Source organism: Lactuca virosa, chromosome 3 (genome assembly GCF_052849685.1).
Source record: "Lactuca virosa cultivar CGN04683 chromosome 3, Lactuca_virosa_CGN04683_v6, whole genome shotgun sequence".
Lineage (NCBI taxonomy): Eukaryota > Viridiplantae > Streptophyta > Magnoliopsida > Asterales > Asteraceae > Lactuca > Lactuca virosa.
In genome coordinates this window covers 115,729,814-115,801,902 of record NC_136428.1, presented here as the reverse complement: position 1 = coordinate 115,801,902, position 72,089 = coordinate 115,729,814, and the positions used below count along the sequence as shown (strand labels likewise).

General features: G+C 37.0%; 3 protein-coding genes across 3 annotated transcripts; 1 reads left to right on the top strand and 2 right to left on the bottom strand.

Annotated features, from left to right (window-relative positions):
• The first annotated feature begins 24,606 nt into the window (after positions 1-24,606).
• LOC145166431 (kirola-like) lies at positions 24,607-25,423 on the top strand. Its single transcript, XM_079085408.1, has 2 exons — positions 24,607-24,834; positions 24,990-25,423. The coding sequence occupies exons 1-2, from the start codon at positions 24,651-24,653 to the stop codon at positions 25,256-25,258; spliced, it is 453 nt and encodes a 150-aa protein (XP_078941534.1). The 5' UTR covers positions 24,607-24,650; the 3' UTR covers positions 25,259-25,423.
• Positions 25,424-29,621: 4,198 nt separating this feature from the next.
• On the bottom strand, positions 29,622-30,491 carry LOC145163951 (uncharacterized). Its single transcript, XM_079082685.1, has one exon. It carries the CDS (start codon positions 30,489-30,491, stop codon positions 29,622-29,624), a length of 870 nt encoding a protein of 289 aa, XP_078938811.1.
• Positions 30,492-40,938: 10,447 nt separating this feature from the next.
• On the bottom strand, positions 40,939-41,738 carry LOC145162558 (kirola-like). Its single transcript, XM_079081671.1, has 2 exons — positions 41,509-41,738; positions 40,939-41,351 (listed from the first exon to the last, which is right to left on the bottom strand). The coding sequence occupies exons 1-2, from the start codon at positions 41,693-41,695 to the stop codon at positions 41,080-41,082; spliced, it is 459 nt and encodes a 152-aa protein (XP_078937797.1). The 5' UTR covers positions 41,696-41,738; the 3' UTR covers positions 40,939-41,079.
• Positions 41,739-72,089: the final 30,351 nt, after the last annotated feature.

Sequence of the window (72,089 nt, the reverse complement as noted above, 5' to 3'; positions counted from 1 at the left end):
GTGATTTGCCCCTCCATTTAAGGTAAAGACCCAGCCCGACTGAGAGCGGAAGTTATCCCTATCAGTCTGAAAGCTAGCATCAATATACCCTACTACTCTCAAGTCATCACTCCTACCAAGGTTAAGGATCCAATCCTTAGTCCTCCGCAGGTACTTGAGAATATTCTTTACCGCAATCCAATGAGCCCTGCCAGGGTTCCCCTGATATCTGCTGACCATGCTCAAAGCGAAGGCCACATCAGGACGGGTACAAGTCATAGCATACATGATCGAACCAACAACGGAAGCATAAGGTAATCGACTCATCTCAGCTATCTCATCTTCTGTACTCGGGCTCTGAGCCTTGCTCAGTTTGGCATTGCTTTGGATCGGTAATTCTCCTTTCTTGGAATTCTGCATGTTGAACATTTTCAACACCTTATCCAAGTAGATACTCTGACTAAGTCCAATTAGTCTTTTACTCCTTTCTCTTAATATCCTTATCCCTAGGATATAGGTAGCTTCTCCAAGGTCCTTCATAGCAAAGCACTTCCCAAGCCAGGACTTAACCTCCTGCAAGGTTGGGATGTCATTTCCTATGAGTAGTATGTCATCCACATACAGTACCAAAAAACTAACTATACTCCCACTAGCTCTGACATACACGCAGGACTCATCTTCACTTCTTGAGAAACCAAACTCTTTGACCTTCTCATCGAAACAAAGATTCCAACTTCGAGATGCTTGTTTCAATCCATAAATGGATTTCTCAAGCTTGCACACTCTATTGGGGTACTCTGCACTGACAAAACCTTCTGGCTGATTCATGTAAACATCCTCAGCCAACTTTCCGTTAAGGAAAGCGGTTTTGACATCCATTTGCCATATTTCATAATCATGAAATGCAGCAATGGCTAGCATAACCCTAATAGGCTTAATCTTTGCTACTGGTGAAAACGTTTCATCATAATCAATACCCTGAGTCTGAGTAAACCCCTTCGCAACCAGTCGAGCCTTATAAGTGTGCACCTTCCCATCCATGTCGGTCTTCTTCTTGAAGATCCATTTGCACCCGACTGTCTTACGGCCTGGTACATTGTCAACTAAGTTCCAAACTTGATTGTCATACATGGACTGTATCTCGCTGTCCATAGCCTCCTTCCATTTAGCAGACTCTGGGCCTGCCATGGCTTCCTTAACACTGTTAGGTTCATCCAGATTTACCAGTGTACTGTCACTGATAAATGTATCACCTTCCGTAGTAATATGAATCCATAATAAAACTCAGGTGTGTTCCTAACCCTTGTGGAACGCCTCGGAAGTACAGACTCGTCAGCTGGATCAACAGGAATTTCCTCCTCAAGTTGATTGCTAGTGTTTGAGGTTCCTTCACCAATTGAGTCTTGAATTTCTTCAAGGTCAATTTGCCTCCCACTGTCTCCTTGGCTTATAAATTCTCTCTCTCGAAAGACCCCTCTCCTAGCCACAAAGACCACATTCTCACTGGGTCTGTAGAAGAGGTAACCAAAGGATTTTTGTGGGTAGCCAATGAAAATACACCTTTCACTTCGAGGTTCGAGCTTGTCATGAGTTTCGCGCCTCACGAAAGCCTCGCAACCCCAAATCTTGATATGGTCTAGATTGGGAACTTTCCCAGTCCACATTTCATGAGGCGTTTTGGCAACCTTCTTTGTAGGGACTAGATTAAGGATGTGGGCGGCAGTCTCTAAGGCATACCCCCAAAAAGAGATTGGTAGCGAAGCTCGACTCATCATAGAGCGAACCATGTCCAACAAAGTTCGATTGCGCCTCTCAGCTACACCATTCAGCTGTGGTGTCCTGGGAGGTGTCAATTGTGAGACAATCCCACACTCCTTAAGATAGTCGAGGAACTCAGTACTAAGATACTCACCACCTCGATCGGATCGAAGCATCTTAATGTTCTTGCCCAATTGATTTTCTACTTCCTGTAAACTCTTTAAACCTTTCAAAAGTTTTTGACTTATGTTTGATTAAGTAGACATAACCATATCTACTAAAATCATCAATAAAAGTCACATAATAGCGATTAGCGTCCCTTGTGGCGGTTTTGAATGGTCCACATACATCAGTATGTATAAGGTCCAACAAACCCTCACCCCTTGCACAAGTACCAGTGAAGGGTGATTTTGTCATTTTTCCAAGTAGAAAAGACTCACAACTATCATCCGACTTGAGGTCGAACGACTCCAAGACTCCATCCTTTTGGAGCTGGCCTATGCGTTTCTTGCTTACATGCCCAAGACGACAATGCCACAAAGATGCTTTATCCAAGCTAGTAGAAGAATCAATACACAATACATTATTCCCTAAATTATCTACAACCGATACAGCTTCATACACACCATTACAAGGTAATGCTTTAAAATAAAGAATATTATTAAAGAAAGCATTAATACTACCAACTTCATTATCAAAAGAAAAGGTAAAACCTTGTTTGTACAAAGCATGAAAGGAAATAATATTCCTCGCCATTTCAGACGAGTACACACATTTATTCAAATCTAAATTTAACCCACTATCTAGCAACAAAGTATAAACTCCAATCTTGGTAACAGGTGCAATCTTCTTGTTCCCCATGATTAAGTTTATCTTTCCGTGCTTCACATCCTCACTTCTTCTTAGGCCCTGCAAGTCACAACAGATGTGAATACCACAACCTGTATCAAGAACCCAAGAATTAGAATATGGTGAGTTATTAGACAATATAGTGTAAATACCTGCATGGGATGGTTTCACTTTCCCATCCTTGACATCTTGCAAGTACTTTGGGCAGTTTCGCTTCCAGTGCCCCTTATTTTGACAGTAGAAGCATTCAGCATCCTTAGGGACGGCAGAAGGAGTGATAGAACCACCTTTGGTTCCAGATGAGGAGCCTTCAAGGGACTTTCCCTTGGTACCCTTCCAAGGGTGCTTCCTCTTTTTCCCTTTGCCTTGCCCGATAGCCAAAACAGGGGTAGTAGTAGGAGTAGGAGTAGCAACCAACTTACTCTTAAGACCACTTTCGGCAGTCTTCAGAAGTCCTTGAAGCTTACTGAGTGTGACTTCCTCCTTGTTCATGTGGTATGTCATACGAAATTGATCATAACACGATGGCAAGGAGTGCAAAATGATATCAATTGCCAACTCCTCAGGGAAGTTCACATTTAGTTTCATTAGACGGTCCACATACCTTTGCATTTTCTGCATGTGGTTCGTGATTGGTTCGCTATCCTTCATACGGGTAGTGATCATGGAGGAGATTATTTCATACCGCTCTTGACGAGCACTCTGATGGTACCTTTCCATCAGATCCTGATGCATCTCAAAAGGGTAATAGTCCTCATAGGACTTTTGGAGTTCAGCTGTCATGGTGGCCATCATGATGCATGCCACCTTGGTGGCATCTCTTTCATGTGCCTGATACTCAGCGACCTCCTCAGGAGTAGCAGTGGACTCATCAAGCTCCTTTAGCTCCTTATCGAGGACATATTCCTTGTCCTCGTAACGAGTAACCATCCTGATGTTCCGGATCCAATCCATAAAGTTGGAACCATCAAAGATGACCCTCCCACAAAGGTTCATGAGGGAAAAAGAGCCAGTAGGGTTAGAGCCCGAAGCTTTGTTGTCGGAAGACATCTGAAAAGAAGAAAACAAGTTTAGATTAGATATATCGAATCCTTAATAATACACCCAAATGTAATATTAAGGCTAGGATCCAACACAATATATTATAACTTAGAAGAGGGATGCCGTAATCTAAGCTATAATATATTTGAAGGTAGGTGAATGACGATTCACCAATTTCCACCATGAAAACGAAATGAATTATTAGGTTTAATTGGTTTTGAAATTCCTAGATTCCTTTGAGATTCATTGAACTTTTCAATGGCATGTTTCAATCTCGATTGTGCCCTTCAAGTTTTGTGACTGGGATGCCGAGGATCACAAAACAAGGTGTGAATAACCATGCAAATTCACTTGGTACCCTTAATATTATCACCTAATCAATGTGCCGGTTAACCACACACGCTCCACCGATCTATGATAAACATTAAGTCACCCTTCGTGATCCTTACTAGTCCAAGTTAGTGTGCCGGTTAACCACACACGCTCCACCAACGACTTGGTAAGGTACAAAGTGTGAATTTCATGGGTTAGCACCATATTCACATTTTCCTAAAGTAACTAAGATTGGGAATTTATATAAGGTTTAGTTACTTTATAATATTCATCATACTTTTAATGAGAATTTATAAGTCCTTGTCCTACCCGTTCGGCTAACGACCCTCCACCAGTCAAGCAAGCGGTGGGTGAGAGTGGACACCCATTAAGTTGCCATTTTATAGGCAACAACCTTATACGCACCTTATAGACTGGCTTCGTGAATGAGGCGTACTAGCGGTAAGACGACTTTGATCTTATACATATATATAATAATTAACCATTAATGTTATAAATAGTATAAGGGTTGAATTTTAACTTTTAAAACTCTAAGGGTTTGGAATTAAAGTATATTAAAGTGTGTGTAACTTTACAAATTCCAAAACTTGAGGACAAGTTTTGAAACTATTCAAAACTTTTCATTTCATAACTTATGAGTTAAAGGTTCATAAAAATGAAGACTCTTCATTTCGATGTAACTTATGTGTTTTAAGTGTGTGTTTAAAAGAAGTGACCTTTGGATATCCATAACTTGAGGACAAATTATGGACTCCATTAAAACACATAAATGATCAAGAATTAATCCTAAACAATTCAGCAAATAATTCCTATCATCTTCTAAATTCATAAGAACATGAACATGATCATCAAAGTTTCAAGAATTATATGAACACATACAAAACATGAAATTTTGATATAAGCTATTGTAAATGGATTAGAACAACCATTACACCAACTAAAACAAGTTTTAAAACACCAAAACAGTTTAGGGTAATGTTTCTAGTCCATTTCCAGCAGCAAAAGTCGAAAATCTGCATTCTGAGGCTCCTACTCGCCGAGTGCACGAACCTACTCGCCGAGTAGGATGAGTTTACACATGAACTCGGCGAGTCCCCCCATGGACTCGGCGAGTTCATCAGGCAGACAGCAAAAATTCAACTTTTTTCACTATTTTGCATCAAGTATCAAACAAACAAGCCTAGGCTCTGATACCACTGTTGGGATTTGAGCATTCTAACACTTCCTAAGTGTACATGCAACCCTATTAAACCTTGGATCTATGTTTGTCTAAGATACATGCAAAATATTATTTTCCAAGGTTTATAACCTATCTAGCATGGCATGGGGTACTTTTAACCATAAAGGAACTAGATGAATTACATACCTTTTGTTGATTGTTGATTCCTTGGAGTTTGAGAGCCAAGCACCAATAATGTGAATGCCTCAAATGGAAATCACAAATCACCCAAACTTGGAAAATATATGAGAGAGTATTCTAACTCTTGGCTTTGGCCACCACACTTACACACACACTTAGTGTCTTTTTCATGCAACATAAGCTTGTTTATATAGTGTACATGGTTAGGGTGAAACCCTAATAACCCATGTCTTTTCCTCTTCCAAGGATCCATGGGTAAAAGCTCCATGGATCATCCATGGACTTCCATATAAGCTTAGCCCATTCCAAATGAGTGTTAGCCCACACCATATAAATATAATAGCCCATGATTTAATTAGTCTTCCTTTTAATCACTAAATTAATTCATAATTAATTCAAGATTAAAACTAATTAAGTAACATGACTTTATATTAATATATTATAACTTATAATATATTAATAAATCATAAGTATACAACTCTCATAAAATTATCCATAAAAAGTTCGGGTGAAGTGCAACCCAAATGGACCATGCCGGGTCGGGTCAAGTATATACCAAATAAGTTATGGACTTAGACACCTTATCCAACACAGCGTACGTGCTAACCCTCCGCGATCATCCATCCTTAGTACGCTATGCGTACTCCTCGAGTATGCCCGTCGTACCGAGGGACCATTATACACTAGCTTATATTTCAAGGGTATAAAGGGTCATTACCTGATTTGGAGTGTTACACCATAAGAAGCACACGATCTTCAATTGCTATGCCATGTCATGACACTCCATGCGCCACATCGTGGTATATGTTTTTTTCCTCAAAACCACACCTTCGACTCTGTTGTATCATCAATTGATCCATTATGGAAAATATGTCTTACAAATATTTGCTTACAAATTAAATAAAAATTAGAAAATGGGAAGGAGAGTTGCAGGCTCTAAGAACATATTTTTTTCTTCTTCCTTCTTTCCACCACGAATAAATTTCTTATGAGTTAGATCATTTTCGTCGTCCTTCATCCCAATAAGAACAAACCATTTTCTTCTTCCTTCCTCATAGATCTATGTTTTGATGGTGGAGAAGAGGAATCTTATGATGGAGGGTGTGGGAGACAACGTCCACGGTGGTGGTGTCATGATGTATAATCTATCGACTGGAGATGGAGGGCATGAGCAACATTGTGGTATAGAAGTGGTAATCGGGTCAACCTGATCGGGTTTGGGGTTAATCGGGTTGGGTTAGAGGGGTTTTTCAAAAATAAAATTTGACCCTAGACCCTATCAAGGTTCGGGTTAATCGAGTTTTGGGTTAATAGGACCGGGTTGTCGGGTCAAGTGGGTTTCAGTGTTGTGTAAGGACTTAAAATGTAAGATAGTTTAAGTTATGTCATTTTAGTCAATTATATACTTGTGTAGGTCTATAGAGATTGAAACTTGAAAATGTATTATAGAACGAAAAATTTGTTTCACCTTGTAATGTATGATGCCACGCAGAAGTTAAATTAATTTCATAAAAAATTTATTTCACAAATATATGATCTTGTATTTACGTAATTATCGTATGCTTTATAAATGAATTATATAAGCAATTCAAATTAATTTCATGAAAAATTTGTTTCACAAATATCACTACAAGAGATATTGGCATTACCGGCGACGCCTTTAGCGGCGACATGGGGCAATAGCCGCGACATGTAATTGACGTGTTACATGTCGCCGCTATTGCCCCATGTCGCCGCTAAAGGCGTCGCCGGTAATGCTCGCAAACGTCGATCCGCGTCAAATTACCCCCATCCGTCCGATTTGGTTTCAATCCAACAGTTGTAGAAAAGGCGCTGACTTTTCCCTCCAAGGAGTCGCCGCTATTACTCTTTTGTCGCCGCTAATACAAATGCGTCGCCGCTAATACTCGTGCAGATAACCCCCTTCCCAGTTTCCTTTTTTGCCACTTTTTCTCCTGCTGTTTCTTTCCTTCTCTCGCTCGTTTCTTGGTTGCAGCTCTTTCCTTCATTAGTTCACAAGTCGATTGAGTGGAGGACAAAGATTTAAGCCGGTGCTAGCCCCTCCTGCTGCCACAATACCGCCACACCTTCCCCAAAACCGGCGGCCCTCAGCTCAATTCGGAAATTCCTCACATTCAAGGTAAAATTGCTCCTATTTCTTATTTGTTTTTCTGTTTTGGATGATAAATTGGTGCTATATGTCGGAAATTGCCTCTTGCATTGTTCTTATATGACCGATAAACACAAGGCCATTCCTATTTTTTTTCTTACTTCTTATCTGCGCATTACCGGCATAAATTGATGCTATATATATATGTTGGAAATTGCTTCTTGAATTGTTATTAGATCACCGATAGACAAGACCATTCGAATTTTTTTTTCTTGCTTCTCTGCAAGAACGATCGCTCGATGAAGGAGGAATCAGGAGGTATCAAACCTCCTGATTTAACCAAACTCCATTACAAAATATATATTTTCAGCCCCTCAACTTCTGATTTGTACGGTTTTGGTCCCTTGCTCTAAAAAATAATTAAAAATCTAGTCTTAAACAAAGAAACTTCAATTAAAATCTTCAAAGTTTACCCTATTATGGAAAAATCCTTTTAATTGAATCCAAAGTTTTAATGTAAAATTTCATAAATTTATTTATATTTTTTTATAATATTGATTTATTTTAGATTAAGTAAGCCTTAGATTAATTAATTTTTTAGAAAATTAAACTAGATTAATAGCAACATACTTTCTCTTTAAGATAAAAAGTGTTTGTGCATTTTGTTGGATTGTATGCATTTTGTTGGAATATTGTATCCTTTTTCAGATTTGTGGGAAGTTTTTATGCATTTTGAGTATGTTTTTGAAATTTTTGTTTATACCACATTGGCTTAAAAATGAAATTTGACATGAAATTGAAATTGGATATTGAAATTGGATGTATATATACATTTGTTTGATTTTGTTTAATTAGAAAATAAAATTAATTTACTTTTAGAATCAAATTAAGTTACATTTATAAAATCAAATTAAATCAATTATAAAACCAACTTAATAGTAACATACTTTTAGTGACTTAATGTTGGTCATTACAACTTTAGCTTAATTAGGTTATTAATAGCAACATACTTCTAGTAATTTTAATTTAATTATAGAATAAAATTAAATTAATTTAAAATAATAATAATAATAATAATAAATTAATTGTAAAATCAAATTAAAGTAGTTTTAAAATCAAGTGTTCCCATGTTGGGATACTTTTTGAATCATCAACTTTATGAATACTCTACTTGATTTTTGTTTCCCGTAGAGTAAACCTTAACCACTAAATTATGTTTCAGTTGCATCATGTCTATTGATAAAAGCTGGACTACTAATCCACATCGTCAATCTCCCGAGTTCCAGCTAGGACTCGACTCTTTTGTCGAGAGATCCATGTTACACCTAGATTGTAAAGGTGAAACCAGATGTCCGTGTGAGAAATGTGATAATCGTTATTTTGATGGATCCGAAAGCAATGAGACGTCATGTTCGTATATATGGTTTCAGTCAAGCATACAACACGTGGATATATCACGGTGAACCTTTAATCCCTCCGGTTGTAGATGTCGTATCACCAAGCAACGAGATGGCTGATGTTATTGACGATGTTATGTGGGAGTCGAGAGAAAATGATACAAACCTCGATGAAGGAACCTCGAATATAGGGGGTAGCGGTGTCGATGATGATTTTGAAGAGTTGTTAAAGGCAGTCGAAACCAAGTTATATCCTGGTTGTACGTTTTCTTTCCTTGATTTTTTATCAAAGCTGATGCATATGAAGGTCAACAACAAATGGACTGATAGTTCATTTGATCAACTCCTTGAGTTGTTGCATTCGGCATTTCCACCAGGAAACAAGGTTCCTCGTTCATATTATTTAGCAAAAAAGAAACTGAAGAAGTTAGGTTTGGGGTACGAGTCAATACATGTGTGCAAAAACGATTGTTTTCTCTTCTGGAAGGAACACAAGTCATTGCAAGTTTGTCCCGTTTGTAAAGAGAGTCAGTGGATTGATAAAAACACCAAGGGTAAGAAAGTGGCTCATAAGGTGTTGCGATACTTTCCAGTGACCCCTAGATTACGCCGTATGTATTGTTCACGGTACACTTCTAAAAATATGATATGACATAGTACTGGGAGATCAGAAGATGGTGTGATGCGTCATCCTGTTGATGGAGAGTCGTGGAAAAAATTTGATTTAGATTACCCTGACTTCTCGAGTGAACCTCGCAACGTACGTCTAGGGCTGGAAGCTGATGGCTTTAATCCATTTGGTAACATGTGTAATCCGCATAGTACGTGGCCGGTTGTACTCACCACAATGACTAATCAACCAAATTGAATGAGAGGCTATGATGTTCAGATAGTGTAATAGAAAATAGTAAAAGAGAGTAACACAATGATTTACAAGGAAAGCCCTTGACCCTTGCTAGGATCTCCGACAAAAAACCTTGGGAGGTGATAATGATCACCTGCCTTGATGATTTTATTAATATAAAATGATGATTACAGTGAGTTCTTAGTAAGAATGAGTAAAGAATTTTGTAGAGTAAACTTAGACTTCAAGAACAGTGTGTGGTGTGCAGATTACAAGTGTCAATTTGTAGTCTAAACTAGCCAACAAGATGTCCGATATTTCTGGGATCCTCTATGACCAGCTTCATGAACGTTATTTCACCAAGTATTCCACGTCTTTAGCATAGTTGAGATGATTCTTCGTTGAGAATTGGTATTCCCTTGACTACTTTTGCACACGTGTTAGTTATATACAAAATATGACCGTTATAAATATTAATAAAAATAATAACAGTAATTAGCCGGGATCCTAAGGTAGATGAGGATCCTGAATATTGTAAGGATCTTAAATACCCTGACCGAAGATCAATCTTGGAAAACCAAGATGCACCCTGAAGCTGATCGAACAAATCATCAATCCTCGGAAGCGGATAACGGTTCTTCACCGTCATCTTGTTCAGCTCCCGATAATCAATACACATCCTGTGTGACCCATACTTCTTTTTCACGAACAGGATTGGTGCTCCGCATGGGGAACTGCTCGGACGAATAAATCCTCAGTCTAGCAGCTCCTGAAGCTGCGTAGACAACTCCTGCATCTCAGGCGGAGCTAGACGGTACGGTGTCTTGGCTATCGGAGCCGCACCAAGCACTAATTCAATACGAAACTCCACTTGCCTCTCCGGGCACCCCTGGAAACTCCTCAGGGAACACGTCAGGAAAATCTCGCACAATCGGAACACTGCTCATCTCGGGCGTGGCCTTAACCCTCGCATCTGAAACAGAAGCCAAGAACCCCGAACAACCCTGCAGAAGAAGTGTCCTAGCCCTCGCGGCCGAACAGAGTGTTGGCCCACGTGAAGCTCTCTCTCCATGAATAACCAGTTCTCCCCCACTTGGTGTTCGAACTCTCACCAGCTGATGTTCATGGTTTGTCATGGCCCCATTGGGCCCCAACCAATCCATCCCGATGATCACCTTCAATCCCCGCAAGGAAATCGAAACCAGATCGATATGAAACCTCTCCCCGAACACATTCAGGATACTCCTCCGATATATCCTAGCAGCACTCACGGTGCAGTCATCTGTAATCTCCACCTCAAATGTGGAATCCAAAGTCCCAGGAGCGTCTCAAAACTTCTTGCAGAGCGCAAGAGATACAAATGATCGGGTAGCCCCCGAATCAAAAAAAACATGAGCCTATAAACCATTGACCAAGAAGGTCCCTATACAAGATCATAATAGCATAAGCATAACAATAAAATAAATAAGACAAGAAATAGATCACATACCAGTTACGACGTCTGGAGCTGCTCTGGCCTCCTCCGTGGTCAGCTGAAATGCATGGCTCTTCACCGCAGGGGTCTCCGCCTTAACCGGGCGGCCATCAGTGATCCTCATGGTGGCGGGCGCAGGCGCCTCCACTGCTCCACATCCTCCTGGAAACCTCATACAATCAGCCTTTTTATGACCGATCTGGGTGCAATGGAAACAAATGAAGCCCTTCTAGGGGCAATCCATGTTCACGTGGCCCGACTGGCCACATGTATAGCATACTGAACCTATTACCCGACAAGCTCCACTGTGCGACCTCCCACACTTGGCACATTGGCCAAGGCCCGGATGGCCTCTGCTGGAAGAATCGGAGGTCGTAGGCTTCTTATCCTGACCTAAAGTTGTTTGCACCTGCTCCGGCTTCTACTTCGTGCAGAGCTCTAACTCAATTTCCCATTCCCGGGCCTTCTCTACCATCGCATTCAGGGTTTTGCACCCCGAAAAGCTCACAAACTCCCGGATATTATCCTTTAGCATGGAATGATACCTCGTCTTCTTCATCTCCTCATCCGTAGCGTACTGCGTAACCCACAATGCTCGCTCCCGAAACTTGGCGGTGATCTCCGCCACAGTCTTGGTGGTTTGCTGCAAATCCTGAAATTCTCTCACCAATCGATGCACCTCGATAGACGGTGCAAACTCCTGATCAAATATCCTCACAAACTCCGGCTAAGTCATCTCAGCCATACCCGCTGACCCCACATCGTGGGTAACCTCCTCCCACCAGTCTCTAGCTCGATCCCTCAACATACACGATGCGAACCCCACCTTTGCCGCCTCGGGGAAACAACTTGTGCGCTGGGCATTCTCCATGTCTGCCACCCAGTGTCGACTCGTGATGGGGTCCCTAACCCCAAAAAACTCAGGCGCACCACATGCCTTAAACTCCCGGAACGAGGGATCTCAGGCTCCAATCTGGCATGCAGCAATCTCGGCTCGAAAAGACCTGAGCCGCTCCTCCATGATCTCCATAATACCCTCCTTCACGGTCCTGAAAATCACCGGGGTAGCGTCAAGAATGCCATGCGTCACCTCGTCTGCGATAAGATCGCACAACCTCTCATCAATGGGCTCTGCACCGGAGCCTGACCCAGATCCCGATCCTGATCCTGAACCTCGAGTGATCATCACCATCCTCAACTGAATATACCACAAAACAGAATGATAAAGATCTTCAAAAAGGGATTCCCTCGTCCTCACCGATCTCCTTAGAGCTTCCAGGTCTAACATTGGTTCGGGTATAGGTCCTGTGGTCTCAGTAGTACTGGCCCAATACTACCTTCCACACCTACCTGTACCTTCCCCAAGGCTCTACCTAAAGACTCTAATTCGCCCAAAACAATAACATGACTCACAGGATACTGCATAACTCAAATCCTAGGCTATCCTAAGATCTTCTCAATTCCCATCAAACCAATACTCAAATCAATCATAACAGGTTGCCCTATGCATGCATGTTATATACAAATAGAATCACATAGACTTTCAAATAAGCTTCTACCCTAGACCAGAATCCAGACAAGGAACAATAATAAGGCAAAATTCATCATTCTAGGGCTATGCAATCCTAAACATATACAACTTTGAAAGCATACACATAACAATATTATACATCTAATATCAATTTCCAATTCTAGATATAGCATGGCTAATATGTTAGGGTAACACTTACTTGAGCTCGGCCGATTACGCGCATTGCACTCTCCCTTTTTCTTACAAAGAAATCGGTTTCAAGAAGTTTTTTTTTTAACTTTTGATTTTAAAAAAACAACTTTACCATATCCTCATTTTGAGTTCTGACACACCTGAGAGTGTGCCCGAATCCCTCAAACCAAGGCTCTGATACCAATTTGTAACGACCCAATTTTTCAAGTAAAATTTTTCTCATTTAAATAACAGTATTCATGTTCATTAATTATAAATTTCAAACACAATTGTTTCTCAAAATCCCAAACAACATGTAATTATTCCAAAATCAGAGTGCCCATAAAAAGTATTGGAGAGTGCGTGATGCGCTACCATGTCGGGCCCTAGCCCTTAGATCCCGAAGTACGTGAAACAACCATCAAACTATAAGCTAATGCATAGTGAGATCCATATAGCATACTATATATATACAATCATATAATTTCACATACTTCATGCATACAACAAACATATAAGGAAGCCATGGAAACCCTCATTGGTCTTACTCCAGATGCCGTGGGAACCCCTACATGGTCTTAATCAGCTACAATGGGAACCCCCACATGGTCTTAACAACTGCCATGGGAACCCCCACATGGTCTTTACATGAGTACATAACATATTAATAGCACTTCCACAAATGATCATTATAGCTAAGTAACATAGGCCGACATTGGTGCCTTCGACCCATTAGTATAGTGAGGAAACTCACCGTAGTCTGCTGAACACGAACGCTGCTCGCCTAAGAGTCCAAACTCACACGCTGAACAATAATACCATAAACCCTAAATTAGGATTAAACACAATCTAGTTAGCGATTCCATACACCTAAGCCCAAGTCCTTTCATAATGGTCCAATAGTCTTCCCTTTGTTAATGGGCCCAAGGTCCATGACCAAAGCTATTAATGGGCCACATGGCCCAATTCAGAATATTAGCACACAACTCTAAAATGGGACCAGGCCCAGAACTGGCTGAAGCCCACTAACCTACAAGCCCATAAAAAGCCCCAAAGCCCAACTGGAGTGCGTACGCCCTGCGTACCATTCCAGTACGCTCAGCGTACTGACCATGCCCCTGTACGTACATCGTACAACTTGTTACGCACGGCGTACAAACAGGTTATGCACTAAACGACCATTAAGTGCTTACTACTCCAGTTATCAATGTTCAACCTCAGATCTAGGCTTAATAAGATGTCCTAGGGCATAAAGTTAGGAACTTTATGCCCTTTCATGCCATGAATGACTCCAATAGTCCATACTTTCGATTCAGACATCATTTAAGGCTTCTAGCTTATGCATGGAGTCCAAACCATCAACAAGATGTCACCTTTATGCATCTAACAAGCTCAAGGAGCTCATATCTATCTATTCTAGTCTCTGGAGTTGCTCAACTCACAAGAGAATGTCCAAAAGCCAAAAAGGGACTCCATAACAAAACCCTAGCTCAATCTAATGAAAAGGATGACAAGGTTATGACTTTATACCTCCAGAAGTTCCTCAAGATGATCTAGATGCAGGATCTAGAAGCTCAATGGCACCCAAAGCTTGAACACCACCTTCTCCTTCTTGAATGCTCTCTAAAATGGCCACCAACACACCTTCTTAGCTCAATAACCACACTCACAAGGAAATCTGAGGTTAAGGGACGATATGAGGCTATGGAGGCTAGTTAGGCTTTAGTCCCAATGACTTAAGGATGCTTAAATAGGTGTCAAGTTCGAAAATTAGGGTTTTGACCATTAGTCACGTACGTCCTGCGTACCCCATGGTACGCCCAGCGTACGTGCTAACCCTCCGCGATCATCCATCCTTAGTACGCTATGCGTACTCCTGGAGTACGCCCATCGTACCGAGGGACCATTATGCACTAGTTTATATTTCAAGGGTATAAAGGGTCATTACCTGATTTGGAGTGTTACACCATAAGAAGCACACGATCTTCAATTGCTATGCCATGTCATGACACTCCATGCGCCACATCGTGGTATATGTTTTTTTTCCTCAAAACCACACCTTCGACTCTTTTATATCATCAATTGATCCATTCTGGAAAATATGTCTTACAAATATCTGCTTACAAATTAAATAAAAATTAGAAAATGGGAAGGAGAGTTGCAGGCTCTAAGAACATATTTTTTTCTTCTTCCTTCTTTCCACCACGAATAAATTTCTTATGAGTTAGATCATTTTCGTCGTCCTTCATCCCAATAAGAACAAACCATTTTCTTCTTCCTTCCTCATAGATCTATGTTTTGATGGTGGAGAAGAGGAATCTTATGATGGAGGTGGTGGGAGACAACATCCACGGTGGTGGTGTCATGATGTACAATCTATCGACTGGAGATGGAGGTCATGAGCAACATTGTGGTATAGGAGTGGTAATCGGGTCAACCTGATCGGGTTTGGGGTTAATCGGGTTGGGTTAGAGGGGTTTTTCAAAAATAAAATTTGACCTTAGACCCTATCAAGGTTCGGGTTAATCGAGTTTTGGGTTAATAGGACCACGTTGTCGGGTCAAGTGGGTTTCAGTGTTGTGTAAAGACTTAAAATGTAAGATAGTTTAAGTTATGTCATTTTAGTCAATTATATACTTGTCTAGGTCTATAGGGATTGAAACTTGAAAATGTATTATAGAAGGAAAAATTTGTTTCACTTTGTAATGTATGATGCCACGCAGAAGTTAAATTAATTTCATGAAAAATTTATTTCACAAATATATGATCTTGTATTTACGTAATTATCGTATGCTTTATAAAATGAATTATATAAGTAATTCAAATTAATTTCATCAAAAATTTGTTTCACAAATATCACTACAAGAAATCTTGGCATTACCGGCGACGCCTTTAGCGGCGACATGGGGCAATAGCGGCGACATGTAATTGACGCATTACATGTCGCCGCTATTGCCCCATGTCGCCGCTAAAGGCGTCTCCGGTAATGCTCGCAAACGTCGATCCGCGTCAAATTACCCCCATCCGTCCGATTTGTTTTCAATCCAACGGTTGTAGAAAGGGCGCTGACTTTTCCCTCCAAGGAGTCGCCGCTATTACTCTTTTGTCGCCACTAATACAAATGCGTCGCCGCTATTGCGTGTCGCCGCTAATACTCGTGCAGATAACCCCCTTCCCAGTTTCCTTTTTCGCCACTTTTTCTCCTGCTGTTTCTTTCCTTCTCTCGCTCGTTTCTTGGTTGCAGCTTCTTTCCTTCATCAGTTCACAAGTCGATTGAGTGGAGGACAAAGATTTAAGCCGGTGCTAGCCCCTCCTGCTGCCACAATACCGCCACACCTTCCCCAAAACCGGCAACCCTCAGCTCAATTCAGAAATTCCTCACATTCAAGGTAAAATTGCTCCTATTTCTTATTTGTTTTTCTGTTTTGGATGATAAATTGGTGCTATATGTCGGAAATTGCCTCTTGCATTGTTCTTATATGACCGATAAACACAAGACCATTCATATTTTTTTTCTTGCTTCTTATCTGCGCATTACCGGTATAAATTGATGCTATATATATGTTGGAAATTGCTTCTTGAATTGTTATTAGATCACTGATAGACAAGACCATTCGAATTTTTTTTTCTTGCTTCTCTGCAAGAACGATCGCTCGATGAAGGAGGAATCAGGAGGTATCATACCTCCTGATTTAACCAAACTCCATTACAAAATATATATTTTCAGACCCACAACTTCTGATTTGTACGGTTTTGGTCCCTTGCTCTAAAAAATAATTAAAAATCTAGTCTTAAACAAAGAAACTTCAATTAAAATCTTCAAAGTTTACCCTATTATGGAAAAAAAATCCTTTTAATTGAATCCAAAGTTTTAATGTAAAATTTCATAAATTTATTTATATTTTTTTATAATATTGATTTAATTGAATCCAAAGTTTTAATGTAAAATTTCATAAATTTATTTATATTTTTTTTATAATATTGATTTATTTTAGATTAAGTAAGCCTTAGATTAATTAATTTTTTAGAAAATTAAACTAGATTAATAGCAACATACTTTCTCTTTGAGATAAAAAGTGTTTGTGCATTTTGTTGGATTAGCATTTTGTTGGAATATTGTATCATTTTTCAGATTTGTGGGAAGTTTTTATGCATTTTGAGTATGTTTTTGAAATTTTTGTTTATACCACATTGGCTTAAATATGAAATTTGACATGAAATTAAAATTGGATATTGAAATTGGATGTATATATACATTTGTTTGATTTTGTTTAATTAGAAAATAAAATTAATTTACTTTTAGAATCAAATTAAGTTACCTTTATAAAATCAAATTAAATCAATTATAAAACCAACTTAATAGTAACATACTTTTAGTGACTTAATGTTGGTCATTACAACTTTAGCTTAATTAGGTTATTAATAGCAACATACTTCTAGTAATTTTAATTTAATTATAGAATAAAATTAAATTAATTTAAAATAATAATAATAATAATAATAAATTAATTGTAAAATCAAATTAAAGTAGTTTTAAAATCAAGTGTTCCCATGTTGGGATACTTTTTGAATCATCAACTTTGTGAATACTCTACTTGATTTTTGTTTCCCGTAGAGTAAACCTTAAACACTAAATTATGTTTCAGTTGCATCATGTCTATTGATAAAAGCTGGACTACTAATCCACATCGTCAATCTCCCGAGTTCCAGCTAGGACTCGACGCTTTTGTCGAGAGATCCATGTTACACCTAGATTGTAAAGGTGAAACCAGATGTCCGTGTGAGAAATGTGATAATCGTTATTTTGATGGATCTGAAAGCAATGAGACGTCATGTTCGTATATATGGTTTCAGTCAAGCATACAACACGTGGATATATCACGGTGAACCTTTAATCCCTCCAGTTGTAGATGTCGTATCGCCAAGCAACGAGATGGCTGATGTTATTGACGATGTTATGTGGGAGTCGAGAGAAAATGATACAAACCTCGATGAAGGAACCTCGAATATTGGGGGTAGCGGTGTCGATGATGATTTTGAAGAGTTGTTAAAGGCAGTCGAAACCAAGTTATATCTTGGTTGTACGTTTTCTTTCCTTGAGTTGTTGCATTCTTCATTTCCACCAGGCAACAAGGTTCCCCGTTCATATTATTTAGCAAAAAAGAAACTGAAGAAGTTAGGTTTGGGGTACGAGTCAATACATGTGTGCAAACACGATTGTTTTCTCTTCTGGAAGGAACACAAGTCATTGCAAGTTTGTCCCGTTTGTAAAGAGAGTCGGTGGATTGATAAAAACACCAAAGGTAAGAAAGTGGCTCATAAGGTGTTACGGTACTTTCCAGTGACCCCTAGACTACGCCGTATGTATTGTTCACGGTACACTTCTAAAAATATGATATGACATAGTACTGGGAGATCAGAAGATGGTGTGATGCGTCATCCCGTTGATGGAGAGTCTTGGCAAAAATTTGATGTAGATTACCCTGACTTCTCGAGTGAACCTCTCAGCGTACGTCTAGGGCTAGCAGCTGATGGCTTTAATCCATTTGGTAACATGTGTAATCCGCATAGTACGTGGCCGGTTGTACTCACCACATACAATTTGCCACCATGGCTTTGTATGAAAGAGTCATCATTCATGTTGGCCTTGTTGATTCCCGGCCCTAAAGCGCATGGAAAGGACATAGATGTTTTCCTTAGGCCGTTAGTGGAATTGCTTAAGTTTTTGTGGCAATCAGGCGTACGTATTAAAGACGCAGCGACAAACACATTCTTCACGATGAAAGCTATGTTGTTATGGACAATAAACGACTTTCCAGCTCGTAGTAGTTATCGGGCTGGAGCGGACAAGGGTATAGAGCATGCCCGACTTGCAATGAAGACACTCCCTCGTACCGTGCAGTAAATAAAGTTGTTTATATCGGTCATCATCGGTTCTTAGATGCTGATGATCCATTAAGGATGAGTTTGAAATTTAACGGGCAACCCGAGACAAGACCCGCTCCGAGACACTTTACTAATGAAGACATACAAGAGCAACTAGGTCGTCTAATACTTCGTAAACCGGGTAAACATCCTAACACTCTCAAGGAAAACATGGATCGGCAAGGATTCGAGTTGAACTGGTCGAAACATAGCATATTTTTCGAGCTCGAGTATTGGTCTTCTCTGCAGCTGAAGCACAACATAGATTTTATGCATGTCGAGAAAAATGTGGGTGAGAGTCTTTTGGGTACTTCTATGATGAATGATAAGAGTAAAGACACATGAAATACACGTGAGGACTTGAAAAATCTGAATATCCGGCGTAATCAATGGTTGCAAAAAAAGGGTAACAAGTTCACTAGACCAAATGCAAGCTACTCATTCAAGAAACCTGACTGCAAAATCTTTTGTCAATTTATAAGAGATGTTAAATTTCCTGATGGGTTTGGATCTAACATCAGTAAAAAAGTGGTAGATAACGATACTAACATTATTGGGTTGAAATCTCATGACTATCACATTCTTATGCAACGTTTGATATCGATTGGAGTTAGAGCGTTATTGGACAAAGAAACTTCTACACCAATTGTAGATCTTTGTACGTTTTTCAAGAAAATTTGCTCCAGAACACTAAAGGTGGAGGATATGAGGAAAGCAAAAGAAGACATTATTAGAATCTTGTGCAAGTTAGAGTTGATTTATCCTCTAGCGTTTTTCGACATTATGATTCATTTAGTTTTGCATTTACCTGATGAAGCGATTGCCGGAGGCCCGGTATGTATGAGATGGATGTATCCGTTCGAAAGGTATATGAAAAAACTAAAAAACTATGTCAGAAATAAGGCGAGGCCGGAAGGTTGTATAGCTGAAGGTTATATTGCTGAAGAAGCTTTGACATTTTGTTCGATGTACCTTCGAGATGTCAATCGCCTTGAAAGAAACGAAGACGTTGTCATTAAAAAAACAAAGTTTTGGATGTTTGAGTCCAAGTGTCGACCGACGAGTGCAACGCAAGTCATCGAAATATTTGGGATCTACCATCGGACAATGCTCGTGTCCAAAATGCTTACAGTGACTCTGTCCAATATGTCGACAATGTGGAGGCCGAAAATGTTGACATAGTTCAAAACAACTCTTCATCTGGAGCTAGACTTTTTATCGCTTCTCACAATACTTTCAAAACAATGTTGATGTAGCTCAAAACAATGTTGATTATGACGATGAAGACGAGACTGAAGTACCTACCCCAACGGGTAGAATCGATAATGTTTCCGATGAAGAGACTGATTATGATGATGACGATTCTGATTATGATACTGATGAAGAAGACATTGAAGTATATGATGAAGATTCTGATTAAAAAAATCAAATGTTTTTTTTGTAATAGAAAATTTATTTGAAATGTACCTTTAATTCATATTGTTTGTCTAACTTTTATTTATGTTGTTTGTCTATATTGTATATCTTACAATTTCGCAAGGTAACTAACTTTTATTCATATTGTATTTATATATTGTACATCTTGTAATTTATAGGCTACAGATGAGGTTTACATGGGCGATACTCTTGGCTATGATGGCCGATGTTATGGGGCTTGGACATGGAGGTGATGGAGCCGGGGATCCACCACCTCCAGTAGGCTTTGGTCGTGGTCAGCACGAACAAAATGGTGAGTTTTATTATGATATATTTATTAAATATTTTTATTATTTTATAATAAGTTATCGTGACTAATGTTTTTAATTGTATTTTTTCAGCCGAACTTCCAAAAAAAAGAAGGGGCATGTCAAAAAATATCGAGCTGGGAAAGTTGATACGGGCAAACAAGGGAAAGCCCGTGGATTTGGATTTCGACAGGGAGATCACATATTCCCCTGTCGGGAAGCGTGGTAATTGCTTCACACATGAAATTGGGAGGTATTTGTGGAACAACGTCCCTTTGAACGTATCTGGTTGGGACAATGTTTCTCCCGCCTGAAGGAATGCAACAGTTGTGCATTTAAAGGTAACTTGGATACAATTTTAAGTTTAGTTGTGATTGTTATTTAATTAACTAAATTTTTTGTATTTTGCAGAATAAATTTGATTTGGATAAGGTTAACATGGATAAGAAGCGTGCTCAATTGTTGCGGAGCATTGATTCGACTCTTGCAAAAGTTTACAGAGGCCGAAAAAGTAAAGGTCATTCTTATTTTAAGGAAATCGGGGGGCCTGCAGATATCCCAACCGCATTAAACAACCCCCCCCTGATGGTATGTCACGTGAAAATTGAGCGAAGGCAGTCGAACATTTTCAAACGCTAGAATTTTTAAGGCGTTCGGCGTCAAACAAAGAATGTCGTGCAAAACAAGTAGTTGTAAACAGAGGGGGGTCGAGCTCATACAACAATGCTTGTTTCAAAGAAGTAAGTTATGATATATTTAAATATTTATTTAAAGTATAAGTAAACTAATTTTTAATGTTAAATAGGATATTAGTCGAATTGAAGTTTTTCGTAAGGCTAATTCCAATCGACAAGGGGTATTTTATAGCCCTGCTGCAGTCGAGCAACAATACGTAAGTGGTTAATTTATATTTTCATATAAGTGTTTATATCGTCAAGGTTATTTAGTAATCTAATTTTTATGATTTTTATTATTTTTTGAAAATACAGAATGCTTTACTCCAGGAGATCAACCAACGAACCCAAGCTACTTCTGAAGAAAGCGGTCTAACACCCACTGATATAAAAAACTGTTTTGAAATAATATTGGGTGTTTGACGCGGACATATAAGAGGCATTGGGCGTAAACCCCCAACCGTTGTGTCCATGTACGATCAGGAACAACCAGTGACACAAGAACAACCGCAATCACAGGTAATTGTTAGTTTAAGTTGAAAAGTATAATGATATAATGGAAAATACAATGCTATAATGGAAAGTAGAATTCTATAATGATATGTTGGTTATTATTTGATATGTTGATATTTTGTAGATTGGTATAATTATAATGCTATTATCATATGTTGGTAATATATTTTGTTTTCTTTATAGTTGGAAATGCTGCAAACAATACTAAAGGACCCAGCCTGTTCTGCAGCATTGGAAGAGTGGTTTCGCTCATTGCCGCCACCCAATAATGAAGGAAATGATGATGACGAGTAGTTACTTTAGGATTTTATGAAATGTTTTGTAATTTGGAAGAATACTTTAGAATGTGGTATGGATTAATATTTTGGATTGGTTGTGTATGGATTAATATTTCTATAAAAAGTTATCAGATTTTATAAATGCTATATTGTTTTTTTATAAATTTAACGTTAAATAAATAAATAAAATAAAAAATTTTTTAAAAAAAAAACCAAAACTGTATTAGTGGCGACATATATGTATTAGCGGCGACACATCATTAGCCGCGACGGTCAACCTTTAGCGGCGACTCTAGGTGTATTAGCGACGAGGTATTACCGGCGACGCATTTGCAGCGACGTGTCGCCGCTAAAGGTATTAGCGGCGACATCCCGAACCTTTAGCGACGATAGAGGTCGCCGCTGTTGCCCAGTCTTCTTGTAGTGTATATGATCTTGTATTTACGTAATTATCGTATGCTTTATAAAATGAATTATAAGTAATTTAGACATCATATTTTTATCATTGTACAAAAACTAAATATATAAACAGTTAACTTACTTGAGGACGTAGTATAAATGTAATTACAAGAAAATTAAGACTCATGATCAACAAGAAAGTTAAGACCCATGACAAATAGCAGCCATAGACCACGAGTGTAAAAAAAATAAATTACTTGAGGACTATACATGAAATACAACTATAATGCGATAAACAAATATCAATGCAGATCAACAAATAACTTAAATGCTTGATTAAGTAGTGATAAACACATATATGTAGGTTTATATTTTTAAAAGTAAATTACAGTTTTGGTCATGTGATTTTCAATTTTTGAATCGAGTACCTAAACTAATTTTCTCATTTCTACGTAACTGTTTTTTTTCTTTTCCAAACTCTCTCAACCTGACACTTTTTTTTTTGCATAACAAATCTTCTTTTTGTTGCAAAATTGGTTTTTAACATCCTATAACAAGAAAAACCCTTAAAATTTTTATAATAAAAATTCATTATTGCAGTGATATGAACAAAGTCATAGTAAATATAAACAAATTAGCGTTATATAAAAAACAATTGCACATTTGTACAATATATTAATTTTTAAGTTATAATATTTTTTTTGGGATCATACAAAAGGTAAATTGCGCAACAACTAATAATTTCGTAGTTGGTCGATTGGAAAATTGGGCATTATTTTTGGAAATAGTAAAAAAAAGTCATCCCCCTTATTGATTTGTTTTTGTCTCTCTTGTATTGATTATTATGATATAAATCATAAACAATTTCACAGTATAATATTGGTAAAGATATATGTGTCCATGTTCTTCACTGATGTCGTATGTCATCATTGACCATAACCGTATCTTCTTGGTAATCCACTATATTAAAAATATGCAGATAATGTTTATACAATCAAAGTGGACCCAAAACTCTTAATTAGGTCATCCGATTTGTTGGGTTAATTAGTGTCGTTGTCATGTTTCTGAATATGCTTCTTAATTGCTTGTATGCACAGCTAGCTCCTCACTAAAGTGTTTGCTAATCAAATTTTGTTCTTCAAAATACTACATCACATAAATAACTCTTAAGAGTTGGATGACAATGGATGGTCAATCCACTGGAAAATTTTTGCTCCTATTGATCATATGGCTTCCCAGGAACAATATTATTTTCAAGAAACTGGAGACAAGGAAAGAATCATTTTTTATTTTTATTTTGATGTAGTTATTCCGTTCGAGAAATTAAATTGCTTACTACTTTTTATACCTACAAATGTTCCTACCCAATAAAATTATGACAAGTGTTATCATTCCATATTTTGTTAAGTAACTCATTAAGACTATATTAGCGGTATCAGGTGGTGCCCTCCCTCATTGAGGTCGAGGGTTCAAGTCTCGTGGTGGACATAGGTGAAATTAAGTGTTATTTTAGGAGTAGATTATAATATTTGTATTTGCCGGTTCAAAAAAAAAAGGAATATATCAAATAAAATAAAATTGAATGGTGATTTGTCATAATTTTAGTGAGTAAGAATAATTGTAGGCATAAAATGTAGGAGGTAATTTAATTTCTCATTCCGTTCACTTCGATTTCGAGTCGATGTAAAAAGTTAATGGCGGATTGGATGGATTGACTTAAAAGTCCTAATTTGAATCTTTGTGCTATTGACCTTTGATTTTGAGGAGAGATTTTTCGCTATATAGTTTGTTGTAAGTTCAATCAAAAAATTTAAACATTACATTTCACATTCGGTCCTATAAATAGCTATATACATTGGAATCTTCTTTCTCTTCGTTCCACAATCACTCTTTTCAATTTTGGAAAGTTAATATTGGACTCCACATTACCATAAAATATTAAATTATAATTCTTCAATTAACAATAGATCTATTCCGAGTTTTTATAATAAAAACAATATATATACACCACCTAACGAATCATATAGACCACCTAACAAATTTATATAGACCACCTAACCAAACGTATTTGTTTTCTTAGTGATTTTTAATAGAAAAATGAATATTAAGACATGCATATTCAATCAAAAAAGAATCACGTGATCGAACAGTAGTTTAAAAAATCTTATGAGTAGATAGATAATATTTGTTGACACGATTATTAGGTGGTGCATGGAATCAAAGGGAGGATGTCTATATATAAGATCGTAACGATGTGAGCTAGCAATTCTCATTCAAGTTCTAGAGAAATATGGCAGTGGCTACTAAAACAGTGCAAATTAAGATCAAGTCCAACGGTGATGTTTTTCACGAGTTATGGAAGGCAAATCCCCATGAAGTTCCCACTATAACCCCAACTACCATCCAAAACTGTCAAAGCCATGAAGGCGATGTTGGAACCGTGGGCTCTGTGCTTTTCTGGAACTATTTTCATGGTAAATTAAAACAGATATATATGCCCCTAAAATCTTTCTTTATGATGAACTGTTAGCTACAAATTTGATGTAGTATATAGTAGATCAGCGTAGACTTATTTCTTTGTCGATACAAATACACTTGAAATAAAGTTTTGGATGATATTTTGTTCTAGATGGAAAAGACCGTGTTGCAAAAACCCTAATCAAAGAAATCGACGAGGGCAAAAAGTCTGTTACCTTCAAGGTACTTGAAGGTGATCTCCTCGAATTATACAAGACCTTTGTTATACATGTTCATGTAGGCACGGATGGTTTAAACAACCTTGTCACGTGGACTGTGGAGTATGAGAAGCTAAGCCCTAATGTTCCTGATCCAGATACGCTTTTGGAGTTTTACAAGACGGTCACCAAAGACATAGAGACTCACCATCTCCAAAACTAATCAAAGTCTCCATATCTAGAATTAAATAAACCAAAATCTAGACAGCACCAATATGGATGGCATTTAATAATTGATTTTGGATGTTTAGATATATGTTGCATGCGCTATCTTGTTTTATGTTATGTTTATTGGTTGTGTTATATGTAAAAAAGGGTGTTGTTTTAATTAAGCGCAATAATTTTATATATATGCTAAAGTTTAATTAATTATGTAGCAAACTATTATTAGAAACTAGTAACACGCTATGACTAAGCATTAAGCAACACTCAAATCCTGTCTCTCATGCCATCTACCGACTGATTAATGATGGATCGAACTATTTCCATGTTGGTAACTTTTAGCGATGAAATTAGTGATGGCCAGGAGGCCCAGGACGAACGCTTCTATTGTCACTAATTATCCAAATATTTGGAAATAAATTTGTTTGCAACTTAACACTGATGTATATTTTGTCGCTAAACACCAAAAGGCTCGATGATGTTTCGGCACAAATTTATTGATGATATAAGCATTTTGTGATGGAATTTTCTGCCATCATTAAATTTTTTCATGCTTAGTTGGTGCAAATATGTCATTTCTTCCCTTTTTTGCAAGCATGTTTATGATTTAGCTATAGATTTTCCATTGCTATTTTTGTTTAAAATTTTGTAATAATGGGAACTAAAACGACTCCATTAGAAGAAAGCATAAAAAGGAGAGAGAGAGAGAGAGAGAGAGAGAGAGAGAGAGAGAGAGAGGAGCACCCATGGCGCCATGCTGGTGTCATTAACATGAAGGTAGTTTTGTCTTGTTTGTGTTCATGTGGAGATGGGAGAGGGAAACAAGGCCTAAGGCAAGTCATAGTGTTTTTTGATGGTTGTCGGTGGGTGCAACAAGTGGTGGTGGCCATATATAGTTATCAACTTGTGACTCGACTCATAAGAGTACTGACACTAGAAACAATATAACAAAAAATTCTATAACGATCATGTATAAACAAAATATAAGCATATTCTATAACGATCATGTATAAACAAAATATAAGTTGACTATTTAAGCATATTCATTAATATGTTAGACATTCGTTACACTACTAGAAAAAGAGGAATCAACGACAGAATCAGCGACAGAACTATTCCTTAGCTAATCTGCGATGGATTTGCAAGGGATCAGCGACAGAAAACACCATGATTTCTATTCCGTAAATTCAAGCCATTTACCAAGGGATTAGAGACGGATTACCGACAGAATCAACGAAAGAATACATCCCTTGCTAATCTGTCTACTACTAGAAAAATACCCTTTAATGACACGCATTGCGTATCATAAAAGGGTATAGATTAAACGTAAATGTGTGTCAAGGAAGGTCATGTCATAAAAGAAGACGACACGCATTTGTGTGTCGTAACCTTACGACGCGTATTTACGACACACATTTACGACACACAATGCGTATCATTAAAACGCCTATCAAGAAAGTCCATGTCATAAATAAAGATGACACACATTTTTGCGTATTGTAAATTTAAATGTATTAAAAAAATATTTATAGATTTACTAATTTTCAAATTAAATTTGCATTTAATGTCTTATAATAGAAAACAAAATATCATATAAAAAAATACAATCTATTGCATAAAAGTTAATGTCATACAAATAAACGTTCCAATAGTAGACAAATGTAATACATCAAATGTGAAAGAGATGAAAGTCATCAAAAATAATAGTCGAACTACCAGAACTCGTTTCCCACCTTCACAACATCCGAGCTACTTTACTTGACACTATGCACATCAACAAGACCTACAAATTTAAATAATGCAACCATCAGATTCACATAAACCAACAAATCCAAAGATGTTAGTAGTCATGGAAGCTGCATTGTATGTCAATTTTTTTTATCAGGGAGTGTGAATAAATCTTCATAATACATATCGAAGATGTTAGCCAAGCATATCTGAAAATAAAACTAAGTTATATCTTGCATATATCTTGATGTATACGAGATGTAAGGGCTGAAGACATTAAGTCAAAGACATTAACATAACTTCACAAAAACAGACATTAAGTCTCATTGACTTACATGTTTGATGTTACATAACATACTCCAAAAAAGGCAATGTACTTTAGAAATATAGAATATATTCCAATAACAATCTGTTATTGGTCATTGTTTCAATATTTACATGAATTTTTAAATGACATCCCACAGTAATCAGTAGCAATGGGCTTCTAAGGGAAAAAGGTCATTTTAAAAAAAAAAACTTAGTAGAACATTTAACAACAATGAACCAAAATTGCAACAAAATAAAACCATAAGGGCCACCATGAAAGTAAAACAAGAATTAGAATGAACCTAGATGTTGGTGTACCTTGGAAAACCCTTTACCTATATGTTCATAGCCCATTCCTACAATACAAAAAATAATGTATCATATTTATTTCAATTGCCCAAAATCAAGAAATCTTCAATAAATTTGATGTTTTTGAACTTGAACCTGTTGATATTCAAGAAGGGGATAAACATTACCAATAAATATTGACTCTCGCGTTGTATAAGCCACTTAATCCAGGTATTTACCAAGAAAACTATCAAAAAAGGGTATAAGTGGAAAGACCAAAAATATAAAGATGGTTTTTTGAATTTGTGCAAGATAACATGCCAACATGCACCACTAATGTACACCTTGGATCACCCAACAAGTTTATTGTATGTATATCTAATGGAGAAAAATTACTCAAATCACGGTTAATATAAATAAAAAGTTACTCAAATCGTAAAAGAATTTAGCGCCTTCATATCGAGCTCTGCATTGAAGAAAATTACTCAAATCACCGGTTAATATAAATAAAAAATTAAAAAGAAAAAAATAGAGAGCAAACAAATCTAAGTACAACCTTATTTCTTTTTGCAACAAAATGAAATATGGTAAGAGGTTTCCCTCATTGTCTGTCATTACAATGTACTTTTGATGCTTCTGCATAACCTGTAGGAGAAAAAAAATTAGTAAAAAAAAAAAAGCTAAACCATCAGACATATTGCTTTTATTTGCATTTGATTATATTGAATCATACCATTACTAACAGATCTTTAGGCAACACTAAAAAAGACTGAGAATTTTCCAAGTACAGGAACAGGTGCCAACAAGGTTTACGACCTACATTTATTACAAACACTTTTTGTAAAAAAAAAATTGGAAAGGCTTGCCATGTGATTGTAAAGGGTATTTTGGTCATTTACCTCATGAAGTCACCACAAGCCAGAACACCTCTGAATTGATGCAACAAGAGAGCACAATGCAGAAGCAAGAGTTGGTTATTATGAACTTAGGGCCCTGCACAATGAACCCAACATCAAAACTATTAAAGGATATTGAATCATATATGTGTTATTGTATAGTTACTAACAGTAAAAAAAACATGCCTGATATATGGAATCATATATATGTTATTATACAATTAATAAAAGTAAAAAAACACCAAAACTATATCTTAAATAACAAAAAATAAACAAAACCAACAATAACTACCAGTATATCGTTTTCTAGTAAAAACAAGTTTATATGTGAAGCATGATTTCCAGAAATATTAACCTTAAAGTTGATAACCAATTGTTTTGTTTTAATTTCAAATAAGGTAATTATAACATTTTAGTTATGCATTTACATAAAAAAGAGCATTATTGAGATATGCTGACAAATCTTATCAGTGTTATAATGAACTTCCAAGTTCAAAAGTATACCATTTATGAATAGGATCACATAATTTACAGAAGAAAGGTCTAAAAGAAGGAAAAAGACATCTACAAAGGGACTCAACAAGACAAACAAACAATCTAACTTTGTGAATCTAAAAAAAATGTTATTGCTTAGATATCCATAACCCAAAATTTGACAACAGGAATAACTACGAGAAAACACAGACTACAATAAATAGTAAATGGAATTACTAAGCGAAGTAAGTGTGCCCCAAATAACCGCAACCTAAAATCTGTTGGAATCAGGCCCTGTATACACACTTCTTTGTAGCAACAAACACAACACTCAATATGTGATTTTCAGGAAGAGAAGTAAAGAGGAGAAGAAAAATCGTGATGCAGGAAAACGGCTGCACATCTTCTATTCAGAAAAATAAAGAAAAGGCTTTTTATATAGCCTACAAAACCTACTGGACCCAAACAACTATCATATCCACGTTTTCCACTTTTCCTCACCAAACCTAACAGTTCTAAAGCCTCAAAAGACTTGGTCCACATGACTCATTCAACTCAAGACCCACTACTATTTATTTAATTAACTAAGTAAAACAAATACTAAATTAAAACTTTAATAATCTGTCAAGATTAACCTAACATTCACCCCCTTAATCTTGACTCGTTTCTTCATCAAAGTAGTGTCGGTTCTTCATCTTCAATCAAGTTTGCTTCTTTATCATTGTCTTTATCATTCCACTTTGTGCACTCATAGCTAAAATGTCCAAAGTCTCCACAGTTAAAGCACCGGAAGCTATTTTTGTCACCTCGACCTCTTCCTCTTCCTCGACCTCTTCCACCTCTTTCATAGTTCCTTCCACGCCTTCTTCCATGTCCACTACTATCATCATGCCTTGGTTCACTTGCCATCATGAGTTGACCTTGCTCTTCTTCCTTTTCTTCATGACTTTGAAGCCTTTCTTCATAGGCTTTGACCCTTCCAACCGCTTCTTCAAATGTAATAGTTTCAAGATCAGAATATTGTTCAATTGGAGCTACAATTGGCAAGTACTTCTTTGGAACTGAATTGAGAAACTTCCTTACAATAACCTCCTCTTCAAGAGTTGAACCAAGACTTTTGAACTTGGCAACAATACAACTTATTTTGCCCGAAAAGTCATTGATTGACTCATTGTCCTTCATCTTAAGCATCTCCAATTCATTTCTTAAGGTTTGCAGCCTTGCCTTTTGCACCCGTTCGGCTCCAATATACCTAACCTTGATTGATTCCCAAACATCTTTTGCATTCTTGTGTTTAGCAACCTGTAAAAGAACATTCTCTGGGAGGGTTTGAAAAATTATGCCTTTAGTGGTATAATTCTTCTTCTCATCAACTACATCCTTGGTTATTGCATTCCAATGTCCATATGCCCTCAAAACAGTTTCAATCATAATAGACCAAGTAGTATAATTAGTTTCAGTCAATTTAGGACATTGAAATGGTACAGCAGTACCTTGAGCCACAACCTCTTTTGACCCCCCTTGGTTGGATCCTCCTGCCATTCTTTCTCTTAAACTTTCTTTCCTCAGAGACTTTATACCGGGTCTCTCTTTCTCAGGTAAAAGCCTCTTCTTTCTGACTTTCTTTCTTTCTCTTTCTTTCTTCTTTCTTTCCTGCTTTCTTTCTTTCTCTTTCTTTCTTCTTTCTTTCCTGCTTTCTTGCTTTCTTTCTTTCTTCTTTCTTTCCTGCTTTCTTTCTTTCTTTCTTTCTGTTTTCTGTCTTTCCGTCTTTCTTCTTTCTTTCTCTTCTTTCTGTTGGTCTTTACTTCTGCAGCATGGTGATCTTCAATTCTCCATGAAATCACCTCCGCCTTCTTCTAATTGAGCCTAGGCTCTGATACCAAATGTTGGAATCAGGCCCTGTATACACACTTCTTTGTAGCAACAAACACAACACTCAATATGTGATTTTCAGGAAGAGAAGTAAAGAGGAGAAGAAAAATCGTGATGCAGGAAAACAGCTGCACATCTTCTATTCAGAAAAATAAAGAAAAGGCTTTTTATATAGCCTACAAAACCTACTGGACCCAAACAACTATCATACCCACGTTTTCCACTTTTCCTCACCAAACCTAACAGTTCTAAAGCCTCAAAAGACTTGGTCCACATGACTCATTCAACTCAAGACCCACTACTATTTATTTAATTAACTAAGTAAAACAAATACTAAATTAAAACTTTAATAATCTGTCAAGATTAACCTAACAAAATCATCCAAATATAATAACAAATACACGGGATCATTAATGAAAAAAAAAACCAAGATTTAAGAAGGTGAAGTGATTCGCTGTTTACCTGATTGAATTTTGGAGAAGATCAAGTTGAACACATAGATAATCGAGAGATAAGGGACAAGATGCAGTTTTTGCAGAAGTTTACGAAGAGATAATGGATTAGCAATATCTTTGAAATATCTACTAATGATTTTCACATCATGTTTTGATGTTGTAATGTTTTTCGTTGCAGATTTATAGGTCATCTGGAGATGGAAGACTATCACTAGAACAATACGTGTTCCCATTAAGAAGTTTAATCGGGATGAAAGCCTTTGTTGATACCATGGCAATAGGAAAAGGAAAGCAAGATTTAATGGGCAACAACATATAGCCTACCAAGCAAAACCAAGCCATCCACATCCACCCGAAAATCCCAGTCGGCGAAGCCTGCTCCTCTCTCTCATCAACCGAAATTATCCAATTCCTAACCGGTGATTACCGCTTAAGCAAAGCCCGATCCAACGACTTATTATGGGAAGCAGTGTGGCCCCGCTGAACAACTGAACAACTCCCAGATGAAGACGATGACAGACCTGGTGGGCCATATGCATACATAAAAGATGAAAACGGAACATATCTGAAGAATTTTGGCAAAGGTATGGTTAGATCTGATTCAAAGCGTATCTATAGATATCAAAGCGGCCATGGAATTTGCAGAGCTTCATTAATTAGGTCATGGAAAAGAGAAGGGGTTTTCGGCTGGTAGAAGATGAGAATAAGGCGGTGGTTTTAATTTTTTGGGATTTGATTTCCCCCCTTAGCTACTAAAGATGGAGAACGCGCGTTTGATGAAAACTTTATAAAACAACATGCTTAGACGACACGCCTTTTATGCTGAGTGCCCTCCGTGTTTTTTTTTTTTTTTTTTTTTTTTTTTTTTTTTTTTTTTTTTTTGTTCTGACACTAATTTTAAGGGAACGCAAAAATGCATGTCCTAAATTCTTCAAATTTTAGAAGAGATGACATTACTTTTAGGACACACGCTTTTGTGTATCGTAAATCACTGCGTGTAATGGTTCGCGTGTCATTAAAGGCTTATACTTTAGTAGTGGTCGTTGAAATCCGTCACTGAGTTTCAGTTCATTCTCAATTATTTTTCCTGATTTTCAATTCCCTCCCATTTTTTCATTCCCCCGCTTCCTTCCCAAATTGATATACTTTTAACCTAATTTTATTCGGAAACCCACCCCCAACATCGGCTTCCTAGCACCCCCGACCCTTTCAGCGTCGATTCCATCAATCTCGGCCCCTATTATCGCCGATGACGTCGGCGACCACCATCAACAAATACCCAATCGAAGCCCTACCGGAGTTAACTCCGACCAAAACCTACCACCTCTTCTTCATCACTTAGATGAAATCCAACACTGGTTTGTCATGATTCTCAATGAAGATCTCGATAAGTTCAATGAATTTTATGTGAGTTTTTCATCCGATTTCTGGTTTTTGGTTTTGTTACTCTTCTATATTTGTTCAAACATACGTAGAAATTGATACTTCCAAGTTTCATTCCAATCGAGACCTAATTTCCGACTTTCAAATTACATCTGTCAGTTAACCTTTTATTTCAATTTAATTTATGTTTTATATTTACTAAAGTTTTACATCATAATCTTCTTGAAGGATATGTGTTTGAGCGAGTATCAATAATCTCAGGAGATAAGTACTCAATTCTTTTCCTAAATATATTCAACCAAAAGTGCATAACTATTTATTATTGTTCTTAAACATAATTATAAGATTCATTTGTCTTCATTATTGGTTGAGTAGTATCCTGAATTCTTAGTTCCTTGGTGAAACCTTTTTTATCCAAACAAATTACCTGATACAACAATAATTATACCAAGAAGTTTTGCTGTGTGGGCTTGGTTTCAAAACTCACAGGTACTACCAATTCTTTGAGGCCACATCTGATTATACAAAGAAGATGTAACCTTCTGTTGTAAATATGTTATGTCAGAGGAATGAGATTTTTCAAAAGCCTTGAATGGCAATGCATGTTGGATGATCATTACTTATGGAAACAAGTAAGGGTACTATCAATTGCTTGATAAATATACTAGTTCTACCCTTCTTGTAGCAGGTGAGAAGAATGGATTTACTGTTAACACATAAATATGTTTCTTTTTTTCACTTAATAAATTTAACAGGGACATGACACTATCAATTTAATTAAGATCATATTTACTGATGCCTGCAATATGCTAAGGCCCGAAGTTAGTCAAAAAAATACAAATAACATCATACAACAATGTTAGAGTTCAATACACCCTACACCAAGGGTGACTAATTCATACTTGATTTTGCATTACTGCTTAAATTATTGTGAAATATTAAGTTGCCATGACATATTCCATTTGTGTTCTTAATTTGTCAATTTCTTTTACGACAATCTAAAATAATTTTATCTTACAGCAACTTCTTTCTTTAGTACAGAAGCAATTAAATAGATATAGACACACAATCAATGATCCAGTCAAGAAAACCAACAGGCTTGTTATTTTTGAGGAAGGATTTCATCAACACGGTTTTGGTTCTGAAATATGGTAGGTATTAGTTAATTAATAATTAATAATTTAGTTTAAAATTGATTATTTATTATTATATAATATGGTTTGTTTTGTTTGTGTAGTGACACGGTTGTTGATGATAGCTTTGGTTATCTTGATGCATCCACCAATGACTGCATGGTATCTTTAAAGGTATATATGCAATCTAGAATCTTAATTATATCATTATATGTTGATTGTTGCTTTTAATAGTTTATAATTTTTTCAAGTTAAAAGTATGTTGTTATTGTTAATTATTTAGATACCTTTTTTCAAGTTGAAAGCATGTTGCTCTTAACTCCATGATATGGCTTGATGTTTAATTAGGTGTAAACTTAATTATTGTTGCTTTGTAGGTTGTTGTTGATCGTATGCGTAAGGAGATAAAGGAAGAGATTAAGGCGGAATGTGAACAAGTTTTGGCCGAAAAACAAGAAATTGCCAAGATGTATAACGACATTAGTTCTATAACTCACCCAATGAAGTAACCCGCCGACCTAGTTAGACTTTGACACTTAATTTTTAGGATTAGGTTTCGATATTTTGAAATCGATTTGGTCTTTGCCACTTGGTTTTTTTTTATTTGGTTTTGATATTCTGAAATCGAATATGAATATTTATGTTGCTTGTCGAATATTAATATTTAGTTTAATGCTTGCAATATAGTTTTAATTTTAGTATTAAAATTTCTATGAATTTTGGTTATTAAATTAATACATGAAAACTAATGATACAAATATCATCACGATTAGCAATGGAATTTTCAGCTAAATGAATATCGTCAACGACGGAAGCTACCGGCCCTTTTAACAATTTGCGATAAGTGAATACGTAGCTAATCCCTCGCTAAATCTGTGGCTATTCCGTCGCTGACATTTAGCGTGGAAGGTTTTTTCGTCGGGCATATTCCATCGATGAAGGCCTTTAGTGGCGGATTAGCGAAGGAAATGTCCGTCGCTGATCCCTCTGTTTCTAGTACAAGCCCTATGGTTGTGTTCATAAAATCGTATTAAACATTTTTATATACATCTTAGTTAATTAAGAAGTATTATGTATTGTATGAATGAAATGGGATCAATAACAAAGAATCTGTAGTTTGGATCAACTTTGATATTAAATATACTATATGTCTATTAGAAATCTAAATCTACTAATTAACAAGATACGTATTAGAAAAATATAGTTCTTGTACCATTCTGTATTTGTCCATTAGTTGGAGGGGTTTTCATGTAAGTTATTTATTAGTTAGAGGGGTGTTCATGTAAGTTATTTACCTATATATATCATTGTAACTCTCGTGTATCTGTAACAGAGAGTTTTTCATTAACTTTCATATGGTATCAAGCCTTGTAACTCCCAACCTTCTTTTTCCCTCCCTCTAAAACCGTCCCTCCCTTCTTCTTCCTCTCCCACCATCAACTTTCCTCACCCTTTAGCTTCCTCATCATGTCTAACTCCGATGCTTCCTCTCTCTCTATGAACACCATCTTGCATCTCATCACCATTCGCTTTTCTTCATCAAATTACCTTCTGTGGAAGAATCAAATGATCCCTCTTTTACAATATCAGCAACTTCTTGGTCATGTTGACAGCTCCGTTCCGTCCCCACCGCCCTCCATTTTGGTTGATAACAAGCCGACCTTGAATCCAGCCTTGGCAGAGTGGGTCTCCACCGATCAAAGGGTTGTTATTCTTCTTCAAGCTTCTCTCACAGAAGAAGCTTTTTCTGAGATTGTGGGCCTCTCAACAGCTCGTGACATTTGGGTAGCCCTTGAAGCCGCCTATGGCAACTCCTCCTTAAAGCGTGCCCAAAATCTCCGTGATCAACTACGTCATCTTACGAAGGGTTCCTCCACCGTTTCAGAATTTGGCCGAAAACTCAAGTCCGTTTGTGATCAACTTGCCGCCATTGGTCAAGGGGTGGAGGAAACTGACAAAACCCATTGGTTTCTTTGCGGTCTCGGTGCCTCGTTTAAGAATTTTTCCACCATCATCCGTGCTTCCGGGACTGTTTTTGGGTTTCGCGACTTGTTGGCTTGGGCCGAGGGTCATGAAAATTTTCTCAAATCTATTCACGACGACACCACTCCCTCGGTTGCTTTTTCTGCCGGCGCCACTCCCTACTCGGGTTCGAATGGTGGTTGGGGTCGGGGTGGTCGCCCGTTTCGTGGTGGTCGCGGTCATGGACGCCGGCCGCCTCATTGTCAACTTTGTCGCCAAAATGGCCACTACGCGAACCAGTGCCCTCAACTTCACTCTTTTGCGTCCCCTTCACCCGTGCGTGATGTTGATCTCGCCAAAGCTTTTTTAGCCAAGTGCCAAGTTACTCCTTCCGGCCCAGATTGGTTTGTTGATTCCGGCGCCTCCGATCACATGGTGTCTTCCACCGGATCGGTGTCTAATGTCGAGCCGTATGGTGGTGACTCTTCGGTCCAATTTAGAAATGGTAATACACTCAGAATCTCTTCTATTGGTTCTTCCAAAATTGCTAATGGTATTCACTTGCGGGATGTTTTAGTGGTTCCCCGCCTCACCAAAAATTTATTATCCATTAGTAAACAAACACATGACAATCCTGTGGATGTTATTTTCTCTGTTTCATCGTTTTTTATTCAGGATCGAACAACGAAGCAGGTCCTAGCACAAGGAAAATGTGATCGTGGGCTCTATGTTCTAGCCACTTCTCCCAAAGCTTATGCGTTTTTTGCCGGATCCAAGCCGCGTGCCTCTTTTGAACTTTGGCACTCCAGATTCGGACATGTGTCTTTTGACACTATTTCTATGTTAAATAAACTTGGACTTTTATTTGTTTCTAGTGTGTTGCCAAAACCAAATATTTGCTCTCCTTGTGAACTTGCTAAGTCTCGTCGCTTGCCATTTTCTAATAATAATAAACGTGCTTTACATATATTGGATTTGGTGCATTGTGATTTATGGGGGCCGTCACCCGTTTCGTCGGTTAATTCATATCGCTACTATGTCTCTTTTGTGGACGATTATTCGCGCTTTACATGGTTGTATCCACTCAAGGCCAAATCAAAATTTTATGATGTTTTCGTCTCATTTCTCACTTTTGTGGAAAATCAATTTTCCACCAAGCTTAAAGTTTTTCAAAGTGACGGGGGTAAGGAATTTTTAAACTATCGTGTGAAGGGCTTATTAAACTCGCGTGACATTTTTCATCAGATTTCATGTCCGTACACCCCGCAACAAAACGGACGAGCCGAACGCAAGCATCGCCATATAATAGAAACGGGCCTTGCCATGATGTTTCATGGTCACATACCCGCCTCTTATTGGGTTCATGCCTTTAGCACCGCGGTGTATATTAATAATCGCTTGCCTTCGAAAGTTCTTGGCTATCGTTCTCCTTTTGAGATGTTGTTTGGTCGGGTGCCATCTTATGATTATTTTCGCCCGTTCGGGTGCCAGGTCTACCCTTATTTGCGGGATTATTCGGCTCATAAATTGTCTCCACGGAGCATTCCCTGCGTTTTTCTTGGATATCACTCCCAATACAAAGGTTACTTATGTCTCGATCCTAGATCCTCGCGCATTTACATCACACGCCATGCTCGGTTTGATGAGTTGTGTTTTCCTTTTGACACCACTGCCATGCACACCGCAATCATTAATTTACCACTTCACTCCTTTTTGGATGATTTTTCGGGTGTGTCCGTGCCCGCTGCTGTCTCAAACCCTGCTCCAACGGCCTCGCCTCCAGCTCCCTGTACTTTATGCGATGATCCTCCCATGCCTTCATCACCAGTCGAGCCCCCCCAACCCGATCCTGCTTGTATAGTGCCTGCATCAGACTCCTCTTCTGCTGCCTCAAACTCTGATCACGGCTCCGACATTGAACCTGCATCGGGTTCGGATTCGGATCCGTCGATACCCGATGTCGACGTTGCTGCCTCCTCGCCCTCTGCTCCATCGGCACCGACTCCTGTTGCTCCTATCGGGCACCCCATGACCACTCAAGCAAAATCTGGGATTTTTAAACCAAGGCATTGGGCGGACCTTTCTCATACATCTAATGGTGGGCTTTATGCTGCTCTGTTTGCCTCTTCTGACCCGACAACGCATATTGAGGCTCTCAGGGATTCCAAATGGGTTGACGCCATGCGCTCCGAAATGGATGCACTTTCACAAAATCACACTTGGTCTTTGGTTCCCCGTCCTGCTAACACGAATGTAGTGGGGTGCCGTTGGATTTTTCGGACCAAGTACTTAGCCGATGGCTTTATTGATCGACATAAAGCACGCCTTGTTGCTCAAGGTTTTAGTCAAATTCACGGTCTCGACTATTCTCATACTTTTAGCCCGGTGGTGAAGGCGGCAACAGTCAGGGTTGTCTTGACTATTGCTATTATTCATAATTGGCAACTCCACCAACTTGATGTCAACAATGTCTTTCTTCATGGCCACTTGTCCGATACGGTGTATATGCGGCAACCACCCGGGTTCGAGGATCCTCGTTTCCCTAATCATGTTTTCAAGCTTAACAAGGCCATTTATGGCCTCAAACAAGCTCCTAGGGCCTGGTTTCATCGCTTGAGCTCCTTTCTTGTGGCAAATGGGTTCATTTGCAGTCGTGTGGATCCCTCTTTGTTTGTGTTTCAACGTGGTGCTTGTCTCTTATACTTACTCGTATATGTGGATGACCTTATCCTAAAGGCTCCGACTCGGCTGTTATTCGCTCTTTTATCTCCAAGCTTCACACCGAATTCAAGATCAAGGACCTCGGTCACCTTAACTACTTTCTCGGTTTGGAAGCCAAGCGTCTTTCGTCCGGGTTGTTTCTTAGTCAGTCCAGGTATGCTCATGTTATTGTTTCCCGTGCTGGCCTACTTGAGTCGAAGCCCGTGGCGACCCCTCTATCCCCGAGTGTCTCGTTTGTTGCATCACGTACACCTTATCAAGATCCGACCCATTATCGTTCTCTTGTTGGGGCTTTGCAATATTTGACCATCACCCGTCCTGATATTTCTTATGTCGTTAGCTCCTACTATTGATCACTATCAGGCGGTCAAGCGGCTTATCCGATATGTTAAGGGCACCCTCTCCTATGGTCTTACTTTTTCGAGACCTACATCTACGAACCTTGTTGGTTATTCTGATGCGGATTGGGCTCGTTGTTTAGATACGCGTCGGTCCACCTATGGGTACTCGATCTTCCTGGGGGGTAATCTTGTATCCTGGAGCGCCAAAAAGCAGCCTACGGTCTCTCGCTCCAGCTGTGAATCTGAATATCGAGCCGTGGCTAACACTACTGCTGAACTCATATGGATTACTCACATGTTGTGTGAGCTTCACTTTCTTCCCACTGGCCGTCCGACCATCTTGTGTGATAATCAGAGTGCCCTATTTCTCACACAAAACCCGGTGTCTCATAAGCGTGCCAAACATATCGATCTTGACTACCATTTTGTTCGTGAGCTCGTTATATCTGGGAAACTCGTTACCATGTTTGTTCCTACCAAGCTTCAGGTAGCGGACATTTTTACTAAGAGCCTTCCACGACAACAGTTTGAACAGTTTCGTCACATGCTTCGCCTTGGACCGCCACCGATTCGCTTGAAGGGGGATATTAGACAAATATAGTTCTTGTACCAACATGGTATTTGTCCATTAGTTAGAGGGGTGTTCATGTAAGTTATTTACCTATATATATATATATATATATATATATATATATATATATATATATATATATATATATATATATATATATATATATATATATATCATTGTAACTCTCGTGTATCTGTAACAGAGAGTTTTTCATTAACTTTCATAATACGACTATCGGACTATCATTAACAATCTGGGCAAAGATTTCATTTCAAACAGAGTAAAGGATTTTTTTTTTTGTCATATTTCTTATGATTTATGTCCCATTTACTACAACAAACTTTAAGTTGTATACATTTTTGGCATATTTATATACTTAAAAGGGTTAATACTTTGGAGGGAAACCAATTATGATCCATGTATTAATTGTGTACATGATTTTTGTTGTTCAATAAACATCATTTTTACTAGAAATATCATGTCTAAATCTCTTTTCTTGTTTGGTGGCTAGAGATATTTGGGTGTTAATTCTCAAATGTTGGAAGATTGGTCCTAGTTGTCTTTTAACAGATGAAACGATACCACTGTAAGATGCCACCTTGCTACTTTGATATTAAATGAATTTGGAGCTTAATGCCACTTTGCTACTTTGATATTCAATGAATTTGGAGCTTCATGGAAAAAAATAAAAGTTCTCTAATTCCTACATAATGTTTAAAATATGTTTCACTAAATTTGGTAGAATTCAATGCATTGGGAAAAAAGTTGGTAGAGTTTATGATAACGTGGCAATCCATTGAACTCTATGGAGTTTAATACATTGTGGATTTAGCAACCAAAAAACCATATGTCAAACCAAGTCACTAAATCGGTAGCATCTCTTTAGGTGATCGATGACGAGGTGATGCCTTATCTTTCCTTTGAATTAACAGCTGAAACAAACGTAATTAATTAAGTTGAGTTAACCTGTGTTCTAATCTTAGATCAGATTGCTTCTTATACTTGCAATCCTTTTGGTTTCTTTCCTTGCTTTTCTAGTTAGTGATTGTATCTTAGTTTTCAACGGTTAAAAGTAATTCATCACAACAGGGATGGGACACAAATCTTAGAAGTACAGGGGACAAAATCAAATTTTCAAAAAAAAAAACCCATATATTTTAACAAGCAACTAAACTTCAACAAAAATACAAGTTGGCATAACAAAATAAAATAACAAATTAACAAATTAAATAAATATATTTTTTAGTTATAAATTTCTAACTACTTTACATACTTCTGTTATTTCCATAAAAATTACGGTCGTTGCAATTGTCTATAAAGTATTATATAAGATTAATTTACATTTAGAATTGTTGTTTTCTTTTAACTTTCAAAACTGTTAATATAAGATTAATTTACATTTAGAATCGTTGCAATTTTCCTTTAACATCATCACAGGTACATAAATCTTTAAAAAATTATTTTACTTTGTAGAATTAAAAACTTTTAATCCAGTTTCTACATGTACATGATTTTGCTGCATATATAATTGAAGTTTAGTATAACAAAATATTGCAATTAAAAAAAATGCTTTTATTACATATAACACACAACCAATAAACATAACATAACACAACACAACATAAGTACATAACATAACAATGTAGCACAACATCTGATACATCCAAAATCAAGTATGAGATCTTGATTTATTTAATTTTTGAGATGGTGAGCCTCTATGTCTTTGGTAACCTTCTTGAAGAATTCCAAAAGGGTATCCGGATCAGGAACATTAGGATTCAGCTTCTCATACTCAATAGTCCATGTGACAAGGTTGTCTGAACCATGTGTGTCTACATGAACATGCACAACAAAGGTCTTATAGAATTCCAAGATATCACTACCGTCCAGTGCCTTGAAGGTGATCGACTTTTTTGCCTCATCAATTTCCTCGATTAGTGTTTTTACAACGCTATCTTTCCCATCTGCAACAACATGTCATCCAAAACATTGATTTCAAGTGTGAACAAATAAAATAAGTGCATATATATACTGATCTTATGTGTTGCGTCAAAGTAGAAGTTAAAAGTCTATCATAAGGAAAGATGATGAGGGCATATATCATATATATGAATGGTTTACCATGAAAATAATGCCACAAGAGAACACAGCCCACGGTTCCAGCTTCACCTTCAAGAGTTTGACAGTTTTGGTAGGTAGTCGGGCTCAAGGTGGGAATATGGTGTGGGTTTGTCTTCCATAACTCGTGAAAGACATCACAGTCTGATTTAATGTCAAACTGAGCAACTTTTTTTCCACTTAGTGCCATCTCTCTCTACAAATTGAACATGCATGTTCGTGTCATGATCATTTATAGCTAGATGTCCTCCCCTTCCTCTTCCTCATCACCTAATAATTTAATCACTTTATATCTCACTGCCTGTAGCAGATATTAATTATATCATTATAAAATTTGAAAATACTGTATAACCATGTGATTCATGTCTAATTGAATCTAAAATCATTCAGAATAGTGAGTTTAATTAGAAAGTTAAATGAAATGGCAAGCCTAGTTGTCATTCAATAAATGAAACTTTACTATTACGAGATATCACCTTGGCATTTAATTGATTTGGAGTTCAATGACCATTGAACTTTTGAATGGAAAAAAGGAAAGTTTTCTAATTCATAAATATACACTATAAATTAGTTTTTTTTAATATTATATTGAACTTTGTAGAGTTCAATATATCGTAGAAAAAAATTGATAATGTTGTATGGATTGTAGTAAATTGATGTGGTAGTTCATTAAACTCTCTAAAGTTCAATAAATTGTGGATGTCCTAAACCGTTAAAAAAGAATTTGCCAATTTGGGTCATGTGTTCTTTATTAAAAAATACAAACAAGAGAAATCGGTATCTGTATTTTGTTTATTAACATTGGGAATTCTAATTTTTATTCGAACAACAGGGAATTGGTGCATTATTATCTACTCTTCCATCGTATTAATGACACCTATTTTCTTTTTGTATTTACAAATCGCAATCCATATCATGCATTTTATATCAATTCCAACCTTACAGTTGACCCAAACTCTAGAATCATTATTATTGAAGTACTTATATGGTGTATGGATGAGATGAGATTAATAATAAAGAAATAAGAGTTGGCTTCAACTTTGATTATTAAAATATTATCTATCTATTTGAAATCTACTTGATTACCAAAAAATATATGATTGCGGTTGACAATCTGGACAAAGATTATTTTTTTATTAAACAGTGCAGGAACATTTTAATGTCAAATTGCGTGTATGTTGTGTTTGTGGAAATTCGAGAATAGGGTGTGTTACAGATAAAAACAATATTGCTTGGATAGTGATAAATCATGTATTCAGTTTCCTTTGAAAACTATATTTCCGGCCATCCTATGTCTGGTTCAACAAATGTTTTCGAATAGGATAAAATAATCATAAAACACTTTGATAAGGATAATGAAAAACCAGAATCGTAATGTGTGACTTGTTATGAAATGCGTTATTCTTAAAAGCTGGAGTATAGCCTCTATTTATACGCACGGAATCTACAAAATGGATAAGAATAATGAAAAACTGTGTTTTTGGGTTGCGGTTATAGAAAAGCTATAATCATATGGTGATACACTGATACCTAATATATACAAATTCAAGTCCTATCCATCCTAACTGGGTTGATACACCAGGTTTTATGTCAATATGGAGTGTGAGGTTGGGAGTTCAATCCCTTAAACTATCTCTTGTGGTGCCACATATATATCGGGAATTTTTCCTTGAAAATCCTTATGGGTTTGCCCTGTAAAAATGCTCGAACCCGGTGTGTTCACGTAAATATTACGATTATATTTACGCTTAATTCGTTTGCCGTTTCAAAAAAAAAAAAACTAATATATACAAATGTTTGGATGCTACAATTTGATAGGTGCTATTTCCATTTATCACAACCCCAACGATTAACCTGAACCAAAAATCAATGAAGTTGTGTAGACAGAATCCACCACGCCCTACTTATACAAACAAGGAAGAATTGCCTAAAGATTATTCCAACAAGGAAATTAGAAAAAATAATCAAATAAAATAAAATAAAAAAAACATTTATGTAACACAAATGAGCAGTAAGAAAAAAATTTAAGTACTTTGCCTGCTTGCGATTATGGGTAAAAAAGAAGATACAATATCAGTATTGATAAAAAATAGTTAAATATGTTGCTTTTCCTCGCAATTTGTTGTACCAAAATTGATATATAATGATTTGAAAATGCTTCTATAAAACTATTTTTCTTACAGGACACAATAAATACAAATTGTTAGAATATGGTTCAAAGTTAAAAAACGTAGAAGGTACAACTAATAGATAATGGTAACATGCTCATTTCTGTCACAATTATGGATAAAAATAAAACACAATTAAAACACTCCAAACTTGAATCCCTTCTTAAGGAAAAATGTAGAAAGTATGATTAATACATAATTTGTAAAGTACAATTAATATGAGAGCGCCCGACAACTTTGACAATGCTTGGAAACCCTCTCCATGACATGCAATAAGGATGTGAAAGGCTATCCAATTGTATAATGAACTGTCGTAACATCATTATCGGGGACTCGTCTGTGACTCATCTGTCACCGAGTATTGCCACTACTAGAAAAACAGCCTTTTACGATGTGCAATGTGTGTCGTAAAACGTTCAGACGACGCGCAAATACGTGTCAAGAAAGGCCCTGTCATAACGAGAGACGACACGCTTTTGCGCGTCGTCTATTTACGACGCGCATTTATGACACGCATTTACGACGCGCAGTTATGACACGCAATGCGTATCAACGAAGGCCCTGTCATAAAGGAAGACGACACGCATTTGCGTGTCGCAACCTTACGAAGCGCGTGTTTATGACACACAATGCGTATCAAGGAAGCCCCTGTCAAGAAAGGCCATGTCATAAATGAAGATGACACACCTTTTTGCGTATCGTAATTTTAAATGTTTAAAAAAAATATTATTCAAATTTACTAATTTTCAAATTAATTTTGCATTTAATGTCTCATAACAAAAAATAAAATACCATATACAAAAAATACAATCTATTGCATAAAATTTAATGTCATACAAATAATCGATCCATGGAAAGATAAAACAAATCAATAGAAGTTTTCTCCCTATACATGATTATCATATACTAAATAACAAACTTTATTTCATATTCATACATATGATTATATTATTCATTAAAAAAACATATACCTACATCTTCGCCTAAAATGTTATTACATGATGCAAGTTGGCCACTTCATTGATGGATCACCAAGAGGAAGACCAACAACTGTTGTTAAGTTTCACAGATATGATAACATTGGATTAATAAAATATTTAAGAAAACAGAAAGGCAGATTTGTAAATTGTAATTGAAACTTCTCTGTGGATTCAGCTTTGTTCTCGGCTCCTAAAGTTTCAGTGGCGGTGCCTCTTGTTTGGCGCCATATACAAGCTTCATGTAGCGGCTCCACAAGCTTTGTATCTTGAGGGATTTCCACTTTCATCCGTATGTCTGTACTGCCTATTTGTTTCATAACAACACACCATGATTTTACCTAATATTTTTTTTACTAAAGAAAAATAGATACAATGGTGAAGTGAAAGAGCATGTAGATAGAGACAGTTAATTAATTACCTAGTAACAAGCTGAAATGTTGAATATGATCCGCAGGAAGTCCCAAGACACCAAAATTTTAAGCAAACATTTACATACTCCTATTACAGATTCTATAAAACAAAATTTTATAAGAAAGAATGTTCAAAGACAAGATGAAGATCAAATTCAACTCACTTTCCAAGAGCTTTCTCATGTACAACAAGGCCAGTTCCAGTTCCTTCCAACCCTACACAAAGTATCACATCCAATTAGTATGTAAATATAAGCATATCTTGCAGGGGTAAAATGGTAATTTGTGTAATTTTATAACCAAACACAAATTACCAGGCAAATGATGGGTTTTGAGCATTCTAACACTTCCTAAGTGTACATGCAACCCTAATAACCTTGAATCTATGTTTTCTCTATATACATGCAAATTTCTTTTTCAAGGTTATTTCCTAACTAGCATGGCATGGGGATTACATAAAACATAAAAACTAGTAGAAATACATACCTTGTTGTTGCTTGGATTCCTTCAAGACTTTGTGAGCCTAGCACCCGAAATGTTGTGCCTCAAATGCTTCACACAACACCACAAGACTTGGAATAACTTGAGAGAATGTCACTTAGCCTCAAAAATGGTTATGCCCTCTCTAGTAACACTAGGTCATCTAGCTCTACTAGGTCACCATTTTGCTAGCCATAGGGTTCCTTTTATAGTGTTGTCACAATTAGGGTTTACACATGAATGCCCTTAATTGTCATGACTCTTGATTTCCCATGACCCATGGATTTGTAACTCCCATGGACTATCCATGGAGCTCCATTTGGTTACATCCATAACCCATAAACCATGGATCATTAATCCACCATAAAAGAATTGATGATTGTCATAATCAACCCTATATATTTAATTAGTCTCACTTTGATCACCAAATTAATACTAGATTAATACTTGATCAATACTAATTAAATAATACTATTATTAATATATTAGAACTTATAATATATTAATAAGCATAAGTGCCTTATTCTCTCATTTAGTCTATCCAAGTATTGCAATGCCATGCAACCCAAATGGACCATGCCGGGTCGGGTCAAGTACATACCAAATAAAGTTATGGACTTAGACACTATATCCAACAGTCTCCCACTTGGATAAGTCTAATAACTATATTTGCAAATATGACTTCAAAATCCGACTAGCAATCGTAGCTCTTTCAAAGTCTCTCGGAACTGAGATGATGATGATACGCCATTTAAGATAAGTGATCATATAATCCTCTGTTCTCATGATATCAGCCGGACAAACACATGGAACATGGTCTTACTTATTGTCCAGCATTTGTTTCTCGATCTCTGATTTGTTTCGACATAGAACTAAATTGAACACATCAATTAGGTTCTGACCGGGCCCGGTACATAGGTCAAAACCAAATCATCGAGGGGCCCATATATCGCTTCTATTTCTAGAAGGAACAGATAAACTTCGACTGATATGCTTGTACTAACTACTTGTTGAATTATTCACAAAGGCACGTTTTATAACATCGAGTTACCAATGCGTTTTCGTACAATCAATGAATAACCAACTCATAGTCAACAACTCATATCTCTAGGTTTGAAGATTTATATGATATTACCGTCTCACGATCACTCGAGATAAATTCCATGAAGTGATGCAAGTGAGCGTGGGTTGGATCCAATACTCAGCCCTTATGAGTACTCATGAATGTTGTAGCAACCATTGCATTGTCCAAAGTACTTTCAGACAAATCATACAAGCCAAATTCATGACAGTCTTAAATCAATACTTACTTCCAAAGTTTGACTGACTGTGGATGGTTTGAATAATAACATAATTATTCTGGAAGTAAAAACATGCAAAATTGAAACATAATAAACAATCAACACAAGATAGTAACACCTTACTCATAAATAAATTACAACTTTTATTTATCATCAAATGTCAATTACATTTTACAAGTTTCAGGAATCTAATTATTGAAACTAATATCATCCTTCAGCCCAATGCGCCTCGCATGCTGTAAATGCTTAACCATGCTCAGTCCCTTCGTGAGGGGATCTGCCGGGTTCTCATCTGATGATACCCTCTTAGCCACGAGGAGTCCTTCTTCTATTCGATGTCTGATGAAATGGTATTTTCTATCAATGTGCCTAGATCTCCCGTGATCTCTCGGTTCCTTAGCCAAAGCAACCGCACTTTCATTGTCACAGAGAATTTCCATTGGCTCCTTTATAGCTGGTACAACTCCAAGGTCTCCGATGAAGTTCTTTAGCCATATCACCTCCTTAGCTGCTTCACTTGCTGCTATGTACTCTGATTCACAAGTAGAATCAGCTACTGTCTCCTGCTTGGAACTTTTCCAAGTAATTGCCCCTCCATTTAGGATAAAGACCCAGCCTGACTGAGAGCGGAAATTATCCCTATCAGTCTGGAAGCTAGCATCGCTATATCCTTCCGCTCTCAAGTCATCACTGCCTCCGAGGGTAAGGACCCAATCCTTAGTCCTCCGCAGATACTTGAGAATGTTCTTTACCGCTGTCCAGTGTGCCTTGCCAGGGTTCCCTTGATATCTACTGACCATGCTCAAAGCAAAGGCCACATCAGGGCGAGTACAAGTCATTGCATACATGATCGAGCCCACAGCGGAAGCATATGGTATATGACTCATCTCAGCTATCTCAGCCTCTATACTCGGACTCTGAGTCTTACTTAGCTTGGCATTACTCTGGATTGGTAATTCTCCTTTCTTGGAATCTTGCATACTGAACCTCTTCAGTACCTTATCCACATAAGTACTTTGACTAAGTCCAATTAGTCTCTTACTCCTATCTCTCAATATCCTTATCCCTAGGATATAGGCAGCTTCCCCAAGGTCCTTCATAGCGAAACACTTCCCAAGCCAGGACTTAACCTCCTGCAAGGTTGGGACGTCGTTTCCTATGAGAAGTATGTCATCCACATACAACACCAACAAGCTAACTATGCTCCCACTAGCCCTGACATACACACAAGACTCATCCTCACTCCTAGAAAAGCCAAACTCTTTGACTTTCTCATCAAAGCAAATATTCCATCTGCGAGATGCTTGTTTCAATCCATAAATGGATTTATCAAGCTTACACACTCTATTAGGGTATCTTGTATCGACAAAACCCTCTGGTTGAGCCATGTAAACATCCTCAGCCAACTTTCCATTAAGGAAAGCGGTTTTGACATCCATTTGCCATATTTCATAATCATGAAATGCAGCTATGGCTAACAATACTCTAATAGACTTAATCTTAGCTACTGGTGAGAAGGTCTCATCATAGTCAACTCCCGGAGTTTGAGTAAAGCCCTTCGCAACCAGTCGTGCTTTATAAGTGTGTACCTTCCCATCCATGTCGGTCTTCTTCTTGAAGATCCATTTGCACCCAACTATCTTACGACCTGGTACATTGTCAACCAAGTTCCAAACTTGATTGTCATACATGGACTGAATCTTGCTGTCCATAGCCTCCTTCCATTTAGCAGACTCAGGGCCTGCCATGGCTTCCCTGTAATTATTAGGTTCATCCAAATCTATTAGTGTACTATCACTAATAAACGTATCACCTTCAGTGGTGATGTGATAACCATAATAAAAATCAGGTGTGTTCCTCACCCTAGTGGAACGTCTTGGAGGTATAGACTCATCTATCGGATCAACAGGAGTTTCCTCCTCAGGTTGGTCGATAGCATTTGAGGTTCCTTCACCACTTGACTCTTGAAGCTCTTCAAGGTCAATTTGCCTCCCACTGTCCCCTTGGCTTATGAATTCTCTCTCACGAAAGACTCCTCTTCTTGCTACAAAGACCACATTATCACTGGGTCTGTAGAAGAGGTAACCAAAGGATCTCTGTGGGTAGCCGATGAAAATACACCTCTCACTTCGAGGTTCAAGCTTATCATGAGTCTCACGCCTCACGAAAGCTTCACAACCCCAAATTTTGATGTGGTCCAAATTGGGAACTTTCCCAGTCCACATCTCGTGAGGTGTTTTGGCAACCTTTTTAGTAGGACTAGATTAAGGATATGGGCGGCAGTCTCTAAGGCATACCCCCAAAAAGAGATTGGTAACGAAGCTCGACTCATCATGGAACGAACCATCTCCAACAAGGTTCGATTGCGCCTCTCAGCTACACCATTCAACTGTGGTGTTCTGGGAGGTGTCAATTGTGAGATAATCCCACATTCCTTAAGATAGTCAAGGAACTCAATGCTAAGATACTCTCCTCCCCGATCGGATCGGAGCATCTTGATGTTCCTGCCCAATTGATTCTCCACTTCCTGTTTAAACTCTTTGAACTTTTCAAAGGTTTCTGACTTATGCTTGATTAAGTAAATATATCCATATCTACTGTAATGAAAGTCACATAATAGCGATTAGCATCCCTTGTAGCAACTCTAAAGGGCCCACACACATCCGTGTGTACAAGGTCCAACAAACCTTCACCCCTATCACAAGTACCTGTGAAGGGTGACTTTGTCATTTTTCCAAGTAAACAAGACTCGCAACTATCATCTGACTTAAGGTCAAATGATTCCAAGACTCCAGCCTTTTGGAGTTGGCCTATGCGCTTCTTGTTAACATGTCCAAGACGACAATGCCACAAGGATGCTTTATCCAAGCTATCTGAAGAATCAATATACAACACATTATTTCCTAGATTATCTACAACATTCACGGCTTCATATACACCATCACAAGGTAATGCTTTAAAGTAAAATACATCATTGTAATAAACATTAATAACACCATTTTTATTATCAAATAAAAATGAAAAACCTTGTCTGTACAAGCCATGAAAAGAAATAATATTTCTCGCCATTTCGGGTGAGTAACAACACTTATTCAAATCTAACATTAACCCATTATTAAGCAATAAAGAATAAACTCCTATCTTGGTAACAGGTGATGCTTTCCTGTTGCCCATGACTAAGTTTATCTTCCCGTGCTCCACTTGCTCACTTCTTCTTAGTGCCTGCAAATCAGTACAAATGTGAATACCACACCCTGTATCAAGCACCCAAGAATTAGCATTAGATGAGTTGTTAGACAATATTGTGTAAATACCTGCATGGGTGGGTTTAACCTTCCCATCCTTTAGATCTTGCAGATATTTGGGGCAGCTTCGCTTGAAGTGTCCCTTATCCTGGCAATAGAAGCACTGTGCTTCCTTTGGGTTTGAAGAAGGAGTAATGGGACCTTTCTTTCTCCCACTTGAAGAGGAACCATCAAGAGTCTTACCCTTGGTACCCTTCGAAGGGCTTTTCCTCTTCTTACCTTTTCCCTGCCCAATAGCCAGAACAGGGGCTGTTGAAGGAGTAGAAGTAGCAACCGCTTTACCCTTAAGGCCATTTTCAGGTGTCCTTAAGAGTCCTTGAAGTTTGCTAAGTGTGACTTCCTCCTTGTTCATATGATAAGTCATACGAAACTGATCATAACTTGGAGGTAAGGAATGGAGAATGATGTCAATCGCCATTTCCTCAGGAAAGTCAACATTTAGCTTCAGCAACCGGTCAACGAACCTTTGCATCTTCTGCAAGTGACCGGTGATGGGTTTACCATCCTTCATCCTTGTGGTTATCATGGAGGAGATGATTTCATATCTCTCCTGACGCGCGCTCTGATGGTACCTTTCCATCAGATCCAGGTGCATCTCATAGGGGTAGAAATCTTCATAGGATTTTTTGAAGTTCAGGAGTCATGGTGGCCATCATGATGCATGCTACTTTAGTAGCATCCTTTTCATGTGCAACAAACTCCGCAAACTCTTCAGGAGTAGCAGTGGCTTCATTCACAACCTTAAGCTCCTTATCGAAGACATATTCTTTGTCCTCATAGCGGGTAATCATTCTGATGTTTCTGATCCACTCATTGAAATTGGATCCATCAAAGATGACCTTACCACACAAGTTCATAAGGGAAAAGGAGCCTGTTGGGTTTGAGCCAGAAGCATTGTTGGAAGACATCTGAAAGGAAAGAAAGACAAGTTTCATTAGATTAGGAATCCTTAATAATTCACCCAAATGAAATATTAAGGCTAGGATCCAACAAACTATTTATAGTTGGAAGAGGGATGCCGTAATCCATACTATAAAATATTTGAAGGTAGGTAAATGACGATTTACCAATTTCCACCATAAGAACGAAATATTTTATTATTAGGTTTTATTGGTTTTGAAACTCCTAGATCTTTTGAGATACATTGAACTTTTCAATGGCATGTTTGAATCTCGATTGTGCCCTCTCAAGTTTGTGACTGGGATGCCGAGGATCACAAACAAGGTGTGAATAACCATACAAATTGACTTGGTACCCTCAATAATATTACCTAATCGATGTGCCGGTTAACCACACACGCTCCACCGATCTATAATAAGGTCAAGTTACCCTTTGCCACTCTTACTAGTCCATGTTAGTGTGCCGGTTAACCACACACGCTCCACTAACGACTTGGTAAGGTACAAAGTGTAATTTTGTGGGCTAGCACCAATTTCACATTTTCCTAAAGTAACTAAGATTGGGAATTTATAATGTATAGTTACTTTATAATTTATTATACTTTTTAACAAGTATTTAAAGTCGTATCCTACCCGTTCGGCTAACGACCCTCCACCGATCAAGGAAGCGGTGGGTGAGAGTGGACACCCATTAAGTCACCATTTTATAGGCAACAACCTTATACCCCCCCTTATAGACCGGCTTCGTGAATGAGGCCTACTAACGGTAAGAATGACATATTCTTATACATATCTATATAATAAAATTATAATAATAGTATAAGTGTTGATTTTTAAACTTTTTAAAAATCTAAGGTTTAATTTGGAATTAAAGTATTAGAGTGTAAGACTTTTCAAATTCCAAAACTTGAGGGCAAGAATTGAAACTATTCCAAGTCTCTTCAATTTGTAACTTATGAGTTTTAATGGTTCATAAAATGAAGACTCTTCATTTTATGAAACCTCTTTAGTTCTTTAATCACATTTAAAAGAAGTGACTTTTGGTTATCCATAACTTGAGGACAAGTTATGGACACCATCATAACCATTAAGATCATGAATTAAACACACATGGTGGTTACACATAATTCCTATGATCTTCTAAAAACTCATAAGAACACAAATTCATATTAAGCAATTTCAAGAAATCATATAACTATATATAATACTTGAAAATTGATAAAAGTCATGTAAAATGGGTTAACATAATCATTATCATTTTGAAAAACAGATTTTACAAGTCCAAAACAGATTGGGATAATGATCTTAATCCATTTCCAGCAACAAAACTCGAAAAAACTGCCTAGCACGCTCCTACTCGCCGAGTGCACTATTCTACTCGGCGAGTAGAATGAATTTGTTCATGGACTCGGCGAGTCCTCCCCATGGACTCGGCGAGTACAGTCGTCAGAGTGCAGAATTTTCGATTTTTAAGCAGTTTTGCATCAAGTATACAGAAAACAATCCTAGGCTCTGATACCACTGAAGGGTTTTGAGCATTCTAACACTTCCTAAGTGTACATGCAACCCTAATAACCTTGAATCTATGTTTTCTCTATATACATGCAAATTTCTTTTTCAAGGTTATTTCCTAACTAGCATGGCATGGGGATTACATAAAACATAAAAACTAGTAGAAATACATACCTTGTTGTTGCTTGGATTCCTTCAAGACTTTGTGAGCCTAGCACCCGAAATGTTGTGCCTCAAATGCTTCACACAACACCACAAGACTTGGAATAACTTGAGAGAATGTCACTTAGCCTCAAAAATGGTTATGCCCTCTCTAGTAACACTAGGTCATCTAGCTCTACTAGGTCACCATTTTGCTAGCCATAGGGTTCCTTTTATAGTGTTGTCACAATTAGGGTTTACACATGAATGCCCTTAATTGTCATGACTCTTGATTTCCCATGACCCATGGATTTGTAACTCCCATGGACTATCCATGGAGCTCCATTTGGTTACATCCATAACCCATAAACCATGGATCATTAATCCACCATAAAAGAATTGATGATTGTCATAATCAACCCTATATATTTAATTAGTCTCACTTTGATCACCAAATTAATACTAGATTAATACTTGATCAATACTAATTAAATAATACTATTATTAATATATTAGAACTTATAATATATTAATATTCATAAGTGCCTTATTCTCTCATTTAGTCTATCCAAGTATTGCAATGCCATGCAACCCAAATGGACCATGCCGGGTCGGGTCAAGTACATACCAAATAAAGTTATGGACTTAGACACTATATCCAACAGCAAATACATAAGAACAGGAGAATCTTTTAGAGGCCTGTTATAGGCAACAGGGCAAAACCACCTAGGTGGCCTACCATCACTACTAATTAAACAACTCAAATCCATGGCTATTTTAGTGTAATCTTTCATGGTTTGTGTCCCATAACCATCATCCCACAAAGGTTCCAACTTCTCAGGGGCATTTTGGGCACTATTTTTTCATCCATTTTTATAAGATGCTAGTGCTACAACTATATTCTTTCTGTTAACACAAGAAGCTCCATTGATCTTGACTATACTCCTAAGCGAACCTACACCACAAGAAAGAATGTCCGATTTATTAGAGTGATAAAAAACTCATAATGGCAATTATGTAGAAAAGTTAAGGTTGTAATGTTTCTCACTATTGAATCGCCACTTCCAGAGACCAAATACCCCTGTGGAAATTCCTGATTGTAGACAAAGGCTAGGCAGGAGACAAATCTGCCATTGAATATAGATGCATGACAAGAGTATAATGTTAACATTAATAGACACACCATGTCAAAGTTTATAAACCATGTCAAACTTATTAAGCAGTCAACTATGGCATTTCCAGTAACTCACTCACTCTGTATGGCCAAGGCAGTAACTTTGTATCTCATGAGCTCCATCTATAGGTTTCTTCGGGAGCATGGTGACCTGTCATTTAGAAAGAAAATAAGAACATGCTTAAGAAAATAGTAATTGCTAACAGTATAATAATAATAATAATAATAATAATAATAATAATAACAATAACAACAACTAGATAAGGGGCCCATGCTTTGCATGGGTCAGAAGGATTTTTTGAGGTTTGTATGTTTGCAGTAAATTATTGTTGCTTATATATCCGATGTTACTGCTTAGTTGTTTTCATCAAGAACGTAAGAGAGGATTTATGCTTACCAACTACCAAAGAATTAGTATCCTAAATCCAAAAGACAAAGCGGAAAATATACAAAAATACATGACAAAACGTAAGAGAGGATTTGTGCTTACCAACTACCAACCCACAAACTTTCTCTTTAACCATACACTTTCTGATTTTGTATCTTGTATAACTATTCCATCATAAGATGTTTTTTTAAAAGATTCTATAAAAACTAACCACAAGCCCAAAACAATGTCACAACTTGTACACTTATTGTTCTCCTTCAATATTTACCATTTTGATTTTAATCTACACCAACTCTTGAATTTTTGTTTACCTTGAACTTAAACTATAACTTTCCAGTTATGCCCCTCCCTTTCAAACTCTTTAACCATCTCCCCATTTCGACTATCCTCTTTTCATATGGTTATGAAGAAAAGTTAATATGAATAATAACAGTCTACTTATGTTACTTTACACATAGAAGCAAATACTTACAAATACAAATTTTTAGTTGTAGAGTATGGTGCTACTATAAAAAAATAGTTTAAAGATACTTAAATTAACCAAAAAAACTTACGTTTACTTATAATTAATATAGTTACAAAAATTATAAAGTTACCTCATCAACACTTGTAATCCTTAATTTTGAAACAAATTTCTTCAGTGACGTACTTATTTTTAGCGAATTCTCTGTTGCACCTTGTAGTTGCTATGAGTGCTCTGCAGTAACACAAGAAAGGAATGGATATTAGCTTCTCTATAAAACTTCTAATTTCAAGTAATGGAATGAAGGACAAAATCAACATTCAAGGGAAACATTTAAGAGAAGCTTATGAAAATTTTGATAACAGACTCACATATGTTTTTTCTTATGGTGTACAGTGAAGAGTGAAGAGTCAAACCTGGACAGAATTTGGACTTTGTTGAATCTATTTCCTGATACATGAGAATCCATATATATGCCCACTGGGAAGACAACAACAGAAGTCACATTCACAACAGAAGTAATACAAAAAATAAAAAGGTAATTAGGTCTAGCAAATTCACGGAAACAGAATATCAATTCTTATCAATAGCTCCTTGAGCCGTTGGCTAGGTCGACCATGCCTTAGGCTAGCCCAACGATGGAGACAACCGGGGCGGCAAATCAATAGTAGAGAAACGGATTTCTTGGCAAGAGAGAGAGAGAGGGGGAGAGAGAGATTGGAGAGGAAGTAGTAAGGCGGTGGGGTGCAGATGCATTGAAGCAGGTGGAGGTAAAATGATGGAAAATCAAGACAGCCACCGGAAGACCTTCAATCGATCATCATTTTCATAATTTCTGATAATCGATCTTTGCAAGTCAAGGCTGATAAAAGCATAAAAGAGGAAGAGAACTATAGGCACCGATTCAAAGTAAATCACATACCTCAACGCTTGCGTCTTCCCTTGACCTCATCATTCCTTCTTACTCATCTAAGATTGTTCTGATTTACTTCAATCTATCACCGCCGCCTTCGGCTCCTTTTGTTTCTGTTCAGTTTTTTTCTACGTCTCTCTTAGACAAACATACGAACCGAAAAGCGAAGGTGAGCACAAATGCAAAATAAAGGAAACCTGAGAAAATATGGAGAAAATATGGCCCATGTTTCCAGAAATTCTAGTATCCGCTTTTGGGCTTCTATAATCTTTCATCAATACGGAAAGATTCTTAGAACAAATGAGAATCAGAAACGAACGAGAATCAAGATTTGAATTCCTATTGAGACTTGAGAGTATAATACTGAATTAGGGCTTTTCTGACAAATTCAACATCGAGTGGGAGATATGGCGGTTCCAGTGGGTAGAAGTAAGTAAGCCTTGATCGATGTCCTCCCTTTCTCTCGAACGCCTTTTGTATCCGATAGAGATTCCTTCATAACTTCCACTTACCGATGATGCTGATTATCCAGACTGGCTTTGGAAAACGACATCCACAGAGGTGAAGGGAACGCACAAAGAAACCCCTGTGAGAGAGAAAGAAAGATTCAATTTGAAGCAACCGACAAATGAAATTGAAAGGTAGAGGCACAACACTCCTTTTTTTTGTTCGTGTCACCACACATCAACATAGAGAAATCGAGAACCCCTGTGGGTTTGATCTGTTCAAAAGACGGGATCAGAGATTTGGTGATATTGTGATTTTGTTGTGGGAGAAAAGAGGATTGGTGATGATATTAGGGTTTTTTTTGGGTATTAGAGTAAGAGAGATATACAGAGAGAGAGATGGAAATGAACGATGGAAATAAGGTAGAGGATAACGATGGCGGCCTTTCAAACTTTTGGGATTTTTGTTTCCCCCCAGCTGCAAAAGAAAAGAACGCGCCTTTCATTAAAAAAATATAAAGCGACATTTCTAGACGATGCCCATTTTTAAATAAGTGACCTCCGTGTTTTTAATTTTTTTTTGTTGGACATTAATTTTAGGGCACGCACAAAAGCGTGTTCTCTATCCTTCAAATTTTAGAAGAGATGACATTATTTTTAGGGCACACGCTTTTGCGTATCGTAAATCACCGCGTGTCATTGTTTGCGCGTCATTAAAGGGCTGTTTTCTAGTAGTGTGCACTCGCTGACTCGCATCAAAACCATCAGACCTACTTGATAAGATCGACGCCACTGTACCCAAAAAGAACCTAGTTTCATACACTATCAACAAACTTTCTTTAAAGTTTGATTACATCGCAAGTCTTATCCGGCACTGAATGCCTCTACCGAAAATTTTGGAGACCATATATGCTATTGTTAGAGGAGCATCATATGAACCACATGCAATCCCGTACAATCCAAGGAACTTATGCTAACCACTCTTCATCTCCCACTGCCCTTATGGTTAATCATCCCGGTCTGAATCAGAACAACCATGGTGGCCACTCTTGTGGTGGTCATTCTGACGGTCGCAATAGCCATGGTGGCAAGAACTCCCGCAAAGGAGGTCGCGAAAGTAGCATCACCAGATGCGAGTTTATTATATTCCAATGTGGGTCCTTTGACTCACCTAAAATTTTAAATTTTTACTATAAATTATATACCAAGAATATTAGGACCCACCTAAAAAATCAAACGAAGAATATTAACAAAAAGATTCGAACTTTTCCTCTTTTGCTGCCAACATTCAGAAAGCCGACAATTGGAACTGGTTAAGAAAACTAACTTTTTTCAATCCGATTTCCACAGTTTGGAGAAGGTATAAGAATTCCGTCAATGTCATCTTATGCATTAGATCTTGTGATTGGATCACATGCAATTAGGAACTTTTGATGATTTTCAAATCACCATTGCCTTGTCTTTTGGTGAAACATTTCACTCAATTGCAAATTTATTGCATATGTTCACAAAAGATCATTTTGGAACATCGAGGACGTAGAGACAATGATGCAAGAGACCTTATTTGAAAAATCTACATTGTTATGGGAATAACAACTTTTTCAAAGTTGACGCATTATTGATTTGATTGATATGCTCATCGAGGACATCTTTCCAATCAAGGAAGATTTTATAACAAATGAGCTATTCCAGATAAAGAAGAAATAGAAGCTAGAATCTGAAAGGCGCGATGAGGTGGGAGAGGATTTTCATCTAACCAAAGAGGGAAGTTTAAAGAAGTCAATTCAATCCTTAATTATTAACCCAATTTTAAATTAAGGCTAGGATCCATATTTTCGATTCATTATATGAAGATGAATTTCGTAATCACATCACAAATCTATTTTAGGTAGGTAAAACAATTTACCAATTTCAATCACAATGAAACTCCTAGATCTGTTGAGATTCATTAAAAATCAATGGCATGTTAATTTCAGATTATGCTCTTCTATTTGTGACCGGATATCGAGTATCGCAAACAAGATGTGAATAACCATGCAAACCCATGTGACACCCTCGTTCTCATTTATGATGTCACATTGATGTGTCGGTCAACCAAACAAGCTCCATTAATAATCACAAACTCGAGTTGTTCCATCATATCAACTTTATAGTCCCAAATTAGTGTTCCGGTTAACTACACACGCTCTAGTAACGACTCATAAAGAATCGATGTGTTTTTTTATGGTTTAGCATACAATTTCACATTTTTCCTAAAGTAACTATTATAGGATTTTATGAATGTAATAGTACTGTATGTTATAATTTTAATGTAACACCCAAAAAATTTCAAACTTGATTGCAAGAAGATCAAAATAAGCTACAATTTGTTGGTATCGTATTTTTTTTGGTATTTCAATTATGGTATTTTTAAGGGCTAATTACTTCAAAGTTACTATATGTGACAACCCGAAATTTCTATCTTGTATTTTCAGTCAATTCAATCAAAGACAAACTAGTTTCTGCTATCTTTTAGCATTGTTTAGAGTCTGTTTGAGTGTTCTAAGCCTAGTGTATTCAAGAATCGGGTAATAGGAAGTATCAGCTTGAGTCCATTGTGCCTTAATCAAACTTTTAACTCATTAAGAGGAGTTTACGGCCAACACATGGTTGGGCCGTAAACTCATGTGTAGGCCGTAAACCCATGCTATATGCATGAGTTTACATCACTTTTCTCCATTTCTTCCATTTCTAGTCAAGAACACCCAATATTCTCTCTCAAGTATCATAAGATCTTCACTTTGATCTTCCAAAAATGTAAGAATTCTTTCACTTGAATTGTTGTTACATCTCCTTGTCTAGTGATTATACATGATTTCATCCATGAAATCATTCCATTTTGCTAGATTTTCAAGTATTCTTCATTTCACCAAGAACACACACTAGTGTTTTTGGACTTTAATCACCCTATCAAGCTTCTATATTGTAAGTACTCCCTCCTAAGCTTGCTGTATACACGAATTACTTGAAGAACACTTAGGAATCATCCAATTGTCAAGAACAAAGGGAGTTTACGGCCTAGGCAATCTCCCTTGGCCGTAAACTCATATAATGAAGCATATGTTGACTTTAAACACTCCTAAAGGCTTCTAAACCCTTGATTACCTTCCTTTGTGTAACACTTACTGATTATACTACTTGAAAACATAAAGAAATCAAGATCAAAAGGTGTTTACGGCCAAGGCAATCTCCTTGGGCCGTAAACTCTAATTAAGGGTGTAAATGAACCCTAAACCTCTTACTAAACCTTGGAACTAAGTCTAGAACACCTCAAGGAAGAACCTAGGACTTTAAAACACAAATTGGTACAAGATACTATGCGTTTACGGCCGTAAACTCATAGGGCCGTAAACCCTAGGCCGTAAACTCATATAAGACTTACATGTTGGCCGTAAACTCATTAGAATGGCCATACACCCTTAGTATGCAATCATATGTGATTGTAGTACTTAAAACCTAGCGTTTCCTAGTCTAATAGGGTGTTACCTTTAATGATTAGTTGTTTATTCACTAATTATAAACATATATGTGTCATTATATGTTCAATAGGATCAGTGTGTGCTCAAGTCTTCACTTGACACTTAGCATCCTACACCAATCTTACATTTGAGTAACTTACAACAGGTGAGTTCATACCCCCACGTTTTCATAGTTTTTACTGTTTTAAGGGGGGAATACAAGTATAACACAAAGATATTGTGTTATAACAAATTATTTCAAATGGAATACAGTTATCAAAACAAATGGTTTCAAACATCTTATCAAATCAAGTGGTTTTAAGTGGTTATTTCAAAAAGACATCAAGTCACCAAAATGGATTTCCAAATATGAAACTTCTTTTAAATGTTTTATAAACTTATATTTTTTCCCAAAAATCATACTAGTATACATATATTTATATAAATAAGATTTAAAAGATTTAGGATTGACAACCTACTTTGATTCCTTTTCCTTCTTTGGATGTGGGATTATAAGTATCCGTTGTTTATCCAAATATCATTTAAATTTTAGTTATATATAATTGTATATGTATAAAAGTATAAAAGTTTATTCAATTAGATTCAATTACCCTTTGTACATGTTGAGCAAAGGATCCCATACATGAATACTCGTTATCAAATCAGAAAGTACATACAAATTATAATAGGTATAATTTACGATACACAGAACATTAATTCACGATACTAATATACTAGAGTACAATGTTTTACAAAAACAAAGATTTAATTCAAAACCATTCAAGTGTATTCATTCATTCAAATACATGTTAAGAATACTAATTCAAGGATATACAATCGATTATTTACTTCAGAATGATTGGATTTTCCTAACAGTTATACATGTAACGTTATATGCTTTTATGAGTCAAAGAGTACAGTTAGTTTAATTTATTTTAAACGATACAGTAAAGTCCTGATATTATAACCAGAGTCTCCAGCAGGGGATCGAAACAATGTGTGTATAGATCTATATTGGGATTAACAACCCCGCACTCGGACTACTAGCTACAGTCAGGCATACACGCCTGTGAGTGACAATTGTTATCATCAACTTTCAGCGCATACATAGCGTTGGGTCAGGCCATCTAGTTAGTATGGTTATAATAACTCATTAAAAGATATTAATAATACGTTAGTGTATAATTACCTAAACTTAAGTACATTTTCAAAGTACTAGCTTACAAGATACAGTTTTTCAGTATATAGTTTACATAATACAGTTTACTAGATACAATTTACAAGATACAAGTTTACATAAAGATTACAAATACAAAACATTGGTTTACAAACAGAATAGTTTTATACAGATATAACTACTTTTCATATACAACAGAAAATACAGGATTTTCTGGAAACAGTTTACATATTTAAGAAACAGAAAACATTCTTAGAAAACATAAATACTTATGCACTCACTCAACTTTATGTTGATACTCTCTTTTCAAATTACTTGTATTCTCAGGGAAACCGTAGACAGGTACACCCGAGCTTTTGAAGATGGAGCAATTTATGTTTTGTCTTTATCTTTTGTACAACTTTTTGGTTTCAGTATACAGTTTGAAACACATGTAAATATTTATACTTTTTAATACAGTGGTTGTTTGTACTATGATTACTATATTACATGTGTTGTGATACTACAAATGAAGTCCTCCACCCCCGGATGTTTCCGCCGTCTGGTTTGGGGGTGTGACAGATTGGGATCAGAGCTTTGTTTATAGTGAACTTAGTATATCAATCCATAAAAGATATACAAACTATAAATACATTTGGGGCTAAGAGCTCTGACTACAAGTATACTTTTAAAATATTTAAGTATTTTTACAAAAAAAGTATACTAACACTCATACCTACAAGTACAGTATCACAGTCATAAGAACTTAAAAGTATTTGAATGTTGAACATTACAATCAAACCTGGACAGTTATGTAATCATATTTGGGATTAATATAGCCTGATCAACTATATTGATTTGAAATATGACCAACATGTGTTTGGGAGTGATAGTGGTGTTGTGGCATGTCTAAAACTTACCATACCTACTCAGAAGAACTTTAGCACAGAACATAAAGATTAAAATACTATAGGGGTATTTTAGGCACTATATACTAATAACAAGCATGTGAAAACAATAGAACAAATTAAGGGTAGAACTATAAATATTAAGGGTATATTACAATTATATATAATTAAAATTATATAGACTTAGAATATGTGATTTAGCTTCATTTCCTGTTCCTTGTTTGGTTGTGGATTTAGAGCCGGGTCATTTAATCGAATGTCGAATATAAACAAATTATATATAATTAATATGCACTTTATAGTTATAGTAATATCTAGAACAAGTTGTACTTAGTACATTATTTGTTAATTGTAAGTCTTTCTTGTAGAAACTTATTGTTACTAACTATACTCTATATCTCTTATCTCTATTCTCGGTTAGGCAAAAATGGTTGAGATGTGGTTTCATCCAAATGATACCCGTCGCCATTAGGAAATACTCTACTCATTCTTTTGGTTATAGTTAAGTCTATGGTTAGGTTTTAATGTTATTTTTCAGGGTTTTTCAGTAAGATCACGAAAACTCTATTTTCGATAGGTCTTTTTGATGTCGATGTTTTTCTCAAAATTGGTGTATTGTAGACCTGTCTAGGGTCAAAATTTTCCAAACTTATGTATTCAATATGCCAATTTAATCGACATGCATCTTCGTATTCTTGAAAAATCACCATTCAGTTTCATATTATTCAGTTACAAGTTGTACTTGTCATAGACTTCTATTTCCAATTCATTCCAAGATTCATGTCGAACTATCTGTTTTAGTTCAGAGATATCAGAATTCATATTCACTCTTGATATCTTATCATCACTGTATCTTTTGACTTTATAGAAAAAGATGCCTCCTCGTAAGAATCCAAGACGTCAAAATACTGATGAACCACCGGTACCACCTCCTCAGTTCGACCCCGCTATGTTCAAAGCGGCGGTCACGGCAGCTGTAACTGCTGATATGGCTCAGATTAATCATTCTGGTGCTAGTGGGTCTGGAGCAGGTACAAATCCTGCTAACCAAGGCGAAGGTCATGGGCATTCGCGAGAGTGCTCTTATAAAGATTTTACCAATGCCAAACCCAAGACCTTTAATGGAACTAGAGGAGTTATGGCATTAAGGCAGTGGATAGAGAAAACAGAAGCGATTTTCGAAATTTGCTCCTGCCCTGAGAACAGTAAAATCAAGTTCGCTGCTTGTACTTTTTCTGAAAGGGCTTTGACATGGTGGAATGGTCACGTTAAGTCACTTACTCTAGTAGTGGCTAATTCAATCAGCTGGGAGAATTTCAAAGGTATGCTTATGCGGGAGTATTGTCCGCGAGGCGAAGTTCAGAAACTTGAAGAGGAACTCTGGAGTCACACAATGGTTGGTTCTGATATATCAACCTATACTAGTAGATTTTGTGATCTGCAATTCTGTGCCCGGAGATGGTTGCTCTAGAGAGCAAGAAGATTGAGAGATATATTTGGGGACTATCGCCCCAAATTCAGTCAAGTGTTTTAGCTTCGAGGCCTGTTACTTTTGACAGTGCCAAAGAGCTCGCACAATCTCTTATCGATCATGGAGCCCGTCAAAAATCAGTGGTTGCTTTACCAGAACAACCGAAGGGAAACAACAACAACAACAACAACAATGACAACAACAACAGCAAGAAGAAGGGTCGAAACAAGAGGAAGGGAAAGTTTTCACAAGATTCCTCAAAGAAACAACAGCTGGGTGCAGTCAACATTGCGACTGTACCTACTGTTGTTCCTGTTAATCCAACACCAGCTAAGCCATATGCTGGTAATCTCCCAAAGTGCAACAAGTGCAATTTTCATCATAATGGAAATTACAGGGAAATGCAGTGTCGTAACTGCAACAGGAAAGGGCATACTGCCCGATTCTGTAGAGCACCACCCCAACCACTTAACCAAGTACCTGCGGCTGGAGTTGGTCAAGCATGCTATAATTGTGGTGAAGTAGGACATTTCAAGAAAGACTGTCCTAAACCTGGAAATGTTGGTGGAGTCGGGAGAATATTAGCCTTGGGTCAGGAAGAAGCTGTGGCAAGTCCCGCAGTAGTTACGGGTACGTTCCTTCTCAACAACACTTATGCATACATTCTATTTGATTGTGGTGCTGAGAAGAGCTTTGTGAGCCATAATTTCAAAAACTTGCTAAATCAAAACTCCCAACCATCAAAAGAAACATTCACAATCGAAATGGCTAACGGGAAATCCGAATCCACCAACGAAATATACATAGGATGTACTCTTACTTTGAATAAGTATTTGTTTCCTATTGACCTTATGCTGGTCTCTATCAAGAGTTTCGACGTCATAATAGGTATGGATTGGTTGTGTCCTAACTGTGTTGACATCCTATGTTATGAAAAAGCCATCCGTCTGAACTTGCTAACTAATGAAACTCTTGTTATTTATGGCGACAAACCCGGAACGAACCTCCATATCATTTCTTGCATTAAGGCACAGAAGTACCTCCGCAAAGAGTACTGTGCTTTCTTAGCTCACGTGGTAGACAAAAAGCAAGAAGTGAAAGATATCGCGAAAATTCCTGAAGTCTGTAACTTTCTCGACGTTTTTCCTGATGATCTTCCAGGAGTGCCTCCCGAACGACAAGTTGAATTCAGAATCGATTTAATTCTTGGGGCTACCCCTGTTGCCAAATCTCATTATCGTCTTGCACCTTCAGAATTGCAGTATTATCCAGTCAGCTTAACGAACTTTTTAGTAAAGGTTTCATAAGACCAAGCTTCTCACCCTGGGGAGCACCAGTTTTGTTCGTAAAGAAGAAAGATGGATCATTCCATATGTGTATAGACTACCGCGAGCTGAATAAACTTACCATTAAGAATCGATACCCTCTGCCTCGCATTGACGATCTGTTCGACCAACTGCAAGGTCCGAGCTACTTCTCAAAAATAGACTTAAGATCCGGGTATCACCAGTTACGAATTTTAGAGGATGACATTCCCAAAACCACGTTCAGAGCTCGTTATGGTCATTATGAGTTCGTAGTGATGCCATTCGGATTGACGAATGCACCAGCTGTGTTCATGGATCTAATGAACAGAGTGTGTCATCCATTCTTGGACAAATTCGTTATAGTCTTCATCGATGACATTCTTATTTATTCAAGAAGTGAAGAGGAACATGGCCAACATCTTCGTCAAGTTTTGCAAACTCTTAGAACAGAGAAACTCTATGCGAAGTTTTCATAATGTGAATTTTGGATTAGAAAGGTTGAATTTCTAGGTCACGTGGTCAGTTCTGAAGGAATACACGTCGATCCTTCCAAAATTAAGGCTATTGAAAACTGGTCAGCACCCAAAACACCTACAGAAATCCGTCAATTCTTAGGTCTTGCTGGCTATTATCGCAAATTCATCCAGAATTTCTCTCGAATAGCTAAACCTCTTACCACTCTGACGCAAAAAAGTGTAACTTTTAGCTGGGGAGAAAGACAAGAAACAACTTTTCAAACGCTGAAGCGAGCTTTGTGTAGTGCACCAAGTCTATCTCTTCCTGAAGGGACAAAGGATTTTGTAGTGTACTGCGATGCTTCTAATCAAGGGCTTGGATGTGTTCTTATGCAAAGAGGAAAGGTGATATCTTATGCCTCAAGACAGCTAAAGACACATGAAGTCAATTATTCAACACATGACCTTGAACTAGGAGCAGTAGTATTTGCTCTGAAGGTCTGGAGACATTACTTATATGGTACGAAATGCACAGTATTCACGGACCATAAAAGTCTCCAGCACATCTTCAATCAGAAAGAGCTGAACATGAGACAACGACGATGGGTAGAGCTATTGAACGACTACGATTGTCAGATTCTTTATCACCCTGGTAAAGCTAACGTTGTAGCTGACGCCCTTAGCAGAAAAGAATACTCGAGACGCCGAGTAAAGTCGTTGACCATGACAATCCATTCACATCTGTCCACACAGATCAGAGAGGCTCAACTTGAGGCCTTAAAACCTGAAAACGTGGCAGGTGAAGCTGTTGGGTTTTAGTATACTACAACATCCTATGGTGCACATACAACCCTAAATACCTTGGATCTATGTTTTCTCTATTATACATGCAAATATGAAGTTTCCAAGATATTACCCTATACTAGCATACAAATATCATATACTTGGGTAATAAAATAGATAGAATACATACCTTTTTTTTTATGTAACTTGTCTTCATGAAGCTTGAGTGCCTAGTGCCCCAAGTGTGACACCTCAAATGGTTCACACAACACCATGAACACTTGGAATGACCTTGAGAATAAGGATACTTTGGTTCTCTCTAGTGAAATTGGCCTTGCCCTTTTTGTATACACACACTAGTGCCAACTTCACCAACCAAGGACTTCTTTATATAGTGTGGAGATTAGGGTTAAACCCATGACCCTTCATTTCATATGATCCATGGGTTCAACACTCCATGGACTATCCATGAAAGCTTAGCCCAACCTAAATGAACTTGGCCTATCACACATATATATCTAAGAGTCCATATTTAATTAGTTCCTTTTAATCACTTAATTAATTATAAATTAATTCTTGATCAATACTAGTTAAATAATATGATTATATATTAATATATTAGAACTTATAATATATTAATATAAATCACTAGTATCCTTTTTTTTCCTCATCTTGTCTATCCAATTGTCCCAATGCCATGCAACCCAAATGGACCATGCCGGGTCGGGTCAAGTACATACCAAATATAGTTATGGACTTAAACATTAATCCAACAGTGTCCCACTTGGATAAGTCTAAAACTATTATTGAGTATGACTTCAAAACCCGACTAGCAATCGTAGCTCTCAAAAGCGTCTGTCGAACTCTGACGTGTTAACTGAACTCTGATCTTGTCAATGACTTGTCCATTAGATAAGGGATCATATATTCCTCCATTCTAGATATCATATGGACTGAGACATGGATTATAATCATTCTCTCTGTCCATTTGTTGTTTCCCGATTTCCGATTTATGACGACTGATTGATTGAACAAATCAAATCAGTCCTGGCTTGGCCAAGCACTCACATGTGTCATCGCTAAATCATCGAGGGGCCCACAGATATCGCTTTTATCCCGAAGGTAAAAGGAATGGATAAACTTCGACTCATATGGCTTGTTCTACTACTTGTTGAATCATACATAAGGGCACGTTTTATAACATCGAGTTACCAATGCGTTTTCGTGCAATCAATGTATAACCAACTCATAGTAACAACTCATATCTCTAGGTTTGAAGAATATAGGATATTATCGTCTCATGATCACTCGTGATAAAATCCATGAAGTGATTCAAATGAGCGTGGGTTGAATCCAATACTCAGAACTTATGAGCACTCATGAGTGTTGTAGCACCACTTTGTCCAACATCTTAGACCTCTACAAGCCAACCCATGACAGTCTTGATTCATATCTACTTCCAACATATGACCGACTATGGATAGTTTGAATAACTTAGTCATTCGGGAAGAATAACCTAGTTTATTCTGGAAGTCAAAACATGCAAAATGAAACACAAGAATAATTGAATCTAATATGGTATCAAAACCTATGAATATAAATAAGACACTTTTATTTATCACCATACTGATTACTCATTATTCATTGTTTCGGTTTCATCAACTTTATACTTGAATTAAAAACACTAGTTGTCCCATGCTCCAAGCAAGTACACTATGTTTTTCAAAACAATAGCTTTGCCATACACCAAGTATGCACTCTATGTTTTTTTATGATCCTTACTTTGTGAAATAAACCAATTGAACATAATTTCAATGATTCACACTCCCAACTCCTTATCGAAGAATGTAAGAATTCCAAATTCTTATCATTTACTGAAATCTGTTTAGATTTTAAACTTGTATGCACTGACCCTCTTGTAATGAATATGTACAAGGTCATAAAGACTTGTCAACGGTCATTACAGGGCATTCCAATGAAGATCAAATCCATGGAAACTAATTCCAACAACATTGCTTTGAATATCCTTCTTGCATTAAGTTTTCTAATCTTACACAGATAACTTCCACCTATGGAGACAACTCCATATTCTCATTTTGACTATCACTTCTGAACAAGAGATGCCTCTTTTCAGAATATGTCAATATGGTCCTTCCAAAATTAGCACAATACTTCCAACTGTCCCTGAGCAACCAATCTTTGGTAAACCTTAGATTGTCCTCGACAATTGCTTAATCCTTTTAGTCATATCCAATTCTAGACCTTTTCCCTTCTTAATGCCCCAGGCATTTGGAAAATTTTAGAAAGAGTGAATATTATAGCACATGCAATCGATCCTATATCCGAAGCATATGGGACACGATTCATGATGTCTCACATAAAGACATGATACTAGACCAATCCTTTTGCTACAATATTTCTATTTGCCAAGTTCTCATAATTCAGATTATGAAAAGGGATGTCGTAATCATAATCTAATTTTAGAACGCAAATAATAGACCCATATATAGAATTTCCTTATGTTGAGTCATTCCAACACAAAATTCATATATATCCTTGACTAAAGATGATTAAAACCTCAATCTAATCTTTTAGAATTGAAATGAAGTATAATTTCCTCTCCCTTAGTTATAGCAAAAACAACTTTTCAACCCTTGCAACTTCACAAATTGAAACTTTTGTTTTCTATAATTAACATTGCTAACTTGCAACCTTTATCATAATTATCATGCTCCCACTAACATGATGATTATTAGCATAACACTTATGCTTCCACTAGCTTTGACATGTACTCAGAAATCAGCTGGACTTCTAGAAATCAATACTTTATTGACTTTCTTACCAAAGTTCAGATTTCTGAGACGAGATTACCTTGATAAGATTTTATCAAAATCATACACCTTTCCTTAGATAGAATGCATGTGTGTCTAAACAATTTCAGAACTATGAAAAGGGATGCCGTAATCATAGTCTCAATTGTTTAGACCTTTTGCCATCTGCTTCAAATCTACTTGGTGGAAGTGTTTCCTCACCATCATTTTCATGAATCGGAGAGAAACCTTATGACCCTTAGATTTTATGGTGTATGTGTTCTTATCCATGTGAATCGTCAAAACCATAGTCACAAGACAAGGATAATGACAAATCCAAACACATATGGACTGACCTCAATCTTAATTTCTTACCACCTGGCAGCTCAAAGGCCTGCCATTGCTTCCAAGTTTATATGCAACCAACTGGGAACTCTCAGAACTCATATGCAAAGCCAACTTTAACTGGAATGGGCACAGAAATGTCAACACGATAGGTAATAAACCTCTAGTCGTGTGCTAGTGATGAAATACAGGTTTTATTCTTGATTAGTTCTTGAAACTATTTCATGATCTTTTATACTCCCACTGTCTTCTTGACCTATAAGACTTTCTTGTCAAATATTCAAGAGATAGTGTGGATTCTAATCAAGACAAACACTTCACACAATTGGCCTAAGTTGGTCTTTGTTTTATCCAAAACATCACAACTTACCAATTTCAAATGTACAAGAGTAGGATACTTTTACTCTTACATTTGATAAGTGTTTTAAACCTTTCTTTAAGATATGTCACTCAACTTACAGTCTTGGAATATGATTCTAAGACTTGTTTTGGAACGAAGTATGAATCATCTTCTTGATTTAACCATTTCAACAATTCATGACTCCTCTTCTTAGTCATAAGAATGCACTAAGATGTCCTTAGAAGAACAGTTGTGATGTGGTTCTTTAATCATTAAGATGATCACAAAACATGATACTAAAGTACTCTCCCATCTTTTCAGATTTGAGAAACTTTTATCTTTCTGCCTAAGTTGATTCTTCCCATTCGTTCTGCCATACATTGAGACTTTTCCAATGTTTCAGAATTATACTTAAACTTGTAAGTATAACCATATTTACTAAGCTTTAGTAAATCATGACGAATAGTCTTAACGAGCTTTGTGGTGTACATGACCAGTGCACAAGAATGTGTACTCGATCCCTTTAGTCCTTCACTTGACTCACATATACATGTGAACAAGGAATTAGTCTTAATTTTCCAAAGATGAAAATTCTCGTTTATCATACTATACAACTTGCATGATTCCAAGTTTCTATCCAACTGAAACTTGGGTGATGAGAATCTTTCCTTATTTGGTAAATTTAGACACTACCACAAATGAAAGAATCAAGTCCATTTTTTTCCTTAATATTGCTATCAATGGAATCATATAAACAACGATTTTTCACAAATGCCACTTGTAGGGATATTTAAAATAAATATAAAATTAAAACCTTTTATTTTATTTCAAAACTTTGCGGAAAAAACTTATCCTTACAGTGCAAATGCATATGAAAAACTTGTTGTTATCTATTCCTAAGCAATATATCATAACTCCTAAGTAACAGCTTCAAAAATTCTAATCACCAAACCATGTGATCGAAATCCATCTTCGTGATCAGAATCAGCATGTACTTCCTTTAAGTTTCTTCACTTTTCTTTGATTCTTAAAGCATCAACATGTGACCTAGTCACATCATGTAATGAGAATCTCATAATAGAAACTTAACAGAGTTAGATAGTGGACTTTTACCTGAAGAAGAGTCAAACTTCTTGACTTGATCAACCTTATGATCTTTCAGGTAAATAGGCAGCTTCGCAATCAATGCCCCTTCCTTTGGCAAGATAAACATATGAACTCTTTGGTAATGGGACTATCTCAGACTTAGCCTTTCTCTTTACCATTTGGTCAATCGGGTTGACTATGGCCAATCCCTTTCCATTGGGAAGAGAATGCTTTTTCTGGGTATCTAATGTTACCATTGTCAATGTCCATTGAAGGTTTTGGGAAGTTGATCTACTAATCAGATTTGCTTTACTAGCCTTCCAAATCATTGCTGATTCAGCAGTACTAAGCAAATAGATAAGATCATTAAGGGTCTTGTCATAGTCTGTTTCATAGAAGTCCCAAAGGAACTCAATATGTGACTTAGAAAGTGATTGAACCACCAACTTTCTTAAGACTTTGACACCCAACTCTCCCGGCTTGTCAATATATGACTTCATCTCCAAGATGTGATCACATCTAGACCTTGCCTTGACAATAGGGTTTGAGTGACCTTGAACTTGTGGGTTAGGGAGAATAATTGGAGGAGGTGGAGGAAGTAAAGTTCCAAGAGATTTGGGAAGATCATAGATGTCTGAGCTAGACATCTTTTGGGAGATATTCAAGATAGTTGATTCAAAGTCCTTAATATAACACCCAATATGAAATATTAAGGCTAGGACCCAACACACTATTTTATAACTTGGAAGAGGGATGCCGTAATCCAGGCTATAAAATATTTGAAGGTAGGTGAATGACGATTCACCAATTTCCACCATGAAAAACAAAATAATTTATTAGGTTTTTAATTGGATTTGAAACTCCTAGATCTTTTGAGATTCATTGAACTTTTCAATGGCATGTTTCAATCTCGAGTGTGCCCTTCAGGTTTTGTGACTGGGATGCCCAGGATCACAAAACAAGGTGTGAATAACCATGCAAATATACTTGGTACCCTTAATAATTTACCAATTAATCGATGTGCCGGTTAACCACACGCGCTCCACCGATACTATGATAAACATTAAGTTACCCTTTGCCTACCTTGTTAAATCCAGGTTAGTGTGCCGGTTAACCACACACGCTTCACTAACGGTTTAAACAAAGTGCAAAGTGTAATTTCATGGGTTAGCACCAAATTCACATTTTCCTATGTAACTAAGATTGGGAATTTATAAAAAGTTTAGTTACTTAGTATTTATCATTAGTACTTTTAATGAAGGGAGAATTATAGTCCTTGTCCTACCCGTTCGGCTAACGACCCTCCACCAGTCAAGGAAGCGGTGGGTGAGAGTAGACACCCATTAAACTGTCATTTTATAGGCAGTAACCTTATACCCCCCTTATAGACCGGCTTCATGAATGAGGCCTACTAACGGTAAGACTGACTTGCTCTTATACATATATTTATTATTAACTTATAATACTATAAAGTATAAGGGTTGAATTTTAACTATTAAAATTCTAAAGGCTAACTTGGAATTAAAGTATTCATGGGGAAAACTTTACAAATTCCAAAACTTGAGGGCAAGTTTTTGAAACTATTCAAAACTCTTGGATTTTCATAGCTTATGAGTTTAATTAAAGTTAAACATTTTATTTAATGAAGAGACTCTTGAACCTCCCCAACTTGATGACAAGTTATGGAGTCATAAAACCATTTAATGAGGGCAAAACTCTTCATTTTGTAACCTATGACAATTTTTATGAGGTTTAAGATTCATAAATGTGACTTTTCATATAACTTAAGGACAAGTTACAAAAACACATTTTATGAACTATTTCTAGATCAATTTGGATTGAAAAC

Excerpts from the sequence above, each read along its gene's own strand:
- LOC145163951 (XM_079082685.1), bottom strand. The coding sequence starts at position 30,491 with ATGGCAGGAGGATCCAACCAAGGGGGGTCAAAAGAGGTTGTGGCTCAA.
- LOC145166431 (XM_079085408.1), top strand. The coding sequence starts at position 24,651 with ATGGCAGTGGCTACTAAAACAGTGCAAATTAAGATCAAGTCCAACGGT. Across the intron at positions 24,835-24,989 it reads TTTCTGGAACTATTTTCATG|ATGGAAAAGACCGTGTTGCA; the intron begins GTAAATTAAAAC and ends ATTTTGTTCTAG.
- LOC145162558 (XM_079081671.1), bottom strand. The coding sequence starts at position 41,695 with ATGGCACTAAGTGGAAAAAAAGTTGCTCAGTTTGACATTAAATCAGAC. Across the intron at positions 41,352-41,508 it reads CTTGTGGCATTATTTTCATG|ATGGGAAAGATAGCGTTGTA; the intron begins GTAAACCATTCA and ends ATGTTGTTGCAG.